The following is a 71,662-nucleotide window of genomic DNA, read 5'->3' as shown; positions in this document are numbered from 1 at the left end:
CAATAAAAAGGAGGGAACTATCAATTCCTGCAGCCATAAAAATGAGTCTGAAAATAATTATGCAGAGTGAAAGAAACCAGACAAAATGTGTAAATACTGTATGATTCCACTTACATAAAATTCTAGAAAATGCAAATTAATCTATAGTAACAGAGAGCAAATCAGTGCTTGCCTGAGAACCGAGTTGGGGAGCCAGGAAACTTTTGGAGGTGAGGATATGTTCATTATTTTGATTGTGATGACCATTTCACATATGTTGAAACTCATCAGATTGTACACTTTCAATATATACAGTTTATTGTATTTCAATTATATATCAAAAAACTACACAACTCTTATTTTGAAAGTCAAAAGGTGAATAATAATGTTTTTATTGTTTTGGTAGGTATTTTAGAACAATCTTAATCTCTCCATGTAAATGAATGCCTTAGGCAGACTAGAGAGAATGTCAGATATTCAGAAAAGTGAAAGAGAAAAAGCACATTAATATTTTTCCAAAATATCATCCCAGTTGCAAATTTATATTGTGAGTGTGCCCCCGACTCCCACACTGCCCGTCAGTTTCATGGCCCACCACACCCCAAGGCCATCCGAGCTGCACCATGCTGAACTAGCAGTTTTCCAGACACACCAGGCTGTGGTTACCATGATGGGTAGAGCAGGGAAAGCTAGGACCTGCTGCAAAGTCTCCAGAGAAGAGGCTTACTCTGCAAGATGCCTGAGGATGTCCAAGGGCCCCATGCTCTTCCGTGCTCTGAGCTGAATGCTTCTTGCCTGGCCCTAAGCTGTGAAAGAGAAAGATGAGTCAGTACCACAGTGCTTGGCAAGATGCCAGCAAAGAGGCTGGGCACTCCTCACCACTTGGCAGCCTGAGCAAATGCCCACCTGCCAGGCCCATACAGGCCCTTGGCAGCTGCCCAGGTCCAGGGCTGGGTGCTGGGATGAGCAACAGAAAGCGGCTTTATGAAGCTCTTACTGTCAGCACAGGTCAGAGGTCAGAAGAAAATGGATGCACTGAGAGAAGAGAGGAAAGCCACACCCTGCAGGCAAGGGCCGAGCTGGTTCCCCAACACGCTGGCCCAGCCCTCTTTCATGGCTGCATGCCAGAGAGGCTGGGGCCTCTTCCAGATTCTCATGCTGTCTGTAATTCAGCAAGCCCCAAACACGGTGGCCTGGGATTGTCCAGAAGCAGAAGGCTAGGGCAAACTTTGACCTCTTCTATGTAGTTGTCACTAACATCCATTGTTCTTGGTGTCTGGAACTCCCTCCTTCCCCAACCAGCCCACATCTAGTTCCTCAACTCCTGGCAGAAGGGTCTGCTGGGCTTGTTATGCTTCTCTGAGACGTCAGAGGACAATGTTCTCCATTTTATGAGCTAAACACCAGAGGTTAACATATCCTGCCCATCACCTGCGTGCCCAGTAGAGACAAATGTCAATGGAAACTGCATTATTTATTGTTTTTAAACATTATAGTCCAGGTGTTTGACAAATCTGTATTTTTAGGATGAAGAGAGAGATGCCGAAAAGCTGAGATCTTGAAAACAAAAAGGCCAAGGATTCTGGTTTCTTTGATTTCACTCGCTGAGATCCCCTTTTCAGCCCAGGACTCTGCCCACTCTCCTATTTTGCAGGGTTGCTGTCGCTCACACACACAGGATCTTTAAGTTCCCTGGAAACTCACACACTTGGTTATGCTTGGCTATTTGTCTTGATTTTAGATGTTCAGCAGTAGCTATTAAATTGAACGGTGAGGGTGGTAGAATATTTCACTCTCAGGAATATGTATTTAGAAGATCCTACCATTAAAAGCAACGTGGGGTAAACTCAGTGTACAGAGAATCCCAAGATCAAGTACTTGTGAGGTATTAAAAACCCACCAAAGTCAAAATTGCTCAGAAGCCTCATTTGACCTTGTCCTGAATGTGGCAGGGATAGTAGGGGCAAATGTATTCCACCCAGTTAGGAAATGTTTGACACATATGGTCAAGATCATGACGGCCTGGACTAGAGAACTAGGGAGATGTGTTTCATATTTTTCAGAAATAATATGGAGCCTAGGGATCAGACCAGAGGTGTGCCTTACCCACTATGTCTGATCCAACAGTATATTGGTCAGGGTTCAACCAGAGAAACAGAACCAGTAAGAGGTATGCACTAAGACATTCTTGCAAGGAATTGGCTTCCACAGTTGTGGGGGCTGGCTGGGCGAGTCTGAAATTCATAGGGCAGGCCACAGGGAAGGGCTGGCTGGGACTTTGGAGTGTGGCTGAAGCTGCTGTTACAGGTAGAGTTTCTTCTTCTGCAGGGAAGAAGAAATTGTATGCCTCAGATGATTTAGAATAATCCATTTTACTTAAATCAACTGATAATGGACTTTAATCATGTCTACAAAGTACCTTCACAGCAGCACTTAGATTAGTGTTTAATTGAATAAATGGAGACTGCTATTCAATCAGCGTGATACTTTAAAAAGCCATCACAACAGATTCCGCCTATGTGAATGTGAATGGCGCCCTCTGCAGTTGTGCACCATCATGGCCCAGGCTGGGGAGCTCAGAGGAAGAGCAGATCCCAGTGGGCTGGGCTGGGCAGGGCAGGGCAAGGAAAGTAACTGCTCTATGCCCACATCCCTCTTCTTCCTTTCTCAGGTAGCAGTCACTGGCTGAGTTTTCTAGCCAATGGCAGAGGGCATGAGACCCAGGGACAGGCCTGGTGAAGGGCTGGATAAAGGAGCATCACAGGGGAGGCCCACTCACCTGGCCACGCTTCCTATTCAGCCAAGTCCCATGGGGTGTTCCGTAGCATCGCTGCACCTCAGCCAGCCAGTCTTCAGCTTTCTGGCCCTCTGTCCCTCTGTGCCCCTTGGATGGGGCCCATCGCAGGTTGACTGGGCTAGCTCTTTGCCCTGCTTGTTGATGCCACTTGTCACTTCCCATTTTTCCAATCAATCATGTGATGTGAAGGGCAAAAGGAAAGTGCCAGCCTTCCCAAGTGCCTCCCCTGATGCCTTTCCAGAGGGAACTGTGAGAAATAAATGTCTGTTGTTTATTAGTCACCAGGTCTATTGTATTCCACTATAGAAAACCACATGGACTAACACATCAGTCCAGCTTCCCTGGATGGTTTCCCGGAATCCACCTCCCATCTCATGAGATGGGGCTGGCTATCACAGCTCAGAGGAATCTGACTCCACTTTCACTATGAAAGTTTTGTCATGTTGAGCTTTTATGAAGTTACATTTACTTCTTGGATTAACTTAGAAACACCCGAATCACACCCATTTCTTGGAGTCTATAGCTTTGTTTCAGTTTGCCCTTCTTTTAAAGGAAAGTCTAGAATCCAATGCTAATAAATACTTTGATTAAAATATACTCCTTTTAATGGATGGAACTGGAAGCCGTTATCCTCAGCAAACTAACACAGGAACAGAAAACCAAACACAGCATGTTCTCACTTAAAGTGGGAGCTAAGCAATGATAACACATGGACACAGGGAGGAAACAACACACACTGGGGCCTGTTGGGGGCAGGGGGCACTGGGGGGAGAGAGAGCATCAGGAAGAATAGCTAATGGATGATGGGCTTAATACCTAGGCGATGGGTTGATTTGTGCAGCAAACCACCACGGCACACATTGACCTATGTAACAAACCTGCACATCCTGCACACGTACCCCAGAACTTAAAATAAAAGTTGAAGAAAAAAAAAAAAACTACTTTTAAGCTACACGAAAGGAAAGGAACAGATCTTCCTCGCACCCCTCAAAAGAAATGAACCCGGCAGACACCTTGATCAGGAGGGTTGCCAGAACTATGAGACAATCCATTTCTTGTTTAAGCCACCCAGTTTGTGGTCTTTTGCTATGGTAGCCCTAGCAAAACAATGCAGATGGTTTCTCTTTTTAAATTGTGTAGCCAATATCTTTTTGTTCCTCCTCTGAAATAAACCAGGTTCCAGGAGGACTTGGGTGCCACCAGGTCTGCTCACCCAAATCCATTGACAAGATGCCACACATTTGCACTACATGGTGAGTCCCTCACTTTAGGAATCATGTTTACTGATGCTTTCTGGATTCTGCTGCCACTTGAACCTCATAGCTCTTTGCCAGTTTCTCCTATATGGCTTCTGTCTGATCTTAGCTGCTCTCAGCAGCCCTGATTCCTATTTTGAAGGCTGTGGATTATATCTGCTCCCATATTTGTTGAAGATAAGTTTACATTTTTTGTTGTTTTTGTAGCATTTAAAAAAGAAAAAAAGAAGAAAGATGCTGAATCTATGTTACCGCATTCACACCAGAAGTCCTTAAGGTTAACATTTAATCCCATAATCCTAAGTAGTGAATTCAGCAAAGTGCATGGAAAGCACTTTTCCCATGGTGATAATTACATAGTGCTCTTCATTTTCAAGGTAGTTGGCCAACACTTACTAATTAATTCTTCTAATACCCTGGAGCAATTAAAAATAAAAACCACACATTTAATTTGACTAGAGGAGATAATTACCAATATCAGCAGACAAGAAATCCTGCAAGGGACTAGAGATGAATAATTAAATTGTGGTGGAAATATTTCAAGGCATGATTGCCTTCTGCTTTCATTACAGTAAGAACATTAAAGCTTGTTTAAGAAAGAAATCTTATTTCCCTTTTACAGGTGAAGAAACTGAGATTCAGACAAGGAGCTTTTTGTTAAGCAAATACTAATTAGCCAATAATCTAAATGGAAGTTAATGGAGAATTGTTTGAACTCAGTGCTATGGTCTGAATGTTTGTGTCCCTCCCAAATTCAAATTAAAATTCTAACCCCAAGCTGATGGTATTAGGAGATGGAGCCTTTGGGAGGTGATTATATCATGAGGGTGGAACCCTCATGAATGGGATTAGTGCCCTTATATAAAAACCTCCTCACCCCTTCAACTATGTGAGGACACAGCAAGAAGATGCCATCTGTGAACTGGAAAGCAGGCCCTGATCAGACTCCAAATCTACCGACACCTTGATCTTGGACTTCCCAGTCTCCAGAACCATGAGAAATAAATTTCTGCTGTTTATAAGCTGCTCGGTTTATGGTAATTTGTTATAGCAGCCTGAATGGACTTAACACCTATGGTATTAAGAATTTTGAGGCCGGGCATGGTGGCTCATGCCTGTAATCCCAGCATCTTGGGAGGCTGACGTGGGTAGATCAACTGAGATCAGGAGTTCAAGACCAGCCTGGGCAACATAGTGAGACATCATCTCTATTTTAATTTTTTTAATGAAAAGAAAAAAGAATTTGAAAATCCTAAATCTGCTTTTTGCCTCTATTAAAAAATCTTCAGGTGGCAGCTCTTAGTATCCTAGAGTCACATTCTGAATATTTGTAACCATTGTCCACAAGGGCAGTCAGAAGGCTCAAGTTAGTGGTTTCTAAACTTACTTTTTGGTCTAAAACCTCTTCATACTCTTAAAAATTATAGAGGACACTGAAGAGCTTTTGTTTATCTAAGGTAACTACTGATATATCCTTTACTAGAAAGCAAAATAGAGACAATTTAAAAATATTTCTAAATTGATTTTAAAATGACGACAATAAGTCCATTATTGGTTAATATAGACAACATATTTTTATAAAAAATAGCTACATTTTTCAAAATATAAAAATACTTGCAGGAAGAGTGGCGTTATTTATATTTTGCAAATCTGCTTAATGTTTGGCTTGATAGAATAGATAGAATAAATATGGATAAAACAGAATAGATAGAATAGATACATGTGGATTCTCGTATCTGCTTCTGAACTCAATCTGTTGCGATATGTTCTTTGTGTTGAAATATAAGAAGAAAATCCAGTCTTACAGATACGTAGTTGGAAAAGTGAGGAGTATTTTATGAGCCTTTTTAGATAATTGTGGCTATTCTTTTTTGATTCTATATGAAAACATAGTCAATGGTAATTCCTTAAAAGGTCAGTTGCAGTGTGGAATCTGAAACCTACCAGTAAACTTTTCAAACTGTTACATTAGAAATCACTGGTCTGTCTTGCATTTGACTGGCTCTTTTATTTATGCATGATTGTATAAGATTATGCCTTGGTTCTTTGGCAAATGGCTCATTTAATTATGCAGATAGTCAAATGTTGACAATATTAGACAACAACAAAAATCACAGTAGTTTATTTCACCTCGAATCTCATCATAAAAGTCTTGAATTACCACTGTCAAGCTCATGGTGGTGGACACAATTTCTTCCAAATCTCTAATTTTCCTCTTGAAAGCTCTAGTTTAATCACTGCTCACAAATACTCTAGTTGCTTTCCTTGAAGGGACAGACAGGCTTACTTCATTCATTTTCAAGAAAATGACTGCCAAATACTCATGTCTGAATATTAATATTTGCCTGTCAGTCGTTCTTTAAAACAAAATGGTGCTCCATGGAAAAGCAAGCAGCTGGTTGAGTTCCCCTGCCTTGGCCTCCCAAAGTCCTAGGATTACAGGTGTTATCCATGAGCCCATCGTTGCTATATTTTAATTAATTAACTTTTTTCCATTTTATTTTTAGTTGACACCATTATATAAATTCACAGGATACACAGCAATATTTTGATACGTGTGTAATGAGCAATGATCAGATCATGAAAGTTAGCATATCTATCACCTTGAATATTTATCCTTTCTTCATGTTGTGCACATTCAAAATCCTCTCTTCTAGATTATTGAAAATATGCAGTACATTTTTGGTAACAATATTCACCTCATAGTGCTGCAGAACACTAGAATTTATTCCTCCTATCTAGCTGTACAGTACTTTTGTATCTGTTAACCAGCCTCTCCCCATCCTCCTCTCCCTCTTTCTCTTCTCAGTCTCTAATAATCTTTATTCTACTCTCTACCTCTGTGAGCTCCATTTTTAGCTCCCACATATGAGTGACAGCATGTGGTACTTATCTTTATGTACCTGATTTATTTCACATGACATAATGTCCTCCAGGTTCAGGTATGTTGCTTCAGTTGACAGGATTTCATTCTTTTTTATGGCTGAACAGTATTTGATTGTGTATATATGCCACATTTTCCTTATCCATTCATCTGTTGATGTACACTTAAGTTGGTTCCATGTCTTGACTATTGTGAATAGAGCTGCAATGAACATGAGGGTGCAGGTATCTCTTCAATATACTAATTTCCTTCTCTTTGGATAAATACCCAGTGGTGGGGTTGCTGGGTCATACGGTAGTTCTATTTTTAGTTTTTTGAGAAACTGCCATACTGTTTTTCCATAATGACTATAAATCAACTTTTGACATTAATTATTGGCTTCCATTGTGGTAGATGAAGACCGATCACTCTTGGACTGTCATCTGTTCCCCTTCCTCCCAACCCTCCCAAAATATACATATCTCAATGTTTTATAAAATGCCCAATATTCAATGTTCATTTGATTATGCCCATGTAATTACTATTCACAGATACACACTGTGGTACACTCTGATTACACTGCTTTTCTAAATTTTTGTTTTTCTTGAACTTATACTAATTGCCTTGTTTACTGAATTGCTTAATTTTCTTTGTGCTTGTCATTTGCTCAGTTTTGCCACACTTTCCCAATGCCTTTCATTGTAGTTTTCCTGCCAGATCTACCCAATTAGGTAGCCTATCAGTGCTAATTTCTTTCTTGCTCCCTGATACCTTCATTCTCTTCTATTAGTACTGGTGGCATTCTAGGCCCCTGCACAGCTGTCATCCTGAGACTTCCTTTTGCTTTCATCTTATGAAATTTCCTCGGCTTTTGTCCTAAGTTTGATTTCTGGTTTTTTAGTTCTCATCTCTTCCTCTTGGTTTTCTCCTTTTTTTTGGTGGAGTACATGCTCAAGTAGCTTCATTAATATAAAACCCCAGTAGAATTACAGAAGGCAAAAATGATGATCGTGCTCCAATCTGAAATGGTTGACCTCTATACCTAATGTACAGTCTTCATACTGAAATCTGTATCATTCTCTGGAGTCTTCATCCACATCTCACTTATGTTGGATCTCCTGTTTTCTGCATCCCACATTTTCCTCTTTAATGTATTCCTCTCCTTTCATTTTGATGGAGCATAACACGTGGTGGCTGAGAAAAAGATATGTAGGAGGTAAATTTTTTGACACTTATCTGAACATGCGTTTATCATATCCTTATACTTGACAGTTTGGCTGTGTGTAGAATTATAAATTGTAAACATTTTCTACCCAGAATTTTGAAATAAAATCTCTACTGTGTTCTAGAGTCCAGAGCTGTTGAGAAGCCTAAGGCTATTTGACTATGAATTTTTCTATATGGCTTGTTTTTTCTTCCCTCTTCCTGGAAGCTCATAGAATCTTCTCTTTGTCCCCACTGTCTTGAAATTTCACTCGGATGTGCCTTTACATAGATCTATTTTATTCCAATAATATGGTCACTCAGCAGATACTTTCAGTCTTGGAAATTCACTCTTTTAGATCTAGGAAATGTTATTATGACGATGACTTCCTCTCTCTTTCAGAAATTCCTATTATTCAGATACTGGATATCTTAGACTAATCCTCTAATTTTAATTTTTTTCTTTCTTATTTTACATGTCTTTGTCTTTTGATTTGCTTCTGGGAAATTTTCTCAACTTTATTTTCCAATCTTGAGTTTTTCATTTCTGCTCCCATGCTGTTAATTTCTAAGAATTTTTTGTCCTGTATAATTGTTATGGCACCTTATTCTTGATGTATGCTCAGAGTATCTTTTTTTCTTTTCTAAGTTCTCTTGACTTTTTCTCCTAGACCCTATTTTCTAATTGTCTGGCCTCTGTCTTCCATGCTGGGGAATTTACTTAGAGCCTGGTATCCCTACATTATCTGTTCTCTATTAGGAGTGGGAAATTGAAAGATTGGCTGTAAACTCTGATGATATTGGTGAGATTTGTCAACTTTGAGCTTCACTTTAATCCATCTGAAGGGTTGGCAAACTACCAATGCCATTATCTTTAGGTCTTTCCTCTTGGATGGGTCATGGAGTGGACTGGCTTTTGTGGGGCTAGAAACTTACACAATTAGGGACTTTTTTTGTTTGTTTTGGTTTTTGGTTTTGAGACAGTCTCACTCTGTCACCTAGACTGGAGTGTAGTGGTGTGATGTTGGCTCACCTCTGCCTCCTGGGTTCAAGTGATTCTTGTGCCTCAAGCCTCCCGAGCAGCTGGGACTAAAGACATGAGCCACCATGCCCAGCTAATTTTTGTATTTTTTGTATAGACGGGGTTTTGCCATGTTGCCTAGGCTAGTCTCGAACTCCTGAGCTCAAGTGATCCGCCTGCCTTGGCCTCCCAAAATGCTGGGATTACAGGTGTGAGCCACATACCTGGCCAGGAAGCTAAATTATTTCTATAAAGATGAACTGTGAATCAATTAAACCTCTTTTCTTTATAAATTACCCAGTCTCAGGTAGTTCTTTATAGCAGTGTGAAAATGGACGAATACATGGGGGAATCATCTTGTAAATAAGTGACAGCTGGGAAAAGATAAAAGGAGAAAAGAAAAGAGCCTGACACACAGCCCTAAAGAACACCAATATTTAGGGGGATGGACAGTAAAGGAGGGAACTACAAAGAAGAATAAGAAGGAGCTGCCTGAGAAGTACACAGAAAAAATAGTGGGTGGTTAATCAGAAGCCAAGAAAGAATTTCTAGCTCTAAGGAAGAGTCAACATATAAATGCTTTAGGAGATGGATGAAGACTGAAAATGCTCATTGACTTTTTCCCCTGTAGACTATAAATACTCCACAGAAAGACGCAATATCTGCCTTGTTCGTTCTTTTTTTAAATACTTTTTTTTTAAAGATTTTTGTGGCTACACAGTAGATACATATTGTGTTGTTCATTCTTGTATCATCACATGGAATAGAATAGATCCTCAATAAAAATAAGCTAAAGTAATGTGAGCAGACTAACACATTTAAAAGAGAAAAATAGATTAAACTATGTTCGCTAAAGAGCTTCAACCTCACTCTAATTTCTTTCGTTGTGAGTTTTCCTAAGCTATTTTCTCCTAAAAATGTTAACTTCCCTTTCCCCATCCCCAAAAGATGGGTTTTGCCAATAGTACCTTACAATTTTCTCAAAAAAGGTGGTCTGTATATATTAGATAAAAATTATCTAGACAAAACTCCATAACTGTATTTCACCCCTCTAATTCAGTTATGTATGCTTTTGTTGTGCCAAACTCCTACTAACCTCAATAGAGAAGGTACCAGGTTCAAGAGGCCAAGAAGAGACTGGAGAGCCAGTAAATGAGACATGGGTTTGTATTAGGAGCTTACAGTCCAGTGGTGACAGAGGGAAAGAGTCCAGCAGCAGCGGGCTGGACATAAGAACCAGCTATGTATAGAAGTGGTCCAGTGGCAGTGGGGTGGACAACACATCTCCCTTCCTACTGTCCCCTGGCAGCGGGCTGGACAACATAATTGCATGGCCCAAGGGCAGGAAAACCGCAACTGCCTGTAAACATCATGCAGTTTATACAGCATTTTCACTGAACACCCTCCCCCTAAGAACCTCCACCTGGCAACCTGCATTTAACCCAAAACTCAGGGCCCTAATCCCCTGTATGGCCCATGTTCCAAGGGATAGGCCGGTGGGTGGGGGTGGGGGTTTAAGATGTTTATCATAGACACAGAATAAATCTCCAGTTTGGCCACTCCCAGATTCCCTAGCTCAGAGCACACATTCAGGTGCATCTACCATACAGGGTCATTCTCAGGGTATGCTTGCATTATTGCTATCAGATGCGTTTATGATGCAGGTCTCTAACGATTTACACCTCCCTGGTTCCTTGCCTGGGGTAGTCCCAGCCCTTACGAGCTGATCTGATGCCATGTTAGGTACACCTGATTTTGAATTGATTTTGGCTTTTAGAGAAATCGGATAATTTCCCCTGATTTTTTTTTTTTTTTTTTTGAGACAGAGTTTTGCTCTTGTTGCCCAGGCTGGAGTGCAATGGCGAGATCTCGGCTCACCGCAACCTCCACCTCCCAGGTTCAAGCGATTCTCCTGCCTCAGCTTCCCAAGTAGCTGGGATTACAGGCATGTGCCACCACGCCCAGCTAATTTTTTGTATTTTTAGTAGAGACGGAGTTTCTCCATGTTGGTCAGTCTGGTCTTGAACTCCTGACCTCAGGTGATCCGCCTGCTTCAGCCTCCCAAAGTGCTGGGATTACAAGCGTGAGCCACCGCGCCCGGCTCCCCTGATCTTATCTTTGTATTCTTTATTATTGTATTGTATTTATTTCTGTCTGCCACATTTCATATCAAGACAGAATAACAGTGCTGCACATTAGGATCACCTGGAGAGCTTTTAAAACTTTCAATGCCCAGGTCTCACCCATGCCAGTTAAATCAGAAGGTCTGGAATAGTAAGCAGGCATCAGTGGTTCGTAAAGATCCTCAGGTGATGCCAATGTGCAGCCAAGTTTGGAAACTATTGGCACAACAGGTTTTAATCTCAGTTCTGACACTGGCCTTGCAATCTTGGATATGTAATTTAACTTCTCTGTAGAGTTAAATAACATAAAAGTACCTGTCTCAGTGAGTTGTAGGAATGAAATGATTCAAAATAAAGTGATTGGATCTGTGCCTAGAACAAAATAAGGGATATGTAATTTTGGGGTGGGGTTAAGATAATCTACTCCCTACATAAGTAGAGAAATGTCATAATTCATTCTGAGTTAAACAGCCAGCCACACCCCATCCTTTAGCGTGGGCGGGCTTAACTACTGCCTTCCAGATGGTTTGAAAGTAAGCTCCATGGACAATTCCTTCAGTGGTTAACAAATAGTCTCTGCTCTCCTAAAATTTGTATTTTATTGGGGAGATAATCAACAAATACATACATAATTTCAGGCAGTGTTCAAAGAAGCCATGCCAAAGAAATAACCTTTACTCTGAATTCAATGTGGTCTCTGGCTAAGAATCTGTCCCGGCAGAAGGGAAGCCCTTTCTATTCTCTGAAGTCTGTTTACCAAAGCATTAAATGATAAATACATCTTTTAACGGTAAAGTCACAGGTCTCACATAAATACAAAATGAACATGTGTAAAAAATTTATTTACTCATTAACCAGGGGACCAGTAAGCTGTTAGAACCAGCTCTAAGCAGAATTTAAAGCATCCACCTTTATTGTTGAATCAGGACTGGGGAATGAGTTTACAAATCGATGCAAAACGGCTTTTCCCAAGGAGAGGTAAGATAACGAGGGGTCTTACAAAGTTGTATAGAGCACCACAAAAAAAAGCAGACAGCCCCGCTAGCAACAGAATGCCCAGGACGGTGTGCCAAACTATGGCTGTTTTTTCATTGAAGACATTCAGTAATTTTTTTGTCCATTTCAATGTGTTTCATAATGTCTCCCTACAAAAAAAAATCACTCATCTCTAAAAACCCAGCAGCTAAGTAGTTCTTCTACATTATCTTGCTTTCATTTATCCTTAATCCTTTTGCCTTTGGCAGGGTTGTAAGGTCTTTCTTCGCCCCCACCAAGGAGGCTTCGGAGGGAAAAGAGGGTGTAAATCCAATCCCTCCACTCCTCCAGGCAGCCTCCCATTTCCGCCACAGGGGCGAGGATGGCTCAAGGCTGGGCTTGGCTCCGTCCCTTCCCCGCAGGCCCCGCCCCCAGCCCGCGCAATAATTGAGCTGCGCGCAAAGGTCACGTTATCAGCCTGTGACGCTTCCCATCCAGTACGTGGCACACATTGCTCAGAAAAGTCCCTTGTGCCCGCGTTCTGCCATCCGCGCTGTCTCATGTCTCCCTTTTCCCACTAAATGCCTCTTTTCTTGCGGGTCTCATCTCGGGGATAGTGAACTACGGGTCTATACCTACCCCCAACTATCCAAGGCCCAAGAACCAGCCCTTGCCGTCACGTAACAGGCGGAGACTCGCTGAGGCGAGTTGCACTTCTAATTGGGCGTGAGGTCTTGTCAATCCCCAAGTTCTTCCAATCAGAAGTCCGGTCCATACAGCCTTCCGCTCCCCATTGGCCTGTGTGGAGGAAGAGGGGTGGGTAAGCCGAAGTCGCTGCGCTCAGTGCGCAGGCGCGAATAAGCTGGTTGGGGCCCTAGCCGGGGGCGGGCTTGAAGACGCGTCGTTGGGTTTTGGAGGCCGTGAAAGAGCCGTTTGAGTTTGCCTGCGGGTGGAGAACGTTTGTCAGGGGCCCGGCCAAGAAAGAGGCCCGCCTGTTAAGATGGTGTCCATGAGTTTCAAGCGGAACCGCAGTGACCGGTTCTACAGCACCCGGTGCTGCGGCTGTTGCCATGTCCGCACCGGGACTATCATCCTGGGGACCTGGTACATGGTAAGCCGGGCGGGCGTGGCGCGCATGTCCGGGGGGCCTGGGGAGCGGGGCCTGGTGCGGAGGGGGTGGGACTGGAAACGGGGTGTTGGGTGGGGCGGGGACTTGGAGGGGCGCTGCTTTTTAGGGCGCGCCAACTCTGGATGAAGTCCAGGGACTTTGGAAAAGTACCCTTGTTCAGGAATCGGAGTCGGGGGAGCGGGGGGCGGTGGTAAGCATGGGGAGATTGTTCTTTGGCAAGAATTTGAGGAGAAAAGCGGGCTTGGGAGAGCAGAGGCTTTGCAGGCGAAGGGACGAGGGTGCTAGGATTTGGTGGGAATTCCTCTGTTTTGGTTCTTGTATTTCTCCGATCTGAAAGGCAGCACCTCCCTTCCTCCTATTCAGTGCTCCCTGGAATTTTTTCCTCTAATGAAATAATTAGGAGCGGACCTTGATAAATGCAGTCTAGTTTCGACATTGGTCTTCCCGTTGGGAAAGCGAAAGATCCAGCGGTAACCCCGTTGTCCGCGTTTCTTGGACTTTCTTTCAGTGCCTCTCTTGCATCTCCAGAATCGCTTGGGGGCGATAGCTTTTGCCTGAGTTGACGCCTGACCAGCTTTTGTCCTGGTGCAGCCTCCTCCCTGCGCAGTAGGTGCTTTTCGTAGCCGACCGGCTGTTTTTACAGAGACCTTTATTGAGAGCCCTCTCCATCGTGGCCAACTACGCTCGTATCTCCTGGGTTCCAAGATCTGTGTGATTCTGTCCTAACCAAGTTGATACTGTTTTTGCCTGGTGATTCACTAGTAATACGTTTGTGATTTTTCTTTTGTAATTCACCGTTTATAGTATCCATACACATTAAACCTGACTTGTCCATGACTTCCATATATGGGATTCAGTTTAGGTAGTTTTAGGTTATTATGACTTTGCCGAAGCTGTGACAAACTTCCTACATGGTCGACTTGGCCACTTTAATGACTTCGCGAATGTGGTTGTGTGGGTGACGTTGGTGATACTGTGCAGTTTTTGATACTTAAGTGCAAAAGAGGAAGAGAGTTATCCCAGACACAGTCTGTTTTCTCTGTACTTGCTTCTTCTCCCCACTGATTGACTTGAAATCATTAGTAAGCATTTGGACAAACGCCAGATGAGAATCATCTTAAATGAGGCAGATACTGTTTCATGGCCCACCCCCGGGGGACTGCCTGACTCCACAGGACTCCTACCTGCCCTGTTGTTTTTTACAGTCTTGTTTCTGATGTATATTTAAAAAACAACACGAATGTGTAGGTTTGCTTGTGCTGAGTTTATTTTCATGTTTCCTGTACTTTTATATTCAGAAATACCGCCTTATTGCTAGAACTATATCACATTTTCCCTCAGAGACTCTTGCATTCTGTATTTTAACTGATTTGGAATACTAAACATATAGTTAATGACCATCAGCTGCATTATATTTCTAACTTCCTTTTATAGCTTCTCCATTTTGCTGAGGGGCTGGGTCTCATTTCTTTTGTTAGTCCTTAGCTCTGTCTTCTATTTCCCTAAATGAATAATTCAAACCTTGAGGATCCTCAAGCCTGTTACTCAATTCCGTCTTCCTCACCCCCAGAAGATGACTTTCTTTCCTATTTAACTAAGAGAATCCATCGGCCTGGCTCTCTCCTGCAGTCTTAGTCTTCCTGTTTCTTCTCAGATCCTTCCCTCCACTCACAGAACAAAGGATTCCTAACTCCTCAAGAAGAGAATACCACCATTTCTATTTCAGCCATCCGAATGTAATTGGCTGTATTTCTTTTCAGTTTTTCTCAGGCAGATTTTTTGATGCTGTGGGTTCAGCTGGAAAATGAATAGAATAGCAGGATAAAGTGGGAACTACAAACAGGAAACTCAAAATGCAGAGAGAAAAACTTCAGTAGGGGCGTTTATTCTTACAAAGTAGGGAGTGAGGAGTTTACATCTGTTCCCTACTTTAAGCCCTTATTGTGAGAAGGGTTCACGTATCTCTGAAGACCATGCTTTAGTTTCACAATTTTAAAAAGATGCCATAGCTGTTCTTACTTTGCATAGACTTCTCAGATTAGTGTAAAACATTTTATTGTAAACTGCTTAAATCATTTGACCTGTCTTAAATTGATTAAGAGATTTACTGACCACCTGTAGTGTAAAAGGCTTTGGTGGACATACAAAAGGAATAAATCACAGGGGCCGTGTGTCATTTGCCTTCTATTTTCCTATTACCTGCCAAGTGCTAGACTCTCAAATGTTTCTTGTCTAACACAGCATCTGCCCTTAAGATATTTATGGTATCACAAAAAACTTGGAGCACAGATATGAAAAACGTACAGTGATGAGGAGAAGGAGAAGGTGATCAGTAATATCAGATTCTAATCAGAATAAGTACTGGAAAAAGGCCATTGGTTTTGTTTATTATAGTTTTGTTGATGACTTTCAAAAGTGTAGCTTGAATACCATAGCAGTGTAAAGACAGTCTCTGCCAACCTGGGGGGACATGTAACACTTCTGATACAAGACCACCTAAGCCAAAATGTAGTATAATACTTCGAAGCAAAGAGGGCTTGTCCAAGTAGTGCATTTTGTTCTCAGAAGCTGCTTTACTAAGACAAAGAAACAATATGGGGATGAGTGAGTATTAAATGTCACTTCCCTCCCTACATACCTTCTCAAGGTACTCTCTTCCTTGATTCCTGGTGAGGCAATAATTCAGCCTGCATGGGAGAATATTTGTGTTTCTTTTTACGTTACCTGGGACAGACTTCTGAGATGATGATTCCCACTGTGTCATTTGGAACTTGGGGGAGCCCTTCTCCCTCGCTATCAGTGACTGTATCTGATACAGTCTCATTACTTTCTAGCCACGGCTTCTACTGGTCTAGTGTTGTTGTTAACACTATATACTAAAATATTCATTGTATGGTACAAAATAGTGCTGTGGGACATAGAGAAAGCCAGAACCAGTTATTATATGCACCGGAGGTACCAGCCCTGAAGTGTGAGCCTTTGGTATTTTAGATAGAAAAGAAGCATACCTGGTTAAGTAACAGGAAATTTCAGAATGAGCTCATGTTTAAATTCTGGCATTCCTGAAATGGTTTTCTCTATCATTTATTGAAGAATTTGAAGCCAGTTGATTTTAAACAAGTTTCTTATGAAGTATAAACTGAAATGTTTATTGAATAATTGAAAATGGACTTAAAAGTGTGCTGTAGTAGATGTACTTTGTGGTTAATGGTGTGCACTCCAAGACTACATTTCGAGCATTTGTAATAATTTTATCTCTTAGGCTTAATATACGGCTAATTTTTCATGAGTGTCTCAACCATAAACAGTTTGAAGTTCTGTATCTGGGAGAGAAGTAAAAACAGGTTTCCTTAAGCTCTATTCCTTTCCAGCCCTCACCTCTGACTTCAAGTAAGCATAGCTTGTTTATGTTTGTTAGTTTCCTTCCTTAAACTAAGGAAGTTTTGTGCCTCTGCCTTTGCATATATTATTCCTTCTCCCTGAAGTGTTGCTATCCTCCCAAGTCACTTTCTAAAAATTTTATGAAGGAAATTTTCATACATACAAAAGTAGTGAAATAGTGCAAAAACCTCCCACTTATTCATCACCCAGCTTCAACCACTAACAACATTTTGCCAAGTCCAGATAATTTAATGGTTAGCTCACATGTTTTCATGGTAAAACTTTCCTTTTTTTTTTTTTTTCCTTTTTTGAGACAGCGTCTTGCTCTGTTGCCAAGCTGGAGTGCAGTGGTGCGATCTCGGCTCACTGCAACCACCGCCTCCCAGGTTCAAGCGATTCCCCTGCCCCAGCCTCCCAAATAGCTGGGACTACAGGCACCCGCCACCACGCCTGGCTAATTTTTTATATTTTAGTAGAGACGGGGTTTCACCATGTTGGCCAGGATTGTCTCGATCTCCTGACCTCGTGATCCGCCTGCCTTGGCCTCCCAAAGTCCTGGGATTACAGGCGTGAGCTACCGTGCCCAGCCAAGCTTTCTTTACTTCCTAGCCAGAGGGATCTGTTTTTCTCACGGTGCACCTGCAAAAGTTTCTAGATCCTTCTTGTATGTACTTATTAAATAGTACTCAGTACACATTGGTAGGATTGTCCTTTTCTCTTATTTTTCTCTCTACAGCAAGATGTTCTCCTGGAGGGAAGAGGGTGATGTCTTTATAAGGGCAGTGGCTCACACCTGTAATCCCAGCATTTTGGGAGGCCAAGGCAGGTGGATTGCCCAGGAGTTCGAGACCAGCCTGAGCAACATGACGAAACCCCCTCTCTACCCAAAAAAAAAAAAATATATATATATATATAAAATATATATATATATAATACATAAATATATACAAAATATATAAAAATATATATACACACACATACATACATACATACATTAGCGGGGCATGGTGTGGTGGTGCATGCCTGTAGTCTCAGCTACTGGGGAGGCTGAAGTGAGAGGATCACTTGAGCCGGGGAGGCAGAGGTTGCAGTGAGCCTAGATCACCCTAACTGCTCTCCATCCTGGGTGACAGAATGAGACCCTGTCTCAAAATAAAATGTGTGTGGTGGCTAACTTATTAATTAAAACATTTGAGGTGTTCATTACACATTTATTGAATGAATGTCTCCTCCAAAAAATATTGTGAATACTCAGTTGTATCTGCATGTAACAGTAAACAACAACAAAAAACTTTTTTTTTTTTTAATTATACTTTTAAGTTCTAGGATACATGTGCACAACGTGCAGGTTTGTTGCATAGGTATATATATGCCATGTTGGTTTGCTGCACTCATCATTTACATTAGTTATTTCTCCTAATGCTATCCCTCCCCCAGCCCCCCACCCCCCCGACAGGCCCTGGTGTGGGTTGTTATGTTCCCTACCCTGTGTCCAAGTGTTCTCATTGTTCAGTTCCCACCTATGAGTGAGAACATGCGGTGTTTGGTTTTCTGTCCTTGTAATAGTTTGCTGAGAATGATGGTTTCCAGCTTCATCCATGTCCCTGCAAAGGACATGAACTAATCCTTTTTTATGGCTAAAAAATGTTTTAAAGATAGTCAATTTTGATCTTTTATCAGATAACAGGCTTTGCTTAGTTCTGTAGATTGACCCTCCTGTGGGTGCTTTCTCTGCATGGGAAGCCCTTATCTGGATGCCTCCTTAAACCAGACACACTGTTCTAATTATTATCTCAGTAGATACTGGCTCTGGGCAAATTACTGTGGGAAAACTGAAAAATGATTTTTTTTTTTAAAGTCTCCAGAGAATCTTCTGGAATAGGTGTGGCAGTGAAAGAAGAAAACAAAGAATTCCTCTCTTCAGACCCTGTGCTTCCATGGATCTGATACAGTTATTTTGTAACAAGTCAAATCTAACAGATTTCTTGTTGTACACACTTACATAAGATGTAGAAGAAGCTTTCAAAAACAATGCACACCACCTGGTTTGACTGATTAAATTTACAGTACTGTTAACATTGAGTGGTGAATCCACAGCCCATGCTGCTAAAATATTGCTGCATTCTATACCTCTCCATACTGCCAAGTTTAGAAGTTAATAATTTAATCTTTTTGTTTGTTTATTTTGTTTTAAAGAGATGGGGTCTCGCTATGTTGCCTGTGCTGGTGTGCAATGGCACGATTATAGCACACTGTAGCCTTGAACTGGGCTCAAACGATCCTCCCACCTCAGGCACCTGACCAGCTGGGACTACAGGCACACACCACTGTCCCCAGCTTAATCATTCTTTTTAAATTAACTTTTTATTATTTAATTTATTTAAATATTTATTTAAATTAACTTTTTTATTAACTTTCTTTCCTGAATACAGTGAAAGGAAAAAATGAATCAAGAATAAATATTTGTAATAGTTAGTACATAGTTGGATATTTTCAGAGAAATTTTATATTGTAAGACTACAGTTAATTTTATGTATTTTTTGAAAAGCTAAACATGTAATTTAGAAATATCAACTTTAATCAGAGGCAAGTTGCCGGGGCTTACATATGAGCACAAGGTAGGCGTTCATTGGTGAATATCTTTAAGATCAAAGGATGCCAGGAGTGGTGGCTCGTGCCTGTCATCCTAGCACTTTAGGAGGCCAGTGCAGTAGGATCACTTGAGGCCAGAAGTTCAAGACCAGACTGGACAACATAGTGAGGCTCCATCTCTACAAAAAAAAAATTTTTAAGTCACAATGATGGGTTTTCCAGTGTAATACTTTAAGATGTAAGTTGGGGTTCTAATGAAATGATGTGATCTAATGGAATATAATTAACTCAAAGAAGATTTGGAAAAAGCTTTTAATGAAGTATCGTTGAAATTTATTTCACCATTTCTTGGTCCTTTTGATTAGCCCTACGATTTATTTTGTTTAATATTTAGTGGTATGACCCACAGTGAAATGCAACTTGAAGTGTCTCTGGTACTAAAAGAAGATATTAGTGGATAAGCGTGTGATTTATCCATGGAAGAGAAGAAAAGTGAAGAGTTTTTTGTTTTGTTTTTTAAGAGACAGACTTAGTATTGTTGCCCAGGCTGGTCTCTAGAGCTCAGGTGATCCTTCCCACCTCAGCCTCCCAAGTAGCTGGGACTATAGGTGTGAGATTTTTAGAAATCCTTCATGTGATAAAAATACTTAAGAAAGGAAAATAGAACTCCTAAATATTTTTGGCATGTCATTTCCTTCATTTAGTAATTGGGTTTGCATGCTTTTCTTGACAAAGGAATTTCTGTACCACAGAGAGCTTTTTCACTGAGACTATACTGTGTTTAGCAAAGAAGAGTTTGCCTAATTGGTTTCAAACTGATTTCCATACACAGAACGTATAACGTTTTAGTAGATATATCTGATTGTTCAGTAATTAATTCACCTAGTTGTATTAGCTCATACTCATACACCACACATGCTGGCCAAAACCCATTGCAGCAAATGTGGGCAACAAAAAACATCAGCCTTCAACTGGGGAGAGCCACCTTGCAAAAGTGATTGTTCCTGGTAAGTCCTCTCAAGAATTGAAAGATATCATGCCTTGCCTCTGAACAATGCAAGGAAAGAGGCATGCTGCTGAACATAGAGAGTAAAGTCTAAACATTTTATAGCCTTAGATAATGGTTTCTTTGGGAAAGACCTTAAAATAGGAGTTACTGGGGAATGTTTATTAATAATCACGTAGTGCTGAGAAGGAGGATGTCTTAAAAACCAGACTTGTGTCCTGATTCTCCCATCTGTCAGCTCAGCAAGCTTAACACAAGTTATATAGCTTTACTGAATCTTAGTTTCCCCATCTACACATAGGCTTTGGTAATATTTGCTTCACAGGTTGTGAGGAATAAGTGAAGTAATATACGTAAATACACATGTCATAAAGCATATCCTCAATAAATGTTGGTTGATTCCAAATTTTATATTGTGACATTGTTTAGATCACCTACCCTAAAATAAAACTTGATTTGCTTATCTAGCGGATGTTAGTGAAATGACCTCAGCTGATAAAAGGAAAATGCATTTCCTGTGTGTTTATCATTCAAGGTGAAACAGGAGAGAAGTATATAATAGTTTGTTTAAAATACTATTGATAGCTGGCCGACACAGTGGCTCACAGCTGTAATCCCGGCACTTTGGGAAGCCAAGACTGGCGGATCACTTGAGGTCAGGAGTTTGAGACCAGCCTGGCCAACATGGTGAAACCCCACCTCTACTAAAAATACAAAAATTAGCCAGGCTTGATGGTGCATGCCTGTAGTCCCAGCTACTCGGGAGGCTGAGGTGTGAGAATCGCCTGAACTCAAGAGGTGGAAGCTGCAGTGAGCCGAGATCGTGCCACTGCACTCCAGCCTGGGTGACACAGCGAGGCTTGGTCTCAAAAAAAAAAAAAGTCCCAGCTACTTGGGAGGCTGAGGTGTGAGAATTACTCGAACCCAAGAGGTGGGAGCTGCAGTGAGCCGAGATTGCACCGCTGTACTCCAGCCTGGGCGACAGAGCAAGGCTCAGTCTCAAAAAGAAAAAAAGTCCCAGCTACCCGGGGGGCTGAGGCAGGAGAATCGCTTGAACCCAGGAGGTGGAGGCTGCATTGAGCCGAGATTGCGCTACTGCACTCCAGCCTGGGTAACAGAGCGAGACTCCATCTCAAAAACTAAATAAATAAAAATAAAATACTACTGATAGGAACTTAACCCTTGAAAATTCCAGATGTTCACATTTTCACAAAGGGAAGGAGGGAAAATTCTGTGAACTTTACTATGCAAGGTAAGGAAGCCTAACTCCAATCCTACGTGAGATTTCTGTCTTGAGTCATTAACAATACTCTTTCTGAGTACTTAAATGCAGTGAAGCCTCCTGGGATACCGCAGGGATTGGCCAACAACTGTAGGCACAACTCATTTCCTTTTAAAATGGATTTACAACCCTGGGAGACTAGGAAAATTCACCAGATATTATGATGGGATTTCAGCAGGATGTTCCTCTGAATAGCTGAACAATTTTATTCAGAAGTTGCTGGTTAATGGGAAGGGGCAGCCTCTGGCAGCTTTGTCCTCAGCTCTATTCTCTTTTGTTAGTAACTTAGATGGAAATACTGATTACATACTGATCCTAAATTCAGGAAGTTGAGACAGGTAGTAAATCTGTAGTGTGTCAGAATTCACATCCAGAAAATCTTCATAGGCAAGAATGTAATAAGATGAAACTCAATTACAGGTATATTAAGGCCTATGCTTAGGCCTCTGAATCCAACTGTACAGGTACAGGTAGTAGCTTAGCACAATCAAGTGTGAAAAAGAACTTGTGTTTTAGGGAGTTACTCTCATGTGATATTCAGAAAATTTATAAAGCCAATGCAGGCTGGGTGCGGTGGCTCATGTCTGTAATCCCAGCATGTTGGGAGGCTAAAGCAGGAGGATCACTTGAGGCCAAGAGTTCAAGACCAGCCTAGGCAATTTGGTGAGACCTTGTTTCTAACAAAAACAAAAAACCTCAGTACAACTTCAGGTTGCATTAATTGAAATTCGTTAGCCAGAATATGAGAACTGAGATCCCATTGTGTTCTGACCAGGGTGACTTTACCTCATTTTAATATATGTCTGTCAAACTGGAGCGTGTGTAAAGAGGAAAACAAGGGAAATAGGTAGCTAGGAAACATGCTAGTCAGAGGAATGGCTTAAAGATCTGCATATCTATTCTAGAGAACACAGTATTTGGAGGCTGTTTTCAGGTATTGGAGCACTTATTTAGAAGGGAGAGCACATTATCTCAAAAGGTAGATTTAAGGCCGGGTGTGGTGGCTCATGCCTGTAATACCAACACTTTGGGAGGCTAGGGCTGGGTGTATCACTTGAGGTCAGGAATTAGAGACCAGCCTGGCCAACATAGTGAAACCCCGTCTCTACTAAAAATACAAAAATCACCCACGTATGGTGGTGGGCACCTGTAATCCCAGCCACCAGGTGGCTGAGGTAGGAGGATCACATGAGCCTAGGAAGGGGAGGCTGAGATTGCACCACTGCACTCCAACCTGGGCAACAGAGTGAGACTCCATATCTCTCTCTCTCTCTCTGACACACACACACACACACACACACACACACACACACACAAAAGTAAGACTAGTAGATGAGTTGTGACTTTCAGTATCTTGGTAATTCTCTTAAGCATTTGAGTCTAGCTCAAGAGGAAATAGTTCTCTGTCACCGGATGAGATGCTGTGGAGGGGTTTTGGGCATCTGATGAATAAATATAACAGATGAACAGTAACTTCTTCAAACCCAAAAATCCTAAGATTGGTATATGAATAAATAGGTAGCTTCGAACATGAACCATTTGTAATGATTCTTTAGTTTTAATTTTATTCTGGTGTATTGATTAAGCATCTTATCTCTGAAATGGTTAATATTATACTTTATAAAATATTTATTTTTAAATTATTCTCATAGTGGTAATTGTGTATTGTTTTATCTCACAGGTAGTCTCCCACTATTCCCACTATTTTATAACTTTGTTACTTCAAGTAAGACAATCTTAAATATGAGAGGACATCTAGACATTGTGCTCAGATTGTGTGGTGATGGTAATTAATGTAACTGATAGAATGTTATCTTTTCCAGGTAGTAAACCTATTGATGGCAATTTTGCTGACTGTGGAAGTGACTCATCCAAACTCCATGCCAGCTGTCAACATTCAGTATGAAGTCATCGGTAATTACTATTCGTCTGAGAGAATGGCTGGTATGTGTTTAATTGAAAAAAAAAAAATCTCCCCTGCTAATTTTTATATACAGTCCTGTGTTGTTTAATGATGGGGACACATTCTGAGAAATGTCACTGGGTGATATTGTTGTGTGAACATCATAGGGTGTACTTAAACAAACCTAGATAGCATAGCCTACTATACGCCTAGGCTGTGTGGTAGAGGCTCCTAGGCTAAAACCTGTACAGCAGGTTACTGTACCAAATACTGTAGGCAGTTGTCATACAGTGGCAAATAAGTGTGTATCTAAAGATAGAAAAACATAGTAATACTGTAAATACACTATTACAGTGTTATGGAACCATCATAATATATGCAGTCCATTGTTGACCAAAATGTTGGCACATGTCTCTCTCTCTCCACACACACTAGTTATTTAGAGGATTGATTAGATTATGCTTAAGTTACATTTCAGAAAGTTAAAATGGTTACATAATAAGGGTAACAAGTTAAATTATATTTGTCATTCTTGCTGAGGCAGGAAAGTATTTTGATGGATTTTTCAGAGATATTCAGTGAGGATTACAATAGAGCATTTCTAGCCAGAAAATGTAATGGACTATTAGGTTTTTCAGAAATGTGTAAAATGTACCTTGAAATCAGAATAAGCATGCAGGCTTCATAAGACTTTTTTTTTTAATGTAGCTACTAATAGAAAGGAGAAGAAAATTGCTATGGTTATAATATATGTGTCCCTCCAAAATTCACATGTTGGAGCTTAACCTCCAAGGTGATGATATTAAGAGGTAGGACCCTTGGGTGGTGATTAGGCCATGAGGGCTTTACCCTCATGAATGGGATAAGCGCCTTTCTTTTTTTTGAGACAGAGTTTTGCTCTTGTTGCCCAGGCTGGAGTGCAATGGTGCGATCTCGGCTCACTGCAACCTCTGCCTGCTGGGTTCAAGCGATTCTCCTGCCTCAGCCTCCTGAGTAGCTGGGATTACAGATGCGTGCCACCACACCCGGCTAATTTTTTGTATTTTTAGTATTTTCTCCATGTTGGTCAGGTTGGTCTCGAACTCCCGACCTCAGGTGATCCACCCACCTCAGCCTCCCAAAGTGCTGGGATTACAGGCGTGAGCCACAGCGCCCAGCCAGCGCCCTTCATTTTTAAAATCACATTTATATTATTTATTTGTTTAAAAAAAGTTTTTTAGAGAAAAGGTCTTACTTTATTGTCCCAACTGGAGTGCAGTGGTACAGTAATAGCTCACTGTAACCCAGAATTCCTGAGCTCAAGTGATCCTCCCACCTCAGCTGCCTGAGTAGCTAAATTTTTGTGGAGATCAGATCTCCCTGTCTTTACCAGGCTGGTCTTGAGCTCCCGGCTTCAAGTGACCCTCCCACCTCAGCCTCCCAAAGTGCTGAGATTACAGGCGTGAGCCACTGTGCCCAGCCCATAGCAGACTCTTGAAAGCCAATTATTTGAATGACAAATTTTGCTTTCAAGTTTGGTAATACCCGTTTAATTTCATATTTTGTTTTTACCTGAATTCTTCTAAGTGGAAGTTTGCATGTTGTAGCAGGGAAGTCCTTTAAATTCTTAACATTTATCAATCCTGTATCCTCTAAGAAAAAAGTAAAGAGGACTATTCCTAGTTTAGTGCCTAATATTGATGATGTTTTACTGCCCAGTGATAAGATTATATATACATGCTGCGCATGGTGGCTCATGCCTGTAATCCCATCACTTTGGGAGGCCGAGGCAGGTGAATCACTTGAAGTCAGGAGTTTGAGACTAGCCTGGCTAACATGGTGAAATCCTGTCTCTATTAAAAATACAAAAATTAGCTGGGCGTGGTGGCGCAGGCCTGCAATCCTAGCTACTCTGGAGGCTGAGGCAAGAGAATCGCATGAACCTGGGAGGCATAGGTTGCAGTGAGCTGAGATTGTGCCACTGCACTCCAGCCTGGGTGACAAAGTGAGATTGTCTCAAAGAAAAAAAAAAAGGTTATATATACACTTACCCAATAGGGAATATTCAGCAGCTGTTCTAGTCATTCATCATTATTAGTGCCCTCAGTATTTTTTTTCTTTTTTCATTTTTAAAACATCTTTTGTGCATACGGGGTCTTGCTCTATTGCCCACGTTGGTCTTGAACTCCTGACCTCAAGTGATTTTCACACCTTAGTCTGTCAGAGTACTGAGATTACAGGTGTGGGTTGCCATGCCTATCCCCCCCCCAGTTTCTTAATCTCTGCCCAGACGGATCACCTGATGTTGGGAGTTTAGACCAGCCTGGCCAACATGGTGAAACCTCGTCTCTACTGGAAGTACAGAAATTAGCTGGATGTGGTGGTGCTTGCCTATAATTCCAGCTACTTGGGAGGCTGAGGCAAGAGAATCGGATGAACCTGGGAGGCAGAGGTTGCAGTGAGCCAAGATTGCGCCACTGCACTCTAGCCTGGGCAACAGAGCAAGACTCTGTCTCAGGGGAAAAAAAAAAAAAAAAAACAAAACTGTCCAGAGTCACAGAATCAACTACAGATTTGTGTTAAGAAACTCAGTAAGTCAGGCACGGTTTGAATTGCTTGAGATTACTTGGCTGTTTTGTGAAAAAATTAGTGAACATGGATTAATGGAGAGTTGGAACAACCTGAGGAAGAGTTGAGGAACAAAGAAGAAAGTAGTGTGTGTTAACATAGATACTAGGGTGCAGGAAGCAATGAATTTTAGTGTTTGGGAGGTTGGGTGGGGAGGCAAGGTTAATGGCGGAATTTGAATTTCAGGTTATATTTATCTAGAGCAAGAGGTAATGTATGTAGCATTCTGAGTTTAATACATCTGTCTTTTAAGCAATTGCAGCCATTCCAGCTAAACCCTACTCATAAGACCCATCTTGTGTCATTTCTTCGTATTTTTTCCTGATGCTTCAGGCAAAGCAAATTGTTTCTGCCTCTGTTGTAGCACTTGACACATTGGAGTATAATGATCTGTTTGCACATCTTCAGATTCCTGGGCTCGTAAGGGCACAGGGACCTGTTTCTCTAGCAGAGAATGTGGTTCATGTGCCATCCTAAACCCATGTCAGTGAGTTGTTGTAGCGATTTAACAAATAAGTGCTTTGTGTGAACGTCTCAAGGTTCATTACTTCATGCTGAGACTTTGATTTTTTTTTTTTTTACCCTCTTGGCCTTAGATCTTTTTATAGCCAATTTTGAAAATATTTAAATTTAATAATTTAAAGCTAGCTTTAAGTGAAGTTTTGTTCTTTTTGTTGTGTAAGTAGCTTAATTAGATTTTTGTTTTTGTTTTCTTAGATAATGCCTGTGTTCTTTTTGCCGTCTCTGTTCTTATGTTTATAATCAGTTCAATGCTGGTTTATGGAGCAATTTCTGTAAGTATACTGTATTTTCAGCTTTTAGAGTTTGACCTTAGGGGAGCTTAGTAATTTCCTATATGTAATACAATGTTACGGTTGTTATTTTTTCTCCAGTATCAAGTGGGTTGGCTGATTCCATTCTTCTGTTACCGGCTTTTTGACTTCGTCCTCAGTTGCCTGGTTGCTATTAGTTCTCTCACCTATTTGCCAAGAATCAAAGAATATCTGGACCAATTAGTAAGTGTGTATGCTCATTAAACTTATTTTTTTCCATTTTGAGTAAAATGTTTACATTTAAATTCTGAATCAGCCTTAGGCATTATTTTTAACTACTCCACTTGCTTTTGAAAGTGTCTTAAAATAATTATTTCTGCTCTCTTAGCTACTGTGACAAAACTGGCAAGATGAAAATAGAGTAATTTCTTACCATACATTTGGATAATTCAGTATTAAGAGTTCCTAGAAATGGATATTATGGAACTAGTAGTTCAGCTTTTGTTTTTGAGCATCCAAAGGTACAGTAATTTGACTGTGTATGGCACTCTTTAAGTGACTAGCTTTTTGTCTTTACAGACATCTGTAGCAAGTATTCCAGTGCCTACTATGTTTTTAGCCCTTTGCTAGGCACTGTTGATGAATGGTGTGGATATAAAGATAACTGCCTCATCTTTAGTGAGCAAACTGTAATATTTGGGGAGTCAAGATACATGAAGATGTTACCTGCGATAAGCGGGAGCTGTCACAGCAGCAGCAAATAAGGAACTTCGATTAATGTCATATGGAGCGGGGCAGGGAAACTCTGAGCTGAGTGGCCAAGGAGGGCTTCATGGAGGTGGTCAGAAGGAGATATGGGATCTAGGTAGATGAAATTGGCAGGAGTATCCTCAGTTCATTTCCAAAGTGCTGTCTTTCAGAACTTTTCTTCCCACTACCAGATTTCCTGCCTAGCCCATTTTCCACACCACCAAATTCGTCATTCATTTATTCAGAAAACATTTGCTGGTTGCTCTTACGTGCAAGGCACTCTGCTAGGTCATAGAGATGCATCAGTGGAGCTTACTTCCTGGTGAAGGAATCAGGAAGTTGACAGTTACTGATACACCATTGTAGGTTACTATGGGAGTGGATATCACATGGGTACTAAACCTGGGCTGGGAAGTGAGATTTGAATTGTACTCAGGAGTTTGAACAGGAATTAAGATAAAGTATAGAAGACAATGTTCCAGATAAAAGAGAGACCTTGAGGCAAGAAGCTGCATAGTGAGGGCACTAGAAGCTGGCCATGGTGGCTGGCACACGGAGGGTAGGGAAGGCTGGAGAGAGGTGGCCAGGGGCAGGGCCTGTTGGCCTGGTCAGTCACGGTCAGCGGCTTCTTCTGTGTGGCTCTCTGCTCATGTCATCTCCCGGGGGGAGAAATTTCAAGTGTTGCCTCCCTGCCTTCTGAATAAAATCCTTAGCATAGCATTCCCTCATGAGCTCCAACTTCTGTGTTTTTCTTTTTGTTTATAGATGAAGATCAAAAAAACAGCTTTTTTCCCAAGGAGACAACCTGGCTAGGGTTTGGGGAGTAGTGGGTTCTTTAAAAATTTTTTCTATTTTTTTCAGTCCTTTGGGATTTCTGTTTATGTTGCTTTTTAAATGAAAATGTAATTAGGCCTTCGTGTTGACATTTCCATTAAAAACAAGCATAACTTAAAAAAATTAAATTAGCTTTATAGAAAAGAATATAAAAATTTATTATTCCTTTTACAGACCCTGGTGTTTTCTCTCCTCTGTTTTGTTCACTTAGTGCCTCAGACTGGAAGGTATTTCCTGTGTTGGTTAGCTTTTAAATCTGAAATTCTTTTATAACACCTTTCTCCCTGAACTTAGCTCATTGCCTTGTACACAGGGCTGAATAAGTATTTAAATGAATATAGCTGATGCTTTTCAGTAGAACAGAGTATGTCTGCAGTAGAACTTATGTCTTGCCTGGCATTGTAACCGGTGGATGTATTTTTGCCCCTGTCTGATGAGAGTTGAGACAAACGATTGACATTTAGAAAAATGATTTTCCCCTTGTAGCATTAAAATGGCCCAGTTTATCTGTAGAACTTACATAGACCTGAGCATCTCCTGAGTTAATGACGCAAGTGACACAGGGACAGATCTCCAGTGCCACATAGGCGATAGTGTTGTTCCAAAGGCCAGAAGGAAAATAGTGAAAAGTAAACAGAAAACGAGCTAAATTTAGACTTTTCGGAGCGTTGTGGGTTATCAAACAAATGTACTCTAAGTGATTGTTAGCATGCATTAATGGTGATAAGGCTTAAAATTTAAAAGCACTTTGAATTAAATTCTGCTTATACATTTTTATTAAAATACCACTTTTGACTCTGGTGCCTTTGTATTCTTCAGATGCTCTTCAGGTTATCAGCAAGTGCTAGTGTGATGGCTGACTTGTAAATGTGTGTGTGTTTTTTTAATAGCCTGATTTTCCCTACAAAGATGACCTCCTGGCCTTGGACTCCAGCTGCCTCCTGTTCATTGTTCTTGTGTTCTTTGCCTTATTCATCATTTTTAAGGTACGTTGCTGACAAATCTTTAGGGGTGACTGAGATTGACACTGTGAATCTAAACCTTTTTGCTGCCTTTCACCTTACAAGTCACAGGAGATTGAGGATTTGTGGGGACACTGTTTATTCTGGCACACGAGCAGAGATAGCTTCTAGGGAATGGTTTCTGTTGTGTTTCCAAGGAATGGTTGTAACTGTCAGGATCCTTCTCTAAGTGAAAGGACCTACTTTTTATGTTTTTGAAAAGGGGTTCATGATTTGTATTGAAAATCTGTTAAAATTCCCAAGGTTCAGAAACCCAGAATTTCTTCTGCAGCGCAGTGGGTTGACCTGAATTGAAACTCCATCTCTGGTTTCTCTCTGAAATGTTGGCGATGAAACTCATGACACTTAAATGAGAGCAAGTAGGGAAAGGGCCTGCCTGTGCTGGGTCCACACAGAGTTCAGCTCCCTTCTACACAGAGGACGTGTGGGGAAAGCATTCAAAGTCACCGGCATTTTAGAGCAGGTAGTCTGTTGAGTTTCTAGCAGATGTCAACTTTGTTTTTATTCTTCCAGGCTTATCTAATTAACTGTGTTTGGAACTGCTATAAATACATCAACAACCGAAATGTGCCGGAGATTGCTGTGTACCCTGCCTTTGAAGCACCTCCTCAGGTTAGCTACTGTTGGATAGAGTAAAAGGTCACCCGTCACTATTGACTGTTCCAAGAGAAGAACCTGGAGCTTGACTTTCTCTTCCATGCTGTAACCTATGGTTTGGGCATGAACCCTGGGTACTTTTATGAACAGCTTACAATCCACAGGATTCAACATTTTCCACTTGGAATCCTGAGTACATGGGTCGCTTGTCTCATCCAGTTTGGCTGTTAGGTTTACTCATTAGAGGTCCTCATTAGTGTCATGTTTGTAGGGGAGACAAGACAGGAAACAGCTGTGTTAGGCTCATGTAGCCTGGGGCTTCTAAGGATGGGGAGTTCCATTGACTGAAACTTGTGTTGTTTTCAGAAAACATCCATATGATCCAAAGGGGGAGCTGACCTGTCTGGGGAGATGAATACAGTGGTTTCATGGGTCTTTTGGGGAAGCCTACCTTTCACAGCCCTCTAATTGCTGCTATACTACCTTCCCAGGTTTTCAGCATATAAAATATATGTGGCCCATCTAGGGCCAGGCTTTCACACTTGGAGTCACTTAGATTGGAATGCCACTCCTCCACTGCGTAGGTGTGCCTGTTACCCTCGAAGACATAAGTTCATGATCTTCTGAGTACAAACTGATTCTGATGAAAGTCAGGATCCAGGAGCTAGCATCTTATTGGGGGTTTCCTGTTGCATGGTTTAACCCAACTCCTTAACACCTGAAGTGTAATTGGCACTGGCACTTTATCAGTCACACTGGAACGAGGGCAGAGCAGTGGCACCCACTGCCTGCCTGTCTAGCAATCCTTGTCCAGAAGCAGAACTCTCTCTCCCCCGCTCCCTCTCTCCACCCTCCCCATCGCTAGCAATCTTGGTAAAATTCCAGGTTATTCAGGCATCTACTTGGGAACATCTTAGCTAACAGTTTCTTCAGCTCTTCTTTATGGTTTTATATAACCCTATTTAGGGCATAAAGTCTGAAAGCTGAATTATCTCACAAAGGATTTTAAAGGAGAATTAAATCTGATGCAATTTTTTTTCTCTCTTTAGTACGTTTTGCCAACCTATGAAATGGCTGTGAAAATGCCTGAAAAAGAACCACCACCTCCTTACTTACCTGCCTGAAGAAATTCTGCCTTTGACAATAAATCCTATACCAGCTTTTTGTCTTGTTTATTTTACAGAATGCTGCAATTCAGGGCTCTTCAAACTTGTTTGATATAAAATATGTTGTCTTTTGTTTAAGCATTTATTTTCAAACACTAAGGAGCTTTTTGACATCTATTAAACGTCTTTTTGTTTTTTTGTTAAGTCTTTTACATTTTAATAGTTTTTGAAGACAATCTAGGTTAAGCAAGAGCAAAGTGCCATTGTTTGCCTTTAATTGGGGGGTGGGAAGGGAAAGAGGGTACTTGCCACATAGTTTCCTTTTTAACTGCACTTTCTTTATATAATAGTTTGCATTTTGTTACTTGCCACCCTGAGTACTTTCGGGAAGACTGACTTAAAATATTCAGGGTGAATAAGTAGTTGGGTATAAGATCTGAATTTTTCATCTGTGGAAACAAGAAAAATATTTGACATTTTGACTGTGGAAGATGATGGTTGCATGTTTCTAATTTGTGTATGTTTCCATTTTTGTGATAAGATGATTTAATAAATCTCTTTAAATACTTAGGGTTGTCATTTTTTTAATCTGTTACTTTTTTTTAAGATAAACCCTGACATTTTCCATTACAGTGTATTCAGAGTGCCAGTGTTTTTTTTTTTTAACTTTGAGAATACAGTTGGCCCTTCATATCCATGGGTTCTGTATCCATGGAGTTAATCGACTGGGGATTGAAAATATTTGGGGTGAAAAATGGATAGTTGTATCTGTACTGAACATGTACAGACTTTTTATTCTTGTCATTGTTCTCTAAAAAATACACTATAACAATTTATGTAGCATTCACATTATATTAGGTATTATAAGTAATCTAGAGATCATTTTAAATATATGGGAGGATATGCATGGGTCATATGCAAATACTATACCATTTTATTATAAGGGACTTGAGCAACTGTGGGTTTGGGTATCTGGAGGGAGAACCTGCAACCAATCCCCCATAGATACCAAGGGACAACTGTACAATGATGCACACTTAATTAGAAATCATTTTCTTCATTAACTCAAACTAAATTTGTGGTGAAGATATTTCTTGAATCACAGGACAGAAATTAATATCAGTGGTTTGAAAAGTGATTGCTGTAGCAATCTTTTTTTTATGTCTTTTTTTTTTTCTTTCCAACTTTTTAGGTTCAGAGTGTACATGTGCAGGTTTGTAACATGGGTAAATTGTGTTGCAGGGGTTTTGTCATCCAGGTCGTGAGCATAGTACCTGATAGCTAGTTTTTTGATCCTTACCCTCTACTCTCAGGTAGGCCCTGGTATCTATTACTCCCTTTGTGTCCATGTGTGCTTAATGTTTAGCTCCCACTTATAAGTGAGAGTATTTGGATTTCTGTTCCTGCATTAATTCGCCTAGGATAATGGCCTCCAGCTCCATCCATGCTCCTGCAGAGGACATGATCTTGTTCTTTTTTACAACTGTAGTATTCCATAATATATATGTACCACATTTTCATTATCCAGTCCACTGTTGATGGGTATTTAGGTTGATTCCATGCTTTTGCTATTGTGAATAGTGCTGTGATGAACATATGTATATGCTTGTGTCTTTATGGGAGAATGATTTATATTCCTTTAGGTATGTACCTGGTAATAGGATTGCTGGGTTGAATGGTAGAATGTTTTAAGTTTGAGAAATCCCTTATGCCACTTTACACAGTGGTGGAACTAATTTACATTCCCACCAACAGTGTGTAAGTGTTTCCTTTTCTCTGCAACCTTACCAGCATCTGTTTCTTTTTACTTTGTGATCGTAGCTGTTCTGACTGGAGTGAGATGGATTTCTCTGATTATTAACATTTCTCTAATGACTAGTGATGTTGAGAATTTTTTTCATTTACTTATTGGCCGTGTGTATGTCTTTTGAGGAGTGTCTATTCATGTCCTTTACCAATTTTTTTTTTTTTTTTTTTTGAGACAGGGTCTCACTCTGTCACCTAGGCTGGAGTGCAGTGGCACGATCTTAGCTCTCTGCAACCTCCACCTCCCGGGTTCAAGCGATTCTCATGACTCAGCCTCCTGTGTAGCTGGGACTACAGGTGTGCTCCACCACACCCGGCTAATTTTCGTATTTTTAAAGAGATGGGGTTTCACCATGTTAGCCAAGCTGGTCTCGAACTCCTGACCTCAAGTGTTCCACCCTCCTCAGCCTCCCAAAGTGCTGAGATTACAGGTGTGAGCCACTACACCCGGCCTCCTTTGCCCACTTTTAATGTTTTGTTGTTGTTGTTGTTTTGTTTTTTGCTTAAGTTCCTTATAGATTCTGAATATTAGACCTTTGTCATATCCATAGTTTGCAAATATTTTCTTCCATTCTGTAGGTTTTCTGGTTACTCTGTTGATAGTTTCTTTAGCTGAGCAGAGAAGCTCTTTAGTTTAATTAGGTCCCATTTGTCAATTTTTGTTTTTGTTGCAATTGCTTTTGGTGTCTTCTTCATGAAATCTTTGCCAGGGCCTACATCCAGAATGGAATTTCTTAGGTGTCCTTCTAGGGGTTTTGTTTGTTTTGTTTTTTCAGTTAGGTTTTACATGTAAGTCTTGATATGGGTTTGGATTTGTGTCCCCATCCGAATCGTATGTTGAATTGTAATCCCCAGCGTTGGAGGTGGTGCCTGGTGGGAGGTGATTGGATCATGGCGGTGGTTTCTCATGGTTTAACATCATCCTTCTTGGTGCTGTTCTCGTGATAGTGAATTATTGCGAGATCTGTGTGTGTAGCACCTCCCCCTTCTCTCTCTTGCTCCCGCTCCTGCAATGTAAGATGCCTGACTCCCCCTTTGCCTTCTGCCACGATTGAAAGCTCCCTGATGCCTCCCCAGAAGCTGATGCTGCCATGCTTCCTGTACAGCCTGTGGAGTGAGCCAGTTAAACCTCTGTTCTTTATAAATTACTCAATCTCAGCTATTTCTTTACAGCAGTGTAAGAACAGACTAATAGAAGTCTTTAATCCATCTTAAGTTATTTTTATATATGGTGAAGGTGTCCAGTTCTAATCTGCATTTGGCTAACCAGTTATCCTAGCACAATTTATTGAATAGAGTCCTTTCCCCATTACTTATTTTTGTCAACTTTATTGAAGATCAGATGGCTGTAGGTTGTGTGGCTTTATTTCTCGGTTCTGTATTTGGTTCCATTGGTCTGTCTGTTTTTGTACCAGTACCATGCTGTTTTGATTACTGTAGTCTTGTGGTATAGTTTGAAGTTGGATAGTGTGATGCCTTGAGCTTTGTTCTTTTTGCTTAGGATTGCCTTGGCTATTCGGGCTTTTTTTTGGTTCCGTGTGAATTTTAAAATAGTTGTTTCTAATTCTGTGAAAATGCCATTGGTAGTTTAATAGGAATAGCATTGAATCTGTAAACTGCTTTGGGCAGTATGGCCATTTTAACAATATCGATTCTTCCTATCTGTGAGCATGGAATCTTTTTCCATTTGTTTATGTCGTCTCTGATTTCTGTCAGCAGTGTTTTGTAATTCTCATTATAGAGATCTTTCACCTTCCTGGTTAGCTGTATTCCTAGCTACTTAAGTCTTTTGTGGCTATTGTGAATGGGATTGCATTCTTGATTTGACTCTTAGCTTGGATGTTATTGTTGTATAGAAATGCTACTGATTTTTGTGTATTGATTTTATATCCTGAGACTGCTGAAGTTTATATCTAGGAGCTTTGAGGCAGAGACTATGGGGTTTTCTAAGTTTAGAATCACATTTTCTGTGAAAAGAGATATTTTGACTTCCTGTCTTCCTATTTGGATGCTTTTTATTTTTTTTCCCTTGCCTGATTGTTCTCACCAGGACTTCCAGTACTGTGTTGAATAGGAGTGGTGAGAGTGGGCATCCTTGTCTTGTTCCAGTTCTCAAGCAGAGTGCTTCCAGCTTTTGCCAATTCAGTGTAATGTTGGCTGTGGATTTGTCATAGATAATTCTTATTGTTTGAGGTTATGTTCCTTTGATGCCTCATAGTTTTTTAAGGGTTTTTGCCATGAAGGGATGTTGAATTTTATTGAAAGCATTTTCTGTGTCTGTCGAGATGATCATGTGGTTTTGTTTTTAGTTCTGTTTATATGATGATTTACATGCATTGATTTCCATATATTGAACCAACCTTGGATCCTAGGAATAAAGTCCACTTGATCACAGTGGATTGGCTTTTTGATGTGTTGCTGGGTTTTGGTTCATAAAAGGCAGTTCCCCTGCACACACTCTGTTGCCTATTACCCAGTTCCAAAGTCGATTCCACATTTTCAGTTCTCCTTATTTATGTTCATCAGGGATATTGGCCTGAAGTTTTCTTTTTTTGTTGTGTTTCTGCCAGGTTTTGATATGAGAATGATGCTGGCCTCATAGGATGAGTTAGGGAGGAATTCTCCTCAAGTTTTTGGAATAGTTTCTGTAGGATTGGTACCAGCTCTTTATGTGTCTGGTAGAATTTGGCTGTGAATCTGTTTGGGACTTTTTCCAGTTGGTAGGAGTATTATTACTGATTCAATTTCAGAACTCAGGCTGGACACAGTGGCTCGTGTGTGTAATCCCAGCACTTTGGGAGGCCAAGGCGGGTGGATTGCTTGAGGCCAGGAGTTCGAGACCTGCCTGGACAATATGGTAAAACCCTATCTCTACTAAAAATACAAGGTCAATGTGAAAGAAAAAATATTAAAAGCAGCTAGAGAGAAGGGGCAGGTCAGCTACATCAGGTTAACAGCAGACCTTTCAGCAGAAACCCTACAAGCCAGAAGAGATTGGGGACCTATATTCAGCTTTCTTAAAAATTCCAACCAAGAATTTCATATCCACCCAAACTAAGCTTCATAATCAAAAAAGAAATAAAATCCTTTTCAGTACCTAGGATGCAACTCCACTACAGCTCATGTGTCCTGTGTCCCTGTTAAGGAACAAGTTGGAGATGAGGACCTCGTATTCTCTTTTCCCATCTATATTTGGCACAGTGACCCACAAAAAGCTGAGGGGGAGGGAATTAAATGTTTTCTGAATGAAAGAATTTCCCCTCCACAAATTTCATACTGCTAATAGATCATTTTCAATATAATTGGGAATATACCAGTACACATACTACACTTACATTTAAAGTTTCTAGCAATAGGAAACCAAGAGATCTTTCACTGATAAATTCTACATTTTCTTCCCTCTGGTGACTCGTGCTGTTTTTCAGTCTGACTAATTTGTTCACAGTTATCATGGACTTAGCTTTGTTCTGAGCCTAATTGTTCCATTATCCCTTAATAGGCAAAGGATAGATGTGCTATTTTCAGAACTCCTACTTTCAAAGAAGGAATGTGTTATAAATAAGCCTAAGAGTTGACTGAAAGAAAAAGCTGTACCTTTGCTTTTCTGAGGTTGCTTTTTCTGTAAATGTCATGACTTTGGTTATGAGAAAATAATTTAGAAACAAGATAAGTGTTGCCAAATAATGTGGAATTCCAGGCACACGAGAGAGGCAACACCGGGATGGTGGAATGAACACAAAGTTTGGCATCAGAAGGTTGAAATTCAATTCCTGTCTTCACCCAGCTATTACATGCTGACCCTGGGAAATTTAACTAGGATCTGAGCTTCAGTTTTTGCATCTATAAAATCAGAAAGATGCAAATAACTGACCTATGTACTTGGAGTTGTTCTTAAGATCAAGTGAGGTAACAGACCTGGAAGGGTTGGCAGACCATAAGTCACTGTGCAAATATTATGAGGGTGTATGAGAGCAAGGAATGGCTGGAGGAAGGGCTGGAGAGGGAGAAGAAAAGTATTTGACCTGGAAACCAGAAAAAGAGTGACTTTGTTTCCTGTCTGTTAGGAGCTTTGTACAGTAGTCCCCCCTTATGTGTGGGGGATATACTCTAAGAACCCCAGTGGGTGCCTGAAACCATGGATAGTACAGTACCCTCTATATACTATGCTTTTTCCTATAATACATACCTGTGATAAAGTTTAATTTATAAATTAGAGATTAAAAGCAATAATAAGAAAATAGAACAATTACAATTTAATAAAAGTTATCTGAATGTGGTTTCCCTCTCTGTATCTCTCTCAAAACATACTGTACCAACCTTTCTTCTTGTGATCTGTTGATCTGATAACCAAGATGATTACGAAGTGCCCAATAGGTGGGTAACACATGCAGGCAGCGTGGATGCACTGGACAAAGGAGTGAGTCACGTCCAGGGCAGTACAGAGCAGGACAGTGAGAGTATCATGCTAGTCAGAATGGCATGCAATTTAAAACTTATAAATTATTTTTTTAAAGCCTATGGATTATTTACTTCTGGAATTTTCCATTTAGTATTTTTGGACTGTAGTCCCCCACAGATAACTAAAACTTTGGAAAGTAAAACCACAGATGAGCGGGGACTAGTATATCTGTCATCATTTGGTTAGGTTGCATCAGAGAACTTGATTTATATTCCTGGCCCTCCCACCGATTATATGAATTCAGTAAGTAATTCAGATTGCAAATGAGATTGTACATTCCTTCTTCCTCTGACTTTCTGTGACTCTCACTTTTGGTTAAACAGTTAATTATCTTTTATCATTTTTTAGAGACAGGGTCTTTATCACCCAGGCTGTAGTGCAATGGTGTAATTATAGCTCACTGCAGCCTCAATTTCCTGTCCTCAAGCAATCCTCCCTCCTTGGTCTCCCAAAGTGCTGAGATTACAAGTGTGAGCCACCACATCCAGCCAGTTCATGATCTTTCAAAGATAAAATTAAAAAGATAATTTAAAAAACTACATAGGTACCCTCTTAGTTACCATTTTTGGTGTTCTTCATTCCTTTGTGTAGATCCATATTTCCATCTGGTACAATTTTTCTTCTGTCAGAAAGACTTTAACATTTTTTACAGTGTGGTTCTGCTGGTGATAAGTTCTTTTGTGTTTTGCATATCTAGAAATATTGTTACCCACTTTGGGAGGCTGAGGCGGGCAGATCACGAGGTCAGGAGTTTGAGACCAGACTGACCAACGTGGTGAAACCCTGTCTCTACTAAAAATACAAAAATTAGCCGGGTGTGGTGGTGCGTGCCTGTAGTCCCAGCTACTCAGGAGGCTGAGGCAGGAGAATTTCTTGAACCTGGGAAGTGGAGGTTGCAGTGAGCCAAGATTGCTCCACTGCACTCCAGCCTGGGCAACAGAGCAAGACACCGTCTCAAAAAAAAAAAAAAAATTACCTTTGTTTTTCAAAAGCTGTCTTCCCTGGATATAGAATTCTAAGTAGACCTTTTTTTGGTTTATTTTTATTTTTTTCTTTCAGTACTTCAAAGATACTGCTTCACTGTCTTCTAGAACACATGGTTTCTAATGAGAAATTTACTGTCATCCTTGACTTTCTTTCTCTGTATGGAACATTTTTTTTCTTCGGGTAATGAACATTTTCTCTTATAGCCCTGATTTTGAACAATTTGTTTATGATGTTCCTCGATGCTGGCTTTTTGTTTTTTCATGTTTGTTGCATTTGAGGTTCATTGCGATTCTTAAATCTGTAGGTTTGTAGATTTCATCATGTTTGGAAAAATTTCAGTCATTATCTCTTCAAATATTTCCTCTGTCCTCTCTTTTCTCTCCTTCAAGGATCCTGTCTGGCTGGAAAAGGGATGATAAGCTTCCTACAGTGAGCAGATTTGAGATAGGCCTTGAGAGGTGGTTAGGACTTGAACTGGTAGAGATGTCAATCAAAGACTTTGCAACTTAATATGAAAGGATCAAGAGAGGAAGGAGGTCATCAAGATTTCTTTCATGCCTGTCTGGCCAGAGGAATAGTGGAATAAATGGGGAATAAAGGAGAGTGAACTTTTTTAAAAAAGAGGAAGATGAGTTCATTCTTGGTTATGGTTGAGCATGAGGTACTTTTGTGACCTTTGAATAGAGGAGTACAAAAGCAGAGTTACAAATGTAGTTTTATTGCTCAGGAGTAGGTTGGGACAAGAGACACAAATCTGGAAATTAGCAATATAGAGGTGGTAGCTGAAACCACCCTGGTAGTTGAGACTCCTAACATAGATGGTACACAAGGTATCAGAGAAGACCTAGTCATTTCAGCCCTTCCATTTCTAGTAATTTCTTCTAGGGAAATAATAGTAATTCACAAAGATTCACAAAAAGAGATTCAGTGAAGCACAACTTGCAATTAAAAACAAGTAGAAACTACATGTCCCACAATGGAAAATTGGTTAAGTAAATGAAATATAGTACAGTCATTAAAAATGTTGTATTTGAAGAATATAACAGAAAAGTGTTCACTATATGTTAAGTACAGAAAGCAAGTTATAACCCTACAACATAGCATGGTCTCATTTTTAATAAAAATGTATGAATATATAAGCAGAGACAAAAGAGATAATACCACAGAGCTTATCTTTGGGTAGTAGTCTATGGATGGTCTTTCCATTCTTTTGCTTATCTAGTTTCTACATTCTGTATAGTAAAGTATATGTTACTTTTATACTAAGAAAAAAAATCGATTTACCTTTTTAAAAGCTGATTTAGCAAAAAGCCTGTGGACTTCCACACTTCATAGAGTGTGGAAAGAAGAAAAGGAAGTGGCAAATGAGAGAGACAGTGTAGAATCAGGACTATAGGACAACCTGGGATGAAGGGGCTAACACTGGATCTCCTGCCAAAAACAGGGTGGTCTAAACTCTACCAAGAGTCCTCTGGGCGTGGTGATCTGAGCCATTATGCACTTAGGAGAGCACTTTCCTTAGGATAGTGCGGGGGAGGCAGGAAGAGCACTTGCCCCAGGATGGTACAGGGGAGGCAGTAAGAAATGGGTTAAGAAGTGACAGCTGTTGAGAAGTGTGGTGTGGAGAGAAGGAAGTGGGAGGATAGTCACTCACTGGCTCCAGATGTTTCATGACCACAGATCCAGATGCTCAGCAAGTCCCGTTCATAACAAAGACACGGGGCCACTGTGCAGTTTCCTTGCTGGTGGCCATTTCTTTGCACCTGCTCTTACTGCAGATACAGGCCTATTGCCAAGATCATTCGAATGAGATACTACAAACTGCAGGACACAAACTCCCCCAGCATAGCAGTTGCCTCCTGATATGGTTTGGCTGTGTCTCCACACAAATCTCACCTTCAATTGTAATAATCCCCACGTGTCAAGGGTGGGGCCACATAGAGATAATTGAATCATGGGAGCAGTTTCCCCCATACTGTTCTCATGGTAGTGAATAAGTCTCATGAAATGTGATGGTTTTATAAATGGGAGTTCCCCTGCACAAGCTCTCTTGCCTGCCACCATGTAACATGTGCCTTTGCTTCTTCTTTGCCTCCCGCCATGATTATGCAGGCTCCCCAGCTATGTGGAACTGTGAGTCCATTAAACCTCTTTCCTTTATAAGTTACCCAGTCTCGGTTATGCCTTTATTAGCAGCAAGAGAACAGACTAATACAGTCAATTGGTACTGGTATTGATATTGGTAAATTGCTGCTGTATAGATACTCAAAAATGTGGAAGTGACTTTGGAACTGGGTAACAGGCAGAGGTTGGAACAGTTTGGAGGGCTCAGAAGAAGACAAAAAAGTGTGGGAAAGTTTGGAACTTTCTAGAGACTTGTTGAATGGCTTTGACAAAAATGCTGACAGTGATATGGACAATAAAGTCCAGGCTGAGGTGGTCTCAGATGGAGATGAGGAACTTATTGGGAACTGTAGCAAAAGTGACTCTTGCTATGTTTTAGCAAGGAGACTGGTGGCATTTTGCCCCTGTCCTAGAGATTTTTGGAATTTTTAACTTGAGAGAGATGATTTAGGGCATCTGATGGAAGAAATTTCTAAGCGGCAAAGTGTTCAAGAGGTGACCTGGGTGCTGCTAAAAGTATTTTGTTTTATGTGTTCACAAAGATATGGTTTGGAATAGGAACTTCTATTTAAAAGGGAAGCAGAGCATAAAAGTTCAGAAAATTTGCAGACTGATGATGCAATAAAAAAGAAAAACCCATTTCCTAAGGAGAAATTCAAGCTGCTGCAGAAATTTGCATAAGTGATGAGAAGCCAAATGTTAACCATCAAGACAACGGGGAAAATATATCCAGGGCATGTCAGAGGTCTTCATGGCGGCCCCTCCCACCACAGGCCCAGAGGCCTAGGAGGAAAAAATGTTTTTGTGGGCCCAGCCCAGGGCCTTGCTGCTTTGTGCAGTCTGGGTACTTGGTGCTCTGCATCCCACCTGTGGCTAAAAGGGGCCAACAAAGAGCTCAGACCATTGCTTCAGAGGGTGCAAGCCCCAAGCCTTGTTGGCTTCCACGTGATGTTGAGCCTGCAGGTGCACAGAAATCAAGAATTGAGGCTTGGGAACTTCCTCCTAGATTTCAGAGAATGTATGGAAATGCCTGGATGTCCAGACAAAAGTTTGCTGCAGGGGCAGAGCCCTCATGGAAAATTTCTACTAGGGCAGTGCAGAAGGGAAATGTGGGGTAGGAGCCCCCACACAGAGTCCCCACTGGGGCACTGCCTAGTGGAGCTGTGAGAAGAGGGGCACTATCCTTCAGACCCCAGAATGGTAGATCCACTGACAGCTTGCACTATGCACCTGGAAAAACTGCAGACACTCAGTGCCAGCCTTGAGAGCAACCAAGAGGGGGGCTGTACCCTGCAAAGCCACAGTGGCACAGCTGCTCAAGACCATGGGAATCTACTTCTTGCATGAGTTTGACCTGGAATGTGAGACACAGAGTCAAAGGAGGTCATTTTGGAGCTTTAAGATATGACTACCCCTCCCCAGGATTTCAGACTTGCACGGGGTCTCTAGCCCTCTCGTTTTTGTCAATTTCTATTATTTGGCACAGGTGTATTTACTAATTGCCTGTATCACCCTTGAACCTAGGAAGTAACTAAGTTGCTTTTGATCTTACAGGCTTATAGGCTGAAGGGACTTCCCTTCTCTCAGATGAGACTTTGGAACTGTGGACTTTTGAGTTAATGCTGAAATGAGTTAAAACTTTAGTGGACTGTTGGGAAGGCATGATTGGTTTTGAAATGTGAATACATGAGATTTGGGAGGGGCCAGGGGCAGAATAATATGATTTGGCTGTGTCCCCACCCAAATCTTACCTTGAATTGTAATAATCCCCATGTGTCAAGGTTGGTGCCAGGCAGAGATAATTGAGTCATGGGGGTGGTTTCCCCCATACTGTTCTTGTGGTGGTGAATAAGTCTCACGAGAGCTGATGGTTTTATAAATGGGAGTTCCCCTGCACAAGCTTTCTTGCCTGCCATGATGTAAGATGTGTCTTTGCTTCTCCTTTGCCTTCTGCCATGATCGTGAGGGCTCCCCAGCCATGTGGAACTGTGAGTCCATTGAACCTCTTTTCTTTATAAATTACCCAGTCTCAAGTATGTCTTTATTAGCAGCATGAGAACAGACTAATACACCTCCAGAAACTGGAAATTCCTGGGCCCAGAACCCAACCATCTGATTCAGCACATATAGGGTGGGGGTCCAGGAATCTGTCTTTGATAAGGCCTCCCGGGTGATTCTGACAGTCCAGTTGTAGGCCCACTGCATCAGGGTATGGGGACTACAGGCCTCCTTCCCCTTTTGTTTCCTTTGCACCCAGAGCTGGAACAGACTGAACCTCTGAGAGATATGAAAAGGCTTCCATTGGAGGTTTCTGTAAATAGCACAAATGCATGTTTTGTCATAAATCAGTAAGTCTAGGATGTGGAAAAAATATATCTTGGGATCCATGGCCTTGCATGTGTCCTCAGAGATTTTAGAGTCAGGCTGTGCACAACCCAAAGTCAAGAAAGGGCATGACTCTTGGGAGTGACAACTTGTTGGAAGCAGATTCCAACCATGCTTCCCATTTGGCCTGAGCTGAGAGCTAGCAGTTTCCCTACTCACAGGACACCAAGCAACAAGAACAAAGAAATTGCCCCACCAAGGCTATCTACTTATGAAGATGAAAAGCTGTTAGAAAGTGGTTAGGATTAGATCAGCCAATGTGAGTGGCCTCTTGAGGAGAAGCCAACCTGGAATGGGAGATGCAGGGCTCTTGTTGAATCTTCTAAGAGAAGTGCCCTCTGAGGGCACCCATCTATCCCCATCATAAGCAATGTCTAAGTAAATTGTGCCAGATCCTGTTATAGTTTCCAAGTATTTGCCATTTTTCCAGGAAAAAGTTGATATTAATATTTCCCAACCGCTGCCATCAGGCTTGGCCACGTGACTTGCTTCAGCCAATAACGTGAATGAAATTGATTTGCCACCTTCTTGCAGATGCATGATTCCACCATCTTTTTTCCTTCTTTTGCCTCAAGACCAGCACATTCCAGATAGGGCCTGCTCCTATGTCTGGGTGCCAGAATGAAGAAGACATGAAGGAGAGCTGCAGCCAACCTATGAAGGACACATAACACAGCAAGAAATAAAGGTTCTTTGTTATAAGAACATGAGTGTGGGGCCATTGGTTACCATAGCATAACCTAGTCAAAGTTGACTAATAAATCGTTTTTTAGAATCGTAAAAAAATTATAGCAATATTAAAGTGAATTTTTTAAAGAAAAGCAACTCTTAATTTACTTTCTAGCCTTGGTTAAATAGTTTTAATTTCCACAGATGCTCACATGCTAATGTGCTGAAACAGACATTACACTTTAGGCTGCGTCTCCCCCAAACTCCTTCCCTAGAAGGAGCCTGATGTTGGAGGAGGATCTCACTCCACTGCTAGAGAAGGCCAAGGAAGAGATGGTCTGTGGAGCCAATGCCCAGCACAGGGCAGTCTGTTGTCAGTCAGTGAAGCGAAACAGAGCACTCGCCACCACTCAATTCCTGGAAAAAGCAGTGCCAGGCTGTTTCTCTTCCTACAATCTATCGTGCCTGTTGACTACTCTGCCAAGGAAAGGCTGAATATCAGCTCTGTTCCATGATCTCCCATTTCCTGAAGTCTCAGTCCTAACACAGGTTGTGAACCTGCATGTGGTAAGATAGAATTTCTGGGAATTTAGTAGCAAACAATGCAAGCATTGCCTCTGCCCTCTTGGAGCCTATGCTCTAGTGGAGTCTGATGGAATAAATGCGTTTAATACATATTAAATAATTACAAAGTGAGCAAGGCCCACTGAAGCAACAAACCGGACACTTGTAGATTGAAAGGGCAGAGGCAGCAGAAGAAAATCTATTTAATAAAGAGGTTTTCAAACATTAGTAAATCATGAATTCTATTTAGATGTTTATAGTCAGATTTTTAAGAAAATGAAATAGAAATGAGTGGAGTTGAATAAAATAGGAATCATTAGAGTGCATCACATGTGTTGTCAATATTGCTTTATAAAACTCATTTCTGGGCCGGGCGCGGTGGCTTACGCCTGTAATCCCAGCACTTCGGGAGGCTGAGGCGGGCGGATCACGAGGTTAGGAGATCGAGACCATCCTGGCTAACACGGTGAAACCCCGTCTCTACTAAAAAAAAAAAAAAAAAAAAAAAAATTAGCCAGGCATAGTGGCGGGCGCCTGTAGTCCCAGCTACTCAGGAGGCTGAGGCAGGAGAATGGCGTGAACCCGGGAGGCGGAGCTTGCAGTGAGCAGAGATCGCACCACTGTACTCCAGCCTGGGTGACAGAGCAAGACTCCGTCTCAAAACAACAACAACAACAAAACAACAACTCATTTCTGTTGTATATATCTATTATATTTTTGTGTAGTAACTGGCTCATAAAATGTGTCGTTATAGTGAATTGTGGTAAAAATAAATTTGAAAAACCTAATTTACAATATGGCTTCAGAGAATCAACTCTGGGGAAGACATTACAGTGAATTGGCTGACTTGATAATTGTTTTTTTATTTACTAGTGAAACTTAATGCTCATGCTTGTACTTCTAAAATGAAACAATAAAAATTAAAACCAATATTTTATTAAAGGAAGCAAAAGTGTTATGAGTTGCTCTTTTCAAATATTGATTCTACTATTTTGAATAGAAATATGTCTTAAGTTGTAAATGTTAGTTAATAATAGTAGGTCATTAACAGCCCTCTTCAGAACTTACTGGCAATAATGAAATGTGCTTCCTATGTTTCAGAAATAGTGTTTTTTTTTCTTTTTTTAGAACAAGCCAAACTTTGCCTTCAACCTCATCTCATTTGCAAGCTACTCTCATATAGCTAAGAATTTGGTATTTAAAATAGGCACAGGCCTTAAAACACAAGAGTTTAGATTTAGTTTCCATGTTTTCTGCTTATTCACAGAAATATTGACTGATTGATTGATTGAGACAGTGTCTCACTCTGTCGCCCAGGCTGGAGTGCAGTGCTACGATCATGGCTTACTGTAGCCTCAACCTCCTGAGCTGAAGCGGTCCTCCTACCTCAGTCTCCCGAGTAGTTGGGACCATAGGTGTGTGCCACCACACCCGGCTAATTTTTTAAAAATTTTTCATAAAGATGGAGTCTCACTATGTTGCCCAGGCTGGTCTTGAACTCCTGGGCTCAAGCGATCCTCCCACCTCCCAAAGTGCTGGGATCACAGGCATGAGCTACCACATCCAGTCTAGAAATATTTATTTAATAAAATAAATATTAATAGGTAGTACCAATCCATAATTTGTACTATCTTAATCACTGTGGCAATTAAAAAACAAAGATGGCAATACAACTTGTAGGCTATTGAACATATTCATTTTTCATAGTTACTTGGTTTTTTCAGGTGGGTAAGTTGCAAAAAACATAGGTAAAGAGTTCTATACTTTCCGGAAAAGACTTCCATCTTGGGATTGAGATAGTTTTGAAAACAAAATAAAACAAAACAAATTTTTTCTCCAAGTACATGGTCTGTCATTTATCAGATTTAAGAAGCCTTGGGACATCTTTTGACAACATTTTCTCCAATGCATCCGTGGAATCAAAGGCCTTTTCAACTTGTTTGGGGGTAGATTTTTTGGTCTAAAGTTGCAAACACATGTCTTCTTTCAATAGAACAGTGGATGTCTGCACACATATTTTTCAATTTTTTTTTTTTTTTTTTTTTTTTTTTGAGACAGAGTCTGGCTCTGTCCCCCAGGCTGGAGTGCAGTGGCACCATCTCGGCTCACTGCAAGCTCCGCTTCCCGGGTTTATGCCATTCTCCTGCCTCAGCCTCCCGAGTAGCTGGGACTACAGGCGCCTGCCACCACGCCCTGCTAATTTTTTTGTATTTTTAGTAGAGACAGGGTTTCACTATGTTGGCCAGGATGGTCTCGAACTCCTGACCTCGTGATCCGCCCACCTCGGCCTTCCAAAGTGCTAGGATTACAGGCTTGAGCCACCGCGCCTGGCCACATATTTTTCAATGTTTACACCTACAAGTCTATGCACATTCAAGACATTGGCAACAGTGGTGTCATTGGCAAGGGTGGTTGGGATAGTTCCTTTTCACCGTATACCTGTAGTATATGCCACAGGTTAGCTGTCAACTCCCATTCCAATGCGTTTTCCTTTGCCTTCTTCACTGTGGATCAAAAAAGCTAAAAACTTACCTTTCAAGACTCCCTTGTGGCCAGGTGTGGCCATGAGATGTCAGCAGCAAACCTCTTTTTGTCCTTTGCTCTTTGGCCTTTGGCCTTCCCTCTTCCTTCATCCTGGAATGCCAACATGATACTTGGAGTTCCAGCAGCCTTGGGAACAAAATCCACACATTAAGGGCAGCAAAGCAGGAGATAAGTGTTTCCTTAAGTAGCTCGCAAGTCTTATTCTACTGCTGAAATCCTAGTTGTGAGAAAAATAATTCTCCCAACATGTTGAATTTATTGCTTATAAGAAGTGATGCAAAGTTGAAAGTAATCCTAACATTTGGTCGGTTTCTTTTTTCTTTTCAAAGTTTAGACCAAGTGCATGTATTACCTATTTTAAAACTAATAAAATTATAAAAACAATGTAAAGTGTATATATAAATCTTTATTGTATTTCTTAGATTTTTGAATAGTTCAAAAAACCTTTGTTTGGCTTTTTTATGACCTAAGTCTTTAGGTTATCGAAAAATTATTCTAGTCTTTATCTTGACAAAGTAGTATAAGATAATATGCAGTGGTGGAGAAATATAGCTTTTGCAATATTTCCATGTAAACACCTGAAAGCAAAGTTACCACCTGGTCCAGCAGCCAGTTGAGTTGGTGACATGCAAGAAGGCCCTGCAGCCACCTGAATTCCTCTGTCAGAAGAGCTACCTTTGTTTTATTTTACAATCTTTGGACGTCAGATGTAAGACAACCACCCTGGAGTGTGAACTCTGGAGATACAAACTTATCAGACAATTTCTATTTCATTCAAGATGGCATGACTTTCATACACCAGAATCTGAAATTGTCTGAGTTACTGACAACGAATGCGTAGGGACATTCACCAGGGAGCTGAGACTTTTATTTTGAGCTCTTTAAAACAGTGCCCCCCAGTGGTATGCAATAGAAAAAACCCCACAAGATTAATATATCCACATTGTTGGTGCAAACAGAACCCGTTCCTGCTAGAATGAGCTGAAAAAGAGGCTAAGCGTGGTGGCTCACATGTATAATCCTAGTACTTTGACAAGCTGAGGTGGGAGGATCGCTTGAGCCCAGGAGTTCAAGATCAGCCTGGGCAACATAATTAGACTCTGTCTCTACAAAGAATAAAAAAAAAATTAGTTGGTCGTGGTGGTGCACACCTGTGGTCCCAGCTACTGGGGAGGCTGAGGCAGGAGGATTGCTTGAACCTGGAGGATTGCTTGAGCCCAGAAGGTTGAGGTTGCAGTGAGCTCTGATGGCACCACTGCACTCAAGCCTGGGTGACAGAATGAGACCCTATTTATAATAATAATAAAGAAACAGAAAAAGTATATATTAAGGGTATTATTTGCCCCACTACTAGCTCAAAGTGCAAATGGAAAAGCCAATCATTCCTCAAGAAGCATCACTCCTCAGTTGAAGTGGAATTCCAAATGTTATAATCAATATGTGTTGACTACAAATGTGAATAGTGCCCCTGTGAAGTTGTGCAATGTACACCTGCACCATCCATAAGTAGCCCTGGATATTAAGTGGTTCAAATAATTTCTGGAAAGGCTTAAGAATCAAGCTTGGAAGCCACACAGTCATCAACCATTCCCAAAATTATACTGCAGGTTTGCTGTATGGGAGACCTAGAGTCACTGCTGCTTGGCATAGACACCGCAGATGATCAATGAAGTCTGGGCCACTTACGTACATCCTAGCTGCAAGAGATGCTGGGGAAGCAAGTTCTTGGAGTCAACTTGGGGAGATGCTGACTCATGAAGTTGGAAATCCCTAAATTTAGGAAGGTATTTGTGATGGTGAATTTTAATGTGTCGTCTTGACTGGGCTAATGGATGCCCAGATAGCTATTAAATATTATTTCTGGGTGTGTCTGTGAGGATGTTGCTGGAAGAGATTAGCATTTGAATCAGTAGACTGAGCAAAGAAGATCACCTTCATCAATGTGAGTGGAGTGGGCATCATCCAATCTGTTAAGGGCTTGAATAGAGCAAAAAGACAGCGGAAAGCAAATGTGTTCTCTGCTCGAGCTGGGCCAACCAGCTTCTCCTGTCCTTGGACATCAGCATTCCCGGTTCTTGGGTCTCTGGACTCAGACTGGGCCTTATGTCATTGGCTCTCCTGCTCTTGGGCCTTCAGGCTTGGACTGGATTACACCACTGGCTTTCCTGGGCCCCCAGCTTGCAGACAGCAGACTGTGGGACTCCTCAGCCTTCATAATTGGCTCATAATCAGCCAATCCCTCATAATCTCAATTACTGCCCCCACCCTGTCTATATATGTATGTATACATAAAATTTATCGGTTTTGTTTCTCTCAAGAACCCTGACTAATGCAGGGTTCAAAGGCTTTGGGGATCATTCTAAAAGCAAGACGAATGACAAGTGTCCATCAGAGCTTGCAAATACTGTTTATCAATCCCTCCTCTTCTTGGCACAGTTTCTTTCAAACTTCTTAGTGTCCTCTTCTCATTATTACAAACTTCTCGTTTCTTCTAAGGTCCTTCTAAATTGGTGAGTCCTCACTGGGAGTTGAGTGACATTTTCCCTCAGCATGACTATCACTGCCCAATGTCATTGATACATTATACAACTCCCCATCCCCACTTCCCCTCAGCTCCTGGTAACCACCATTCTTTCTGTCTCTATGAATTTGACTACTCTAGATTCCCCATGTAAATGGAATCATACAGTATTTGTCTTTTTGTGACTAGCTTATTTCACTTAACGTAATACTCTCAAGGTTCATCCATGTTGTAGCATGTGCCAAAATTTCCTCCCTTTTAAGGCTGAACAGTATTCCATTGTACTGCATTTTGCTTTTCCATTCATACAAAGAGAGACACTTGGATTGCTTCCGCCTCTTGGCTATTGTGTATAATGCTGCTACCAACATGCGGTACAAATATGAGAAGTGAGGTTTAGGATCCTGTGAGGAGGATCGCTTGTAGAGGGAAAATAGTGAAATAGGACGACCAGATAGGCTCTGTTGGAACTCGCGCTCATTGTTTTAAGACGCAGCTCAAATGTCACCTGGTTTTAGAAGTCTTCCTGGTCTCCGCAGGCAGTCAGTGTCTCTTTCCTAAATCCACCACGTTCCCGTAGACAGACACCGCATTTATGCAAATCTCCTCCTCATAGACAGTGAGTTCCATGGGGGTCCCCTGGCGGCCTCCAGCCCTGTAGCATGATAACTCTTCCGGAGAGGAAATGGGGTCTCGGGAGAGCCTTTGAAGCCTGTGTTGGTACAGGCTGTCCTTCCAGCTAACGGGGCTCTCTGGGGAATGTATGTTTGACTTTCTATTCCCGGTAATATAAGTTCAAATGCTTGTGGATATTTGAAGCTCGGATGAAAGCGTTTCTATTCATGCCTCTAGAATCTGTGAGGCCTTTTCTTTCTTTCTTTTTTTTTTTTTTAAACAAGAGCCCACAGCAAAACTTGGGTTACTTGGCTGAGGAATGGAATGTAGAGCGAGGAGCAGGGTTTCACCTTCAGCCCCAGGCGGGCGAACCAGTGGCAGAAGGGAAGGCAGAGCCCAGGGGTCCCCATCCCGGACCTGGGGCACAGACCCCGCTGGGGTGGGAGGGAGAGTGGAGGGCCGCGCAGGCTGCAGCCGCGGATGGCTGCCCCCGCTGCCCCGGTGTTACTGGGAGGACGGAGGTTGCGACAGCAGCCGAGCCCACCCAGCTGCAGCCAGCTCGGGGCTCAGGGCAGGGGCGGGAGGTGACCACCGCGCCGCTGGCCGCCTCGCCCAGACATTCCGTTTCTGCCGCTGGAATGCGCGGACAAGGCTCCTTGTTGGCCTTGGGCGGTGTTCCCCGGGCCGGCCTGGCGCTCGAGGCCCCGGGGCCGGGCGGGGCGGGGAGGGGCGGGGCCCGAGGCCGCGGGACCTTTAAATCGGCGCCTCGCGTGGGCTCCCGGCCCTCGACGGACACCGCCAGGCCCGCGAAGCCCACCATGCCGCGCCCGGCCCCCGCGCGCCGCCTCCCGGGACTCCTCCTGCTGCTCTGGCCGCTGCTGCTGCTGCTGCTGCCCCCCGCCGCCCCCGACCCAGTGGCCCACCCTGGTTTCCGGAGGCTGGGGACCCGAGGTCCCGGGGGCAGCCCCGGACGCCGCCCCTCTCCTGCGACTCCCGACCGCGCGCCCGCTTCCGGGGCCAGCGAGCCTGGCCGCGCCCGCGGTGCAGGTACCGGCGGGCGGCGGGAGGGACGCGTGAGCATCGAACGAGGTGAAGCCCCGGACATCCACCAAGCGCGCTGCATCCCGGCCTCAGGCCGACCGTGGTGCGGGGGAAAGAGGCCCCTCCCGGATGAATCCTGTGGGGGAAACTGAGGTCCAGTGAAGGGGAGGGAGATGCCCAATATCACTCATGTGTCCAGGCTAGAGACGTGGGTCTCCTGAAGCTCTCACTCCAGCAACCTCGCCTGTGATTTGGCCAGGAGCTCAGGGCAGCTGGGGAGCGCAGGGGCTGCTGCCCAGCTCCGTCCCAGTCCTGACCTTTCCATTCAGTGAGCAAACCCTTCCTGCGACTCTGCTGTTAGTTCTCTTGGAATCTCTCCATCTCCATCCAATATCAGGGCGTGATCTTTCCTCCCCTCCCACAGCTCTCAGGCTGCCTCAGACTGGAAGGTAAGGGATAGGGGTGTGAGACCAGGAGGAGATCCGAGAAGCCGCAGGATACCCCAGGATCAAGACACTCTGGGTCTTTGGCAAACAATTCTATTTCTCTTTTTGGTCAGCAATTGATTCCTGAAGCAGAGCAAAGCTCATAGTGCAGCGAAGCGGGCAGGTCGTCTGACACAGCCCCTGACAGCACATGAAGGGAAACGGAGGAATATCAAGTTGAAGGGACTCTGTGAATCAGTGTCAGAGCCCACAATAGAATTCAGGGCTCCGAAATCCCAAGCAAGGTCCCTTCCCACTGCCCCAGCCTACCAACCTCTTAATATGGTTTACATAAGATTGTATCTTCATTTCCACCAAGCCCAGCTTCAGTGTTGCTAAAGAGAGTCTGTGCCAGGCCATTTCTGGGTATGCAGTCTCATCTGGCCAGTCATGCTGCATGCCTCAGGCTGATTTGAATTGTCTATCCCCTTCTGCATCTTTCTGGATAAGCTGGGAAGGAGCTCAAGGGACTCTTTCCTGACTCAAATACTCAGTCCCCGTATTTGAAGTGGCAGATTTGAAATGGCAAAAGCATTGCTGCTAAGGCAGGAGGTGCCGGGGTCCACAGGGCTAGATTCAGCTGGCGGCTGGTTGCTCCAGGCCGGGAATTGAGGGAAAGCCTTTCTTCTGGAAGTTAATCTTACTCTAGTCCTGACCTGCCTCCCTCTGGGATGGGTATGGACGAGGAAGGAGAGATTCAGCACCAGGTGGCCATGTCCCCCTAAGCTGGAGTCCAAACCCAATCATGAATGATAACCCCTTAATAAATGCCAGATTCCACCCTGTTCCAAATTCTGTCCTTTTAGCAACCAGAAATTGCTAAGCTTTGCTATGGATTTTTATTTCTATCAGGACTATAAGGACTCAGTGGTATTGTGAGTATGGGAACATTTTAGGAGATTCAGATTCTTTCTTTGTTCTTGGGAATCAAATTGCTGCTATTTAGTAAATGGGAGCGAGATTCAAAAACAACTAATGACTGATGCGGAATACCAATCAGGAAGGAACCAGATGTTCACAGAATTTTCTGCCACCCTGTTCAAGCCTAAGGTATTAGTTTTCTATGGCCGCTGTAACAAATTACTGTGAATTTAGTGGCTTAAAACAACACACATTTATTATCTGAGAGTTCTGTAAGTCAGAAGTCTGACACTGGTCTCACTGGGCTAAGATTAAGGTGTTGTAGGGTGTGTTCCTTTCGGGAGGCTCTAGGGGAGACTCCATTTCCCTTTCCTTTCCAGCGCATGAAGGCTGATGAGTTCCTTGGCTTATGGCCTTTTTCTTCCATCTTCAGAGCCAGCTAAAGCAGGTTGAGGCCTTCTCACATTGAGTTACTCACATTTCTTTCATCTGCCTCCCTCTTCTACTTTATAATTGCATTGACTCACTGAATAATCCAGGATAACCTCTCGTGTAGAGGTCTTTAACAATCACACCTGCAAAGTCTCTGCTCTTTGCCACGTAAAAGTAACATGTCTCTGGAATTAGGATGTGGACGTCTTTGGAGGGGGTGGGCATTATTCTGCATACCACACCCTGAATAGAGGATTCGGTGTGAATAACCAAGTGGAGAAGGAAGGAATCATGCACATTTAGTTATAAGAACATAGCCATGATATTTAGAAGGACACCATTTGGGTGTTGGTGAAAGCACTGTCAATTACAGAGTTCGTATCTTCATGTTGCCCCCACCTTTTCTTTTTCTAATTATACAAAAATACTTTGACCCATCTCCAGGAAAGATTTTCAACATAATTCTTCTTCCTAGCTCTAGATCTATGGGACTTTCCAGGAATGAAGTAAAATTCTGGAGGTTTTTTTTTTTTTAATATTTGAAGAGATTTATTCTGAGACAAACATGAGTGACCATGGTCTGTGACACAGCCCTCAAGAGGTCCTGAGTACATGTGCCCAAGGTGGTCAGGGTGCAGCTTGTTTTTATACAATTTAAGGAGTTATGAGACATCAATCAAACACATTTAAGAAATACATTGGTTTGGTCCTAAAAGGTGGGACAACTCAAAGCTGGTGGTGGTGGGGGGCTTCCAGGCTATAGGTAAGTTTAAACATTTTCTGGTTGACAATTGGTTGAGTTTGTCTAAAGACCTGGGATCCATAGAAAGGAAATGTTCAGGTTAAGATGAAAGACTGTAGAGATCAACATTCTTTTGAAGTCTTATAGTGGCTACCCTTAGAGACAATAGGTGACAAATGTTTCCTATTCAGATCTTTTTAAAAACTTATTATTATTTTACTTTAAGTTCTGGGATACATGTGCAGACTGTGCAGGTTTGTTACATAGGGATACATGTGCGCTGGTGGTTTGCTGCACCTAGCAACCCATCATCTAGGTTTTAAGCCCCACATAGATTAGGTATTTGTCCTAATGCTCTCCCTCCCCTTGCCCCCCACCCCCGACAGGCCCTGCTGTGTGATGTTCCCCTCCCTATGTCCATGTGTTCTCATTGTTCAACTCCCACTTACGAGTAAGAACATGTGGTGTCTGGTTTTCTGTTCCTGTGATAGTTTGCTGAGAATGATGGCTTCCAGCTTCATCCATGTCCCTGCAAAGGACATGAACTCATTCTTTTTTACGGCTGCTGGAGTTGTTGTTTTTTTTTTTTTAAAGAAAGAATTTTAATTCCTTTTATTTTTATCTTTTTTTTTGGCTTTTAGAGACTGGGTCTCATTCTATCGTCCAGGCTGGAGTGCAGTGGTGTGATCATGGCTCACTGCAGCCTTGACTCTCTAGCTTTAAGCGATCCTCCTGCCTCAGCCCCCTAAGTAGCTGGGACTACAGGTGCCTGCCACCATGCCTGGCTAATTTTTAAACTTTTTGTAGAGATGAGGTCTCCCTATGTTGCCCAGGCTGGTCTAGAACTCCGGAGCTCAAGTGATCCTTCTCCCTCGGCCTCTCGAAGTGTTGGGATTACAGGCGTGAGCCACTGCACCTGGGTTTAATTCCTTTTGACTTAACTAAATGCATGACATACAGCATATTTCAGGGCAGTGACTCAAAGTCAACAAGCAGGATGTTTACTGAATACATGAGAGAATGTTGATTTTTGTGGAGGAAAATGTTGCCTCAGAGAGAGGTAACTGGGATTCAGTAGCAAGCCCCCAGGGACTGGGAGTAGGGAAACCTGGAGTCCAATCCATGCTCTGCCACTTTCTAGTTCTCACACCTCCTTGAACCTCAGGTTTCTCACCTGTAAAATGGATATAAAAACTACCTCTGCACCTCCAGCTTCACAGGGTTGATGTGTTGGTACCTTGTGATTCCTAAAGTGTTACTGAAAGGAAGATTTTCTTTTTGTTAATTAAATACCTTCAAGCAGCAGGCTAAAAACAAGAAGATAATTTTCTGCTTTTAAAAGAAAACTAGACAGAGATATAAGGTAGGCTGTTCCAGGTAAGGCTTTAATTTTTTTCTATAAACTGCTTAGTCCAGGCATTAATTTTGAATCACCTTTTTTTCCTACTCAGTAAGTAAATTACCTTCCTAGAGTAGCATCAACTTCTGCCTCCTTATTAGGAAAGGAAAGAGCCTTGAGTGACACTTCATGCCCCAGGACCTCATTTCCATTTAGGGCTGCATGCGTGTAATGGCTGTATGCATGTAATGCCTGTATGCATGTGCATGTGTGTTGGGTGAGAAGGGGGAATGGATTGAAAAAGAAGTTTAGGGCTGGGCACAGTGACTCACACCTATAATCCCAGCACTTTGGGAGGCCAAGGTGGGAAGATCACCTGAGGTCGGGAGTTTGAGCCCAGCCTGGACAACATGGTGAAACACTGTCTCTATGAAAAATACAAACATTAGCTGGGTGTGGTGGCACACACCTATAGTCCCAGCTACTCAGGAGGCTGAGGCAGAATTGCTTGAACCCAGGAGGCGGAGGTTGCAATGAGCCGAGATTGCACCACTGCACTCCAGCCTGGGTGACAGAGTGAGACTCTGTCTCAAAAAAAAGAAAAAGAAGTTTAATAATTGGCTTTTTTTCTTGTCTCATCCTGACTTGTGGATTTGATTTTTGTATCGAGGAGAGAGGGTGTGCAAATGGGTTAGGGGAAACAGGAAAGAATGGGAAAGAATAGATGAACACTAAAATGTACTGTGATACTAAACTGTCAGGTACTTTTGTGTAGAAAAGAGATAAGTTCTTTGAAGGTGGGAAATCTGGCTTATGTGCTTTTGTAGCTCCAGGGCTTCATACATGTAGGCCCTCAAAAAATGTTTTTGGCGAATGAATAAGTCAAAGAGAGATGACCAAGAGAGTTTGATGGGGCAGTAGGGTAGATACCAGATCACAATCCCTGCTTCTTACGAGACATGCTCATGAAGCTGGAAGCTCACTAAACAGATACAAGATTAAGTTGGCATCCGTCTTTCTACTTTTTTTTTTTTTTTTGAGATGAAGTCTTGCTCTTATTGCCCAGGCTGGAGTGCAATGGCGGGATCTCAGCTCACTGCAACCTCCACCTCCTGGGTTCAAGCGATTCTCCTGCCTCAGCCTCCCGAGTAGCTGGGATTACAGGCACATGCCACTACGCCCTGCTAATTTTTGTATTTTTAGTAGAGACAGGGTTTCACCAAGTTGGCCAGGCTGGTCTCGAACTCCTGACCTCAGGTGATCCTCCCGCCTCGGCCTCCCACAGTGCTGGGATTACAGGCGTGAGCTACTGAGCCCAGGCCCCTCTTTCTATTTACTTTTTTTTTTTTTTTTTTGAGATGGAGTCTCGCTTTGTTGCCCAGGCTGGAGTGCAGTGGCGCAATCTCGGCTCACTGCAAGCTCCGCCTCCCAGGTTCACGCCATTCTCCTGCCTCAGCCTCCCGAGTAGCTGGGACTACAGGCGCCTGCTACCACGCCCAGCTAATTTTTTGTATTTTTAGTAGAGATGGGGTTTCACCGTGATGGTCTCGATCTCCTGACCTCGTGATCCGCCCGCCTCGGCCTCCCAAAGTGCTGGGATTACGGGTGTGAGCCACCATGCCTGGCTTTACTTTTAATTAGTTCAGGGCTCCAGTGAGCCCCCAAATTCACTAAACAGGAATGATGGCCAGATGGAGGGAGGATTCAGGGATACTCTGGAGCAGTTTTCACCCCCTTGGAAGTGGAGTAAAAGAGGGGGGCCACCAGAAGAGCCCGTGAGTGCCTTGCCTCAGACTACCATTGCCTGAGGCCTGGGCACAGTGGCTGGCAATGAGGCTGTCCCTGAGGGCCCAAGGCCTTTTACATGGTTCAGGGACACATTGTCCAATTGCTCCAGATAGCCAAGGTGCTTAAGAAACGTCTAGAATCTATTAATTCCCAGGAATCATGAGGGCCCTTGGGAGCAAAAGCTTGAGCAGAGGGATGAGGTTCTAAGTGAAATTTCAGGATTCAGCCAGCCTGCAGGTAAGGTATTTGGGGAAACTTCACACCTCTAGGTGAATTCTCACTAGGGAATTCCGAAGTCCTTGGTGCTTTCAACACCTCGATGGTCTTGGGGAAGGTCGCAGGCAGTGGCGATGTTGGGGTCAGGAGATGCTGCCTTGCCTGGCCTCCTGGAATCCCAGAGTTCCCTGGAAGTGAGGGTTACCGCATTTCTAATTGTGGTCTGATCATTGCTTGGTCTTTTGCAGGTGTTTGCAAGAGCAGACCCTTGGACTTAGTGTTTATCATTGATAGTTCTCGTAGCGTACGGCCCCCGGAATTCACCAAAGTGAAAACTTTTGTCTCCCGGATAATCGACACTCTGGACATTGGGCCGGCTGACACGCGGGTGGCAGTGGTGAACTATGCTAGCACTGTGAAGATCGAGTTCCAACTCCAGGCCTACACAGATAAGCAGTCCCTGAGGCAGGCTGTGGGTCGAATCACACCCTTGTCAACCGGCACCATGTCAGGCCTAGCCATCCAGACAGCAATGGACGAAGCCTTCACAGTGGAGGCAGGGGCTCGAGATCCCTCTTCTAATATCCCTAAGGTGGCCATTATTGTGACAGATGGGAGGCCCCAGGACCAGGTGAATGAGGTGGCGGCTCGGGCCCGAGCATCTGGTATTGAGCTCTACGCTGTGGGCGTGGACCGGGCAGACTTGAAGTCCCTCAAGATGATGGCCAGTGAGCCCCTAGAGGAGCATGTTTTCTACGTGGAGACCTATGGGGTCATTGAGAAACTTTCCTCTAGATTCCAGGAAACCTTCTGTGGTAAGTTGGTCAGTCTTTGCTTCCAACTAGAAAGGATGTTATATTCAGACATTATGTACCCAGAGAAAAGAGTATTATTCTCTTTTTTTTGGTGGAAATTTAGTGAAAAACTTAAATATATCCAATGTGTGTGTGTGTGTGCGCGTGTGTGTGACCAACCTAAACACACTCTATTGGTTTAGGAATATAGAGCGTCATTATATGGAACTTGGTTTGCTCATAAAATCTTCATGTTTGCGTTAGAACTGTGAAGGTCTGCAAATATCCAGGATAAATGACCCTGCTGTTCCTGTCAGGGTCAGGAAAAACAAAACTCAAGATGCCTCTTCTGTCCCCTCTGCCCCACCACTACATTTTTTCCCCCGATACGTATTTTTTTAGTTTTACCATCTCTAGATCTAACAGAACTCTGTTTGTTCTCCTGCGGAAGACAGGGAGCAGCGTCTGTCCTTGGGGGAGTCAGCAGGCCTCTATTCCAATGTCACCGTTGGCCTGAGCGTGCATTTAGTGAACGCTCTGGTTTTCAGACTGGGCTGTTTATCTGATTACTCTTTGTTGAACAACAGGATTCAGGGACCAGGCAGATTAGGGTTTCAGCTCACCTGAAAGAAAGCAAGATGATCTTAAAAAATCATTCTGTTACTCTGCTACTCCTTCCATCCATTAGGATGGAATTTGAATAAGAACATGCTAATTTTGTTGGAATTTTTAGCATGAATTGACCAAATCTAGGACTACAGATCCATTCAATGCTGGAGTTTATTTTTGGTCACTGATCAGAATTATTATCTGTGGGACTCATGCTTTATTTTTTTATCATCTGGAGATAATCTTTTGTTGCCTCTATGTGAATATCCAAGCAGTTATGGACAAATTTCTAGTTCAGGTGAATTTTTAAACATAGATACCGTTTTGCAATATAATTTATTTCACACTTATTTATTCAGCATGCATTTATTGATCTCTGATGATACAAAGATAAAGGTAATCCCTCCATACCATTAAGTAACATTCTGGGGGTGGGGGTGAGACAAACAAATGAACCAATAATTAATTACAATTATAAATTTCAAGGAGACTTTTAATCTAAGTTAATGTGAAACTGAGCCATCAACGATTTGTCAGGAAAAGGGAGATGAAGTCTTGCTCTGGGGCAACGTTTGGCCTCATTGCAGTCACACTTGGCTGGGATCCCCTTGTCTTTCCTGTCCCAGGACACTGGGCTTTCACAAGCCATCACTGGCTTTGGTGGCATCTACTTGGCATTCGTTGGCTTCCAGAAAGAAAGTGGCTTTCTTTCTCCCAGGAAATCACCCTCCCACTCCATGCTTGTGGGTGAGAGCTTTCCATCAACATGCTGGTCTGTGGCAAAGTTGGGTTTCAAAGCTAGCACCTGGGGTTGGGCTTCGAAGGCTATAAAGTAACAAGTGGTGAGTGGCAATCTTTTCCTTCTGGTACAAAAGACCTGCTTGTTCTGGGGGTAAAATGTCCTCTCTATGGAAAAAAGACTGAGCGGCAGCTTGTTGTAGTCAATGGGTTGGAAAGATCATTCCATGAAAAGGCCCTTCTTGGGAAAATATTAGCCTTGTCCTGTTGCCAAGGGCAGTGGAGGTTGGGTTACCTGCCACAGGAGGGCCAGCCTCCTTGGTTTCTCAGAAATGACTTAATTCATTGATTCATCTTTCAAGAGAGGTCACTAGGAAAAAAATACCCAATGAGATATAAATGGCTCCAGGAGCAGTAAGATGGAGATGTAGTTAAGCTAATGTAATCTCATTTATTTTGTTCTTTTCTTTTTACCTGTTGGTATTAGCATATGAGTTCACTATGGATTTAGCGTATGGATGACTTCGCCCACCTTACATATTCAGAAGACAGTTACCCAAACTGTCCTCTACCATTTGCATGTTCACATATGTACCACTGCCCACCTGTGAGTTCGTTCTAGGCTTAGACCCATACTTGTGTGAGAATTCTGTTTAGACATAGGCTATAGAACCTTGGAAATCAGATTCTGACTACAATGGGACAACTAGCTCACGTCACTTCGGGCTGTGCATTATTGTTCTCCCATTTCTTGTGGTGGGGAAGCACAAATCTTTTTTTTCATGGGGAGGTGGATAAGCCAAATAAAACATCCAATTGCCTGGCCTATCTAAGTGTTTGGCTTCAGCTCCAAACTCCAAATTCCCTTTCTCCCTTGAGAAAGTCTATATAGCAAGATGTGTAGTTTTAAGTTAGCAACAATTCTAGTTTAAGAGTAGCATTGCTAATAAGCAGAGGCAGAAAACAAATAACCATTTTTTATAGTGAAGTAAAGATAGACTCGGAAGGGAGCCTGGAGAGCAATGTCTATTGACATGGGAGAAGGTATCTGAGATGTTTAAGTGTCAGTGCTGACTGTTGTAAACTTCCTCTCACAGCTCTGGACCCCTGTGTGCTTGGAACACACCAGTGCCAGCACGTCTGCATCAGTGACGGGGAAGGCAAGCACCACTGTGAGTGTAGCCAAGGATACACCTTGAATGCTGATAAGAAAACGTGTTCAGGTGAGGCCTGTGTAGGGGGCCGTGACTGAATCAAATACTTGGGAACCTATGCTCCAGGTTTTGGACTGGCCTTGTGCTTTGACTCTCTGACCCCTTTTTACCTAACTGCCTTTTGGCTGGTTTACTGGTGTTCATCAGCAGTTTTCCCTGAAAAGGAGCTTACGGAGAAAAGTGAAATGATACATAAATCAGCTTATTTCCAAACTTTGTAAGTTTTAAATAAAATCGTAGGAGAAAAGGCTACTAAGAAAGAGGTCCAGGCTGAAGTGCAGTAGCTCATGCCTATAATTCCCACATTTTGGGAGGCTGAGATGGTAGGATAGTTTGAGGCTAATTTGAGATTATCCTGGACAACATAGTGAGACCCCATCTCTACAAAAAATAATTAAAAAAAAAAAGCCAGGTGTGGTGGTGCACGCCTGTAGTCCCAGTTACTTGGGAGGCTGAGGTGGGAGGATTGTTTGAGACCAGGAGGTCGAGGCTGCAGTGAGCTATGATAATGCCTCTGCTGCACTGCCACAGAGGGAGAAAACGGGTCCAAGATTCTTAGTCCTTCTGAGGATTTGAAAATTTTCCTGGATTTTATTTAATTACATACAAGCTACCCTCTTCCTCTCTAGTCATAGATGCTCACGGAATCTAGAAGTAGCAAAGAAGTTAGAGGGGTACTCACTGGTCTGGTACATACATACATGGAGTCAATGAGGAATGGGAATTAGATTTTTTTTGTTTTGTTTTTAATCCTAGAAAAAAGTTTTTGGGGGGAAGAAAGCTTAGAGATAATTTTATAGATAATGAAATTGAGATGGACAGAAGGGAAGAAACTTACCCATGTCACAGGTCTCTTAGTGAAAGAGCCAAGACCAGAGGGTTGGTTCCCAACTCCCAGCCGCCCCTCCCTTGTTTCATTAGCTCTCTCTCTCTGTGTGTGTGTGTGTGTGTGTGTGTATAACTGTAAGTGGCGTGGCCCATAATTATTTATTTCTGCCATGCTCTGCATGCATTTACATTTGTCCCAATCATCTTTTGATAGCTCTTGATAAGTGTGCTCTTAACACCCATGGATGTGAGCACATCTGTGTGAACGACAGAAGTGGCTCTTATCATTGTGAGTGCTATGAAGGTTATACCTTGAATGAAGACAGGAAAACTTGTTCAGGTAAGTGAGGGAGGAGTCTTTACTATTGCTACTTAGCTATCTGCCTACCTACCCAGTGATGGAAGGGCAGGTCACATTGACTGGGAAGTTAGTGTGTTTTCCTCTCTTGCCACCTTGAGTTTTTCCCATTTTTAAGTCTTCTCCAAAACGTTAGAAATGGTAACATGTATGTATTTCCTTCTCTGTACCCAGCCTGAACAATCCTTCCCAAATGCTACAGACAATTCAGTAGGTTGAAATCACATAACAACCCACAAGTTACTTGTTGCTTACAAAAGGAAAGACAGTAACTTTATAGTGGAGAAACTCGCAGACATCACCTTAACCAAGTGATCAATGTTAACATCATCAGTGATGACACATGGTGACATCATGTATGACCTGACATGCTGTGCTCAATACTGTGGACACAACAGCACACCTGTAGTATTCTTGCTAAAAATTCAGGATTATGAGGAAAGATTAGAAAAACCCAACCAGAGAGACATTCTCAGTTCACAAAATAGTTTTCCAGTGCTTCTCAGAAGCGTGAAAGTCATAAAAGACAAAGAAAGACTTAAGAAGTGTCCCAGATTGGAGAGGACCAAGGAGATGTGAAACTGAATGCAATGTGGAATCCTGGATTGGATCCTGGACCAGAAAAAGGACATTAATGGCAACATTTGAATAAAGTCTGTAGATTAGTAAATCATATGTATCAATGTTAATTCTGGTTTGATAATCATACTATGGTTATGTAAATTACTGTTTGGGGAAACAGGGTGACGTACAGGAATTTTTTGCACTGTTTTTGCAACTTTTTCATAAATCTGAAATTATCTCAGATGAAAAGTTTAAAAGTAAAAAATAGTTTAAAAATATATCAGTACAGAGGAAAGTGCATTGAATGAAAATGTGTGTCTTGAGTTTTTATGCTGCTCTCAATCAGTTGGTCTCCCTTGCGCTCCTTTCCCTCATTTAAAAAATAGGAGAGGGTTGAACTACAATTTCTTCAAACTCTAATTCTATGTTTTTCTGAATCTAATGTAATTAGCCACACAACTGTTGGTATCCCGCTGAGTTGGGATAAGTATAATAAGCCTAAAAGGAATGCTAGAAAGTATTTATGAGATATTTAGGTTATAAAAACTCAATACTGATGATTTTGAAAAGCAATTGTGGAAGGTCAGAGAATAATTATTGTATACACAGGATTTCACTTAACTCAGTTAACTTCTAGTTAGAAAAAAACAGTGCCAATGGCTTTGAATAGTTTCCAGTAAGTTTTCCTCATATGTTTCCAGCTGCAAATAAGGTTTCTATCCATGGGTAATAAAATACTCTTCCACCTTCTATTTCTTTTCTCCTGACTTTTTGTTTCACAGCTCAAGATAAATGTGCTTTGGGTGCCCATGGGTGTCAGCACATTTGTGTGAATGACAGAACAGGGTCCCATCATTGTGAATGCTATGAGGGCTACACTCTGAACGCAGATAAAAAAACATGTTCAGGTAAGATCCACTCAAAAAATTGTTTCATACTTGGGTCTTTCACAGTGAAACCAACTTGCAACTCACCAGCAAAGAGGTTTTTAAAGGTAACTTAAGGAATCAAGGTTCAGACATTCTACCACACTTTTAGATGAAGGCACACATTGCTCAGAGGGTGGTGAGCTCACTGGAGCAAACATAGATTACTTCAGAAAATTACTGGGAAATAGGTAGGGAGTGGGGGATGTGAGAAAAGCTAACTAAATGTAGGGTCCTTATCCAGGAAAATTTTATAGCTCTGTACACTGAAGACTTTTAAGCAAAGAGAAAACTTTAGTGGAAGTCAGTTGGACAGTAACTATTTGGTGTGATAGGATGAACTGATCTTTTTCCAGTTAAAACTTGGCCTGGAACTTTTCTGTAGTGTTAATCTTAAAGCTGGATGATTTTAGTAAAGAAGACTTTGTGAATGCCTGAATTAGACCCACACAGATCTTCCAGTAAGTTTGAGGCCAGTCACTCCCTGGCAGTTTCTAGACGATCAATCATCGGTGAAACTCAGCCTTATACGTTGGCCAATGAGCCCAGGCCAGTGCTGTTAATCCTCATTAATTTGATTTAAACTTACTGGCAGGACAGGGTGGCATTTATAAATGTAAAAACACTCCTGAGAGAAATTCCAAGCTCTCAAGGTGCTGTTTAGCTTTGGCATATTGAATGTGTTTTAGATTTGATATATATTTTCCTCTTCCTTGAGGAGATACAGACTTCATCAAGATAGACAAAGGGAAACGGCATGTCACCCAGTCCCCTCCCCCTTTTTAAAGGGAAACCAATAAAAAAATACTGGGCACCTACTTTGTTCCCAGTACGGCACTAAGCATTGGGAACATATAAAGAATCATAAGTTTCTGCCTCTGAGCAAGTTAAGCCTGGGTGAACAGAGAGCCGGCTCCTTATGAAAGCAGAGACTGAGCCAGGGAGAGGGACTGATGGAAACGAAGGGCTGTAGAGGCTGGGGAGGTGGGCATCTGCGAAGGGCTGGTGTTGGGCCTTGAAGGAGGGTGAAGGTTTCAATGGAGAGAAGTGGAAAGTGGCACTGGCCAGGGACCAGCTTGAGCTGATTTGTTCAGGGCAGGACAACTAAGAAAGTAGGGGTGGAGAGAATTCACCTATGGCTGCACTTCTCAAACTAGTGACAAGTGTCCCAGTTGGTACTTTAAGCTGCCAGGAACATTGAAGACTGGGAAAACAAACCAAAAACAAATTTCTATTTAAACTAACAGATAGTATGGAAAAAAGTGAAGCAATTTATTTTTTAAAAAAACATAAATCAAAGAAAATTTTCAATTAAGGCAGACAACACTCCCAGATGCCAGTATCCCATATTCTTCAATGCCTACTGTAGGCCATGCAGGATTCTAGGCATTTTAGCTACGGTAATGTACCTTAATACTCACAGCAACGTTAGGAGGAATCTGATTCAGTAACTTGCCCATGGTTACTCCACTAGCAAGTAGCAGACCAGGGTTTGAACCCAAGTACTTGCTCTACTGGTTACATAGGCTCTTAACCACTAAGCCTTACTGTCTTAGTGTACAAAACACAGGACAGCGAAGAGGGACAGAAGAGAAAGACATACTAGTGGGAAAGTTAGTTTTATATATATATATATATATTTTTTTTTTTTTCTTCTCTTTTTTGAGACAGGGTCTCACTCTGTCACCCAGGCTGGAGTGCAGTGGTGTGATCTCGGCTCATACAGCCTCTACCTCCTGGCTCAAGTGATTCTCCCACCTCAGCCTCCTGAGTAGCTAGGACTACAGGCACATGCCACCACACCTGGCTAATTTTTGTATTTTTTGTAGAGATGGGGTTTTGACATTTTGTCCAAGCTTGTCTTGAACTCCTAAGCTCAAGCAATACACCTGCCTTGGCTTCCCAAAGTGCTGGGATTACAGGTGTGAGCCACTGTGCCTGGCATATTTATGTATTTTAAAGTAATAGTGAATACTGCTATAAAGCTGGGGAACATACCATGGATCAGATCCCTTCTAATGGTCTGCTTTTCCCTTGCTAGTGGTAGGAAGGCTTGTAAATTAAATGTGGAGCCCCAAATAAGGGCCAGGGGCTGGAAGCATGTCCATTTGCTACCTGTAGAGTGGGTACTAAGCTGGAAGGAGGGGAAAAAAATGAAACACCCCGCTATAAGGCATTTTGCTGAAAAAAAATCTAAATTGTAGCACTGAAAGGGAATAGCCATATTAAGGTTGGAAAGGCACTTTATGTATAGATTATATAATGTCTCGCATTTCACACAAAGCTATTCTATAGGCATTAGTGAGCCACAAAAGGTTCTGCGCATGAAACGACATTTAAGAGGAAAATTAGAGGGAAATAAACTATTTTGGTTCCTGCAATGGCAGAGGAGGAACCTATGTCTTCCAGGAAGGCTTTCTGGGTTTTAAAGGAGAATTGCTGTTTTATTTGTCCTAGGCCAGTCTGAACATGGGATGAGTAGGGCACTTTGCTCTGCTCTCCACTCAAATTTGGGCAAACTCCATTTGTCCCTGAAATGTTATTTGTGATAGATAGTAAGTACTTCACTCTCTAATCATACACATCATCATTATTACTAACCCCACATCATTTCCCCATCTGTGCTTGTGTGTGTGTGCGTGTGTCTCCAGGTCAATGTTTTCTGTTCCACTTTGTAAGCTATGAAGGCAGGCACTTGGTCAATATAGTGCTTCTTGTACAGCATCAAACTTAGCTCCATGTATGATTAGGTCCCTAAAACATTACTTTTGGTGATGATGATGATGATGATCCATGAGTAGCTGGGGATGCTAGAAGCACTGGTAGTCATCGGGAAAGGCCGGAGGTAAGTTCTGGAATATAGTCAAGACTCAGTGCCGCCCAATGCTGTGGGTAGAAAAAAAGGAAAGGTATTCTTAGATATCTGTGAGAGATATAAAGGAAAGGAGTGTGTGTGATGTGAGGCCAAAGGGATGAGAGGTATGGGAAGAGAAAACAGGCTTGCTCCTGCAGCATGGGGCCTGTTGCTGACTATTGACTACTACTACATTCTCAGCACTTGCGGGGACCAAATGGAAGCTTCTCCTCTCAAACATTTGTGTTTACTTTTCTATTTAATGTGTGAATATTTTCTTTCCTGCGCCACGTGCGGACAGTCCGTGACAAGTGTGCCCTAGGCTCTCATGGTTGCCAGCACATTTGTGTGAGTGATGGGGTCGCATCCTACCACTGTGATTGCTATCCTGGCTACACCTTAAATGAGGACAAGAAAACATGCTCAGGTGAGGATCAGCCCTTTAAGGCTATTTCCTTTGGTAGGAAAATTTTTCAGGAGCAAGCTTTTTTCTTTCTGTCTAAGACACAGTTGTGATTCTTTCTCCTGGTCAGAATTCTCCAGTGGCTCCCACTGGTCTACAGAATAAAACAATGATACCCCTATACCAGGCAGCGTACTCTCCATGATCTGTTCCTGTCTTCTCTCTTTTTCACATTTTTCTTAATAATTAAACTTTCTGCCTAAGTCTGAATTTTTTTTATTGTGGTAAAATACACATAAAATTTACCATTTCAATTATTTTCAAGTGTGTAGTACAGTGGCATTAAGTACATTTACACTGCTGGGCAACAACCACCAGTATCCATCTCCAGAAATTTTTTATCATTGCAAAATAAAACTCTGTACCGAAAAAATAATAACAGCCCATCACCCGCTCCCCTCAGCCCATGGTAACTACTACTCTCCTCCTGGCTTTTAAAACTTTTCTGCTACATTTGCCCCCAGATTCACTGCTTCTTCCCGCAACCTGGTCCAGCCACAGTGGGCTGTTCGATGGTCCAGGAGCATGCCCTGCACTCACTCATTTCCACCCTCCCCTCAACGCTTTTGCTTATCAGAATTTGCTTGCCAACATTTGGTTTTGTTGAATTAAATTTTTGCCAATCCAGTTGATACTTTTTTCATTTCCTGGTTACTAATGAGGTGAGGCATCTTTTCCTGGGGAGTACTGCCATTTTAACAGTCTTTCATTCCATTAACATGGTATGTCTTTTATTTTATTTTAATTTTATTTATTTTATTTTATTTTAGGTCTTCTTTAATTTCTTTCAAAATTGTTTTGTAGTTTTCAGTGTACAAGTCTTGTACTTTTGAAAATATTTATTCCTAACTATTTTATTCTTTCTGGTGCTATTATAAGCACCATTTCTCCATTTCTCAACTTTCAATTTTGCTACAACCCAGGTTTGAGAAATGGAGTTTGAGATCCATTTCTCAACTTTCAATTTTTCTACAATCCAGGTTTACAATTTTCTATGAAATGTTTTAATTAGACTCTCCCACTGAGCCTATGCCCTGCTAGAGCTTAGAGACTATCAGGCAAGACAGACACTTAACAAGTATTATATATACCCATCTTATGGATACAGGGATAATGGACATGTAGTTGATATTCAGTAGATACTTCCTGGTTTATTGACTGATTAACTAAGATGGGATTTGGACTGGCTATCCCTAAAAGGTTCAATAGGATTTAGACAGGTGGATAGATGATAGATTATATTTAATGAATTTATGATCTCCCATCCCTATATTGGATCTTTGTAAAATGTTAAGAGTAAAAATGTTGCAGCAAAGACCATTTCCTGTCCTCAGGCATTACTCCATTGGAAGATGATACACCAGTCTTCAGACCTGGGAAGTTACTCTTATTTCTATTCACAACTTTAATAGGATCCCTGATACTGAATAGGAATAGCTGCCTGACTGAATTATATAAAGAAATAGGAGTTACTTTTATCACCTCTCATATTTGGTTAAATGTCAATACAAACCTGAATTTTCAGTTCCAAAGTATTTATTGGTAAGAACTAGGACTGTCACTTCAAACCATTAAATAGAATAACAGTCCTCTAGAGGAAATCAGGACTTAACCTAGTTTTTATCCTTTTTTGTTTGTTTTTTGAGACGGCGTTTCACTCTGTCACCCAGGCTGGAGTGCAGTGGTGTGATCTCAGCTCACTGCAACCTCTGCCTCCCGGGTTCAAGCAATTCTCCTGCCTCAGTCTCCCGAGTAGTTGGGATTACAGGTGTGTGCCACCATGCCCAGCTAATTTTTGTGTTTTTATTAGAGACGGGGTTTCACTATGTTTTCCAGGCTGGTCTCGAACTCCTGACCTCAAATGTTCCACCCACCTTGGCCTCCCAAAGTGCTGGGATTACAGGTGTGAGCCACCACGCCCGGCCCTAGTTTTCATCTTTGATATATTCTGGCCATACAAATAGAGGACTATTGTCCTAGTTTTATTTTTATTTATTTTTAAGAGACAGGGTCTTACTCTGTTACCCAGGCTGGAGTGCAGTAGTGTGATCATGGCTCACTGTAGCCTTGAACTCCTGGGCTCAAGTGATCCTCCTGCCTTAGCCTCTCAAGTAGCTAGGATTACAGGTGTGTGGCACTATGCCTGGCTAACTATTTTACTTTTTTGTAGAGACAGGGCCTTGCTTTGTTGCCCAGGATGGTCTTGAACTCCTGGCCTCAAGTGATCCTTCTGCCTCAGCCTCCAAAAGTGCTGGCATTATAGGAATAAGGCACTGCACCAGGCCCATTTTCCTTTCTTAATTACACAGTATCACATGAACACTGTTTTATTTCTATATCCCTGGCCTTCCCCTATACCAACCATGTTTTTCTAAATTTACTTTATATCATGAATAATTTCTGGCAATCACAAAAGTACAGAGAATAAAATAAGGAACCCTCACTTAAGCATCACTCAGCTTTGACAATTATAAACATTTTTCCCAATGTCTCCTAAGATGAATTTTTCTGTGATAAGTATTTTCTTGTCTTTTTGTTTGTTCATCTATCCCTTTACCTCTTGGAAAATGCACTTAGGTAAGTCTTAACGGTGGAAATATTCAACTGTGGATTTCCTGATTTGTTATGATTCCTATATAGCTATTCCTAGATAGTATATTTGTGTACTGTCATTGTCTTCAGCCATTGAGGAAGCACGAAGACTCGTTTCCACTGAAGATGCTTGTGGATGTGAAGCTAGACTGGCATTCCAGGACAAGGTCAGCTCGTATCTTCAAAGACTGAACACTAAACATATCCTTTCTGGAAGGTTTTCTGCTTCTGCCTGGAGCCAACCAAGGTATTACAATCGAGCCAAACACTTTAAGACATTCCACAGGCAAGTGACTTATTTGTTAGGTTTTAATATGAGCAGTGGTAATACACAACTTTAAAAAATTTAGAGTTCTTTTCCAATGGTTTAATAGACTGTTTCACCCATTCAATATTTACATGTAAAAGCTGCCTATTTTGTCCCCTGGTGCTTTTCCAAAACTGTATATGCTCCTAATGATGCTCTTACATAACAGATGGAACATTTATGCTAATAACTCCTTAATATGGCTTTCTTAGTTTAGAATCTGAACATGTACAAAGCAAGTCAGCTGATTAATGGGGTGTGATATCTCAGATTACACACAGTTGTACCGTTTGACTAGCCAAGTGGTCAAAAAGCAGATTTTAAAATGTAACACGATACAATCTCAGAAACTTTCAAAATCAGTTCTTTCTCCAAAGGAGTAACTCGGGAAAAGTTTCTCAGAACAGTTCAAGTTAACAACTCTGTTCCTATGTACCCCAGAGGAGTGGAATTCAGATTGTGGTAGGTACAATCTAGGCGTATGCAGAGACTTTTAAGGGAGGTACAGATAATTGGAAAGAATCAATTTCCAAATCCTTCACTTGCTTAAGACACTAGTTGGAATCAGTTGGCATTTTCTTTTCCCATCTCTCATTTCCGTATCACCATTCTCCTAACTTTACACAAGAAAGGCATACTTCTCATTTACCCTAGATCTACTAAGGTGCATTTCTTAGAAAAGCAGTATCTTGAGAGAGCCAAACAAAGGGACAATCCAACTATCCCTTTAATCAAGACTTCATAAACACTGCTTCCCCCATTCCTCACACTAAGATGCTACTCCAATTAAATTTTATATGAACAAAAACATCTGAAGACCACTGCAGTGGTCTACTTTTATTGTGCTCTCTGAAGAACAGGATTTGTGACTTTTAGACTGAATTCAACTTTTGGTGAGAAAACAGTTTTGCTCTTTTTTTCACTTATCATAGGACATAATTATTTTATCTTGTGAAGTGTTTGAAAGTGTGTTTATATTTTCTAATGTGTAAAAAGAAATGGTGTTGGCCTTAACAACTTGCCACTTGATGACATTTTGGAGAAGTTGAAAGTAAATGACTATGGACAAATACATCGTTAAATTGCTCCAATTTCTCACCTGGAAATGTGGACAGCTTGGTATATTTAATACTCATGCATTCTTTTGCATACCTGTTATTGCCAATGTTCCTGCTAATAATTTGCCATTACCTGTATTAATGCTTGAATATTACTGGATAAATTGTAGGAAGATCTTCTGGAGAATCAGCATGATTTTTCCAAGGAAATAAATATGCAGATACTTATTAAGAGCAAACTTTAGTGTCTCTAAGTTATGACTGTGAAATGATTGGTAGGAAATAGAATGAAAAGTATAGTGTTTCTTTATCTACTAATTGAGCCATTTAATTTTTAAATGTTTATATTAGATAACCATATTCACGATGGAAACTTTAGGTCTAGTTTCTTTTGATAGTATTTATAATATAAATCAATCTTATTACTGAGAGTGCAAATTGTACAAGGTATTTACACATACAACTTCATATAACTGAGATGAATGTAATTTTGAACTGTTTAACACTTTTTGTTTTTTGCTTATTTTGTTGGAGTACTATTGAAGATGTGATCAATAGATTGTAATACACATATCTAAAAATAGTTAACACAGATCAAGTGAACATTACATTGCCATTTTTAATTCATTCTGGTCTTCGAAAGAAATGTACTACTAAAGAGCACTAGTTGTGAACTTAGGTGTTAAACTTTTTACCAAGTACAAAAAATCCCAAATTGACTTTATTATTTTGCTTCAGGATCCAAGTGATAAAGTTATATATTTATAAAATTGCTATAAATCGACAAAATCTAATGTTGTCTTTTTAATGTTAGTGATCCGCCTGCTTCAGCCTCCCAAAGTGCTGGGATTACAGGCATGAAAGTCTAACTTTTTTTTACTTATATATTTGATACATATAATTCTTTTGGCTTTGAAACTTGCAACTTTGAGAACTTAACAGTCCTTTAAATTTTGCACTGCTCAATTCTGTTTTTCATTTGTATTGTCTTTAATATAATAAAAGTTATTACCTTTACATATTATTGTCTATTTTTTGATGACTCATCAATTTTGTCTATTAAAGATATTTCTTTAAATTATACTGAATTAACAGTTATTTTGATATTAAACAGTTTCTTATCAAAAGACAGAAGTTTGATACTCCTCCTATAGTTTAATCTCACACTCTTGAGGCTAAAAGTGTAAGTTCAGGTTCAAAAGAAAGGCTTCAATATAAAATTATCTAAATTTGGATAAAGTAATGATGAGCTTTACATTAATATAAGCTCCTGAAAAGCAAATATATCCTACAGATGTAAATATAAAATATAAACTTTAAGGGAGGAACAAAAACTGAATATACCAAGGAAATATATAAAGCATCTCTTACTTTTCAAAAATTTTGAAAGGGTATGACATAGAGCTACAGTAGTATTTTCCAGACTTGTTTGAGCCCAAAATCAGTAATACATATTAATATACCACAGAGAAATGGTGGTATAGAAGGAATAAATGAGAGTTCATGTGCAAGAAGGGAAAGATATTTAAAGAGAGGTGAGCTTTCAAGTGTCACCATTAGTAACTAGCTTCAACTAATCA

The 71,662-nt window shown here is 41.6% G+C and overlaps 2 protein-coding genes across 3 annotated transcripts; both read left to right on the top strand.

Moving 5' to 3' along the window:
- Window positions 1-13,035: 13,035 nt before the first annotated feature.
- Window positions 13,036-31,769, top strand: LAPTM4A (lysosomal protein transmembrane 4 alpha). Its single transcript, XM_003275975.4, has 7 exons — window positions 13,036-13,328; window positions 23,431-23,551; window positions 26,835-26,911; window positions 27,011-27,133; window positions 29,365-29,460; window positions 30,010-30,108; window positions 31,143-31,769. The coding sequence occupies exons 1-7, from the start codon at window positions 13,218-13,220 to the stop codon at window positions 31,215-31,217; spliced, it is 702 nt and encodes a 233-aa protein (XP_003276023.1). The 5' UTR covers window positions 13,036-13,217; the 3' UTR covers window positions 31,218-31,769.
- Window positions 31,770-50,634: 18,865 nt separating this feature from the next.
- Window positions 50,635-71,101, top strand: MATN3 (matrilin 3). Of its 2 annotated transcripts, XM_003275974.2 has the most exons (8): window positions 50,635-50,920; window positions 57,026-57,592; window positions 60,016-60,141; window positions 61,175-61,300; window positions 62,665-62,790; window positions 65,964-66,089; window positions 68,808-68,918; window positions 70,050-71,101. In XM_003275974.2, exons 1-8 carry the CDS (start codon window positions 50,692-50,694, stop codon window positions 70,103-70,105), a joined length of 1,467 nt encoding a protein of 488 aa, XP_003276022.2. In that variant the 5' UTR covers window positions 50,635-50,691; the 3' UTR covers window positions 70,106-71,101. The 2 variants fall into 2 exon arrangements, with proteins under 2 accessions (XP_003276022.2, XP_004091392.2); XM_004091344.2 differs by lacking the exon at window positions 60,016-60,141 and having other exon boundaries at window positions 50,666-50,920; window positions 70,050-70,179.
- Window positions 71,102-71,662: the final 561 nt, after the last annotated feature.

This window comes from Nomascus leucogenys, chromosome 19 (assembly GCF_006542625.1).
Source record: "Nomascus leucogenys isolate Asia chromosome 19, Asia_NLE_v1, whole genome shotgun sequence".
Taxonomy (NCBI): Eukaryota; Metazoa; Chordata; class Mammalia; order Primates; family Hylobatidae; genus Nomascus; species Nomascus leucogenys.
This window is presented reverse-complemented; position numbering and strand designations above follow the sequence as displayed.

Bases quoted from the DNA above. Each gene is read 5' to 3' on its own strand.
- LAPTM4A (XM_003275975.4), top strand. From the start codon at position 13,218: ATGGTGTCCATGAGTTTCAAGCGGAACCGCAGTGACCGGTTCTACAGC. The intron at 23,552-26,834 runs GTATGTGTTTAA...TTGTTTTCTTAG, and splicing joins TTCGTCTGAGAGAATGGCTG to ATAATGCCTGTGTTCTTTTT. The intron at 26,912-27,010 runs GTAAGTATACTG...TTTTTTCTCCAG, and splicing joins TGGTTTATGGAGCAATTTCT to TATCAAGTGGGTTGGCTGAT.
- MATN3 (XM_003275974.2), top strand. From the start codon at position 50,692: ATGCCGCGCCCGGCCCCCGCGCGCCGCCTCCCGGGACTCCTCCTGCTG. The intron at 60,142-61,174 runs GTGAGGCCTGTG...ATCTTTTGATAG, and splicing joins TGATAAGAAAACGTGTTCAG to CTCTTGATAAGTGTGCTCTT. The intron at 62,791-65,963 runs GTAAGATCCACT...ACGTGCGGACAG, and splicing joins AGATAAAAAAACATGTTCAG to TCCGTGACAAGTGTGCCCTA.